This window comes from Schistocerca nitens, chromosome 7 (genome assembly GCF_023898315.1).
Source record: "Schistocerca nitens isolate TAMUIC-IGC-003100 chromosome 7, iqSchNite1.1, whole genome shotgun sequence".
Classification (NCBI taxonomy): Eukaryota; Metazoa; Arthropoda; class Insecta; order Orthoptera; family Acrididae; genus Schistocerca; species Schistocerca nitens.
In genome coordinates this window covers 517,598,959-517,671,047 of record NC_064620.1, presented here as the reverse complement: position 1 = coordinate 517,671,047, position 72,089 = coordinate 517,598,959, and the positions used below count along the sequence as shown (strand labels likewise).

The window sequence follows — 72,089 nt, the reverse complement described above, 5'->3', positions numbered from 1 at the left end:
CGTGCAGCAATCGCTTCTGGGTAGCTTTATTACGGTTTGTGCCAAGCGATTTCAATCAAGTGAAGATGTGTATCTGTATATTACTTTGTTTTATGAAATATTTTTGTATTGTTTGCAAATATCTGATGGGAATTTTTAAACATTTGATTGATTGCGATCCAGCGACCGTACATTATTTAATTACAGGACGTATATTCAGCCAATTCGGTTGCACAAAATTTTGTTAGTTGACCGCAGTTTGGATTGCAATAGGGCAATCTTCATGAGAATAAAAATATTACATGGAATACACCATTGTTTAAAACGTCTGAGCAAAAGTGCTCTCGTCAAACAGAAATGTCACAGGAATAAAAACTGAAATCTAAAATGTGAAAGTAAAAGTAAAAGTCATACTTTTACATTTTAGTTTTTATTCCTATGGCATTTCTGTCTGACGAGAGCACTTTTGTTCAGAGATTTTAATTAATAGTGTGATTACATGTATTCCATGTAACTTTTTATTCTGATGAAAACTGCCCTAGTGCAATCGAAACCGTGGTCAACTAACAAAAATTTGTGCAACCGAATTGGCTGTATATGCGTCCTGTAATCAACTGATGATGAATAAATTCCGAAACGCGTCATGTGAACAGTAACGTCATTCCTTGCCTGATGTCTGACTTAGATCTTTTGCGACCCAGTCAGCTTATATGCATAGAACTACTGATTATTGTAATAATGGTCGCCTACCTTGTGCATGACATTATGTGACGGTTTCTGTTGATAGCGAGTGTAATGTCTGCTGCTTCTCAAGTTTCTTCTGCGGATTGTCTGACATGGAAAACTCTAATTCCATGCATATCCAGCATAGACAAATGTTTGACTTTTTGCCGCAAATATGGACTTCTGCCGGACGACGAAAGGGGGGACTGTGTTGACTGTGGTGCTGCGAAGTCTGTAAAACTTCGTAAGAGGAGTGTGGGCACTGAGATTCCGTTGCAATTTTTATTGCGGACTTTGCCGAATGCGAACCAGCATCAGGAGAAGTACGTGGTTCGAGTCCTCCAAATTATAGATTCAGACAAGCGTAATTCTTGTGCCATTGCCAGTCTACATTTTATATCCTCTCTACTTCGACCATCATCAGTTATTTTGCTCCCCAAATAGCAAAACTCCTTTACTACTTTAAGTGTCTCATTTCCTAATCTAATTCCCTCCGCATCAACCGACTTATTTCGACTACATCCCATTATCCTCGTTTTCCTTTTGTTGATATTCATCTTATATCCTCCTTTCAACACGCTGTCCATTCCGTTCAACTGCTCTTCCAAGTCTTTTGCTGTCTCTGACAGAAATACAATGTCATCGGCAAACCTCAGAGTTTTTACCCAGCCTAAGTGGCCGAGCGGTTCTAGGCGCTACAGTCTAGAAGCGCACGATCGCTACGGTCACAGGTTCGAATCCTGCCTCGGGCATGGATGTGTGTGATGTCCTTAGGTTAGTTAGGTTTAAGTAGTTCTAAGTTCTAGGGGACTGATGACCACAGATGTTTAGTCCCATAGTGCTCAGAGCCATTTGAACCTGCCTCGGGCATGGATGTTTGTGATGTCCTTAGGTTAGTTAGGTTCAAGTATTTCTAAGTTCTAGGAGACTGACGACGTCAGAAGTTAAGTTCCATAGTGCTCAGTGCCATTTGAACCAGTTTTTATTTCTTCTCCATGGAATTTAATACCTACTCCGAAGTTTTCTTTTCTTTCCTTTATTGCTTGCTGTATAAACAAATTGAATAACATCGGGGAGAGGCTACAACCCTGTCTCACTCCCTTCCCAACCACTGCTTCCCTTTCATGTCCCTAGACTCTTATAAGTGCCATCTGGTTTCTGGACAAATTGTAAATAGCCTTTCACTCCCTGTATTTTACCCCTGCCACCTTCAGAAATTCCAGTCAACATTGTCAAAAGCTTTCTCTAAGTCTACAAATGCTAGAAATGTAGGTTTGCCTTTCCTTAATCTATTTTCTAAGATAAGTCGTAGGATCAAAAAAATGTCTCTGAGCACTATGGGACTTAACATCTTAGGTCATCAGTCCCCTAGAACTTCGAACTACTTAAACCTAACTAACCTAAGGACATCACACACATCCATGCCCGAGGCAGGATTCGAACCTGCGACCGTAGCAGTCCCGCGGTTCCAGACTGTAGCGCCTAGAACCGCACGACCACCACGGAGTCGTAGGGTCAGTATTGCCTCACGTGTTCCAACATTTCTACGAAATCGAAACTGATCTTCCCCGAGGTCGGCTTCTACCAGTTTTTCCATTCGTCTGTAAAGAATTCGTGTTAGTATTTTGCAGCCGTGACTTATTTAACTGATAGTTCGGTAATTTTCACATCTGTCAACACGTGCTTTTTTTTGGATTGGAATTATCATATTCTTCTTGAAGTCTGAGGGTATTTCGCCAGTCTCATACATCTTGCTCACCAGATGGTAGAGTTTTGTCAGTGTTGGCCCTACCAAGGCTATCAGTAGATCTAATGGAATGTTGTCCACTCCCGGGGCCTTGTTTCGACTTAGGTCTTTCAGTGCCCTGTGAAACTCTTCACGCAGTATCATGTCTCCCATTTTATCTACATTCTCCTTCCAATTCCATAATATTGTCATCAAGTACATCACCCTTGTATAGACCCTATATACTCCTTCCACCTTTCTGCTTTCCGTTGCAAGTGTAAATAGTGATCCAGTAATAGCTGTTGCCACTTACATTTTGTCAGAATTTTGTTCATGGGCCTAAGATTAGTTAATCTTACATTTCCCGAGGCTCGTGTAACTGTAAAAATTGAGATCACAGTGTGGCTCATTAATGTACAACTATTTCCTTAACTAAAATAGTTTCTTTAGTGATTGTCTGAGGCCTTATTGTGTTCAGTGCCCATCTGAATTGTAAACGATGTCACAGTGACGTATTCCAGTTGAATATTGCGCCGTCCTGTAAGCAACACTAGATGTGCGCTGAAACGTCGGATTAACTGTCTCGGAGCTGGAACAGCTCGTGAATACGTTGTTTGTCGCTATAGTATTAATTTTAGCTGCTGGGTAATGGCTTTGCTAATTACCTATTTTGTTGCTGATTGACAACTCGTTTACTACCTATTAGTGTTTGGTCTTCCATATAATGATTCTGGAATTATTGTTTTGTTAAAATAAATCATTGTGTGAGTAGTGTGTTACCCCTTAACATTTCTGAATATGAATTATGCTGCACAATTAATTTATATACGGCCACACGTAAATATTATTGATATGGGTGGCCTGTGATTCACTTTTAATCTTTGATTAATTCCCTTCTGTAATTTTCTTTTAACTATATGTTTTGAATAGCCAGTAAGTGCTCCATTAAATTCAGTGGCTGGTAAGTGGCTAAATCTTGAATTAACTTTCGCCATTTATAGTTTGTTATTATTAATCTGATGTAAGTACTTGTGTGTACTTTTACCTTTTCTTCAAATTCAGTAAGGACTTTATCTGTTCCTGAATTTAAAACATTTCATTTGTGGGGTCGTTTAATTATAAAAATTTTTAACCGTTCTAAAGAGTTTGTTTGGAAAAATAACAAGCTTGATCAAGAAAATTAAGAAAAAGAGAATGTTATGTTAGTTGTGGTCAGTAATATAATGTGCATTTCAAATATCTTGGTTTCAACAAATGTCTCAAAGTGTTGTTCTGCATCTCAGTCACTCAACACTCGCTCCGCCCATCTGCATGGTACAGTGCACCAAAACTGCACTCTATCGCTAAATGTGCTACACATTGATTGCTGTCCTGTGTTACAGAGTGGATATATTCTGTGATGTAGCGTGGACGTGCAACAATCTGTCACCTTCTCGTGGTTTCCGTAGACGCTCACGGCAGGAGCATACAGACAGCCTACTTGCTTCATCGTTTGGGAGTCACTCATTCCATGCAGTGGGCCATTGTAATCAGCTCTTTGTCAAAGTTGCTTACGTCAACAGTTTCCCCATCTAAGGATCGTATCGTCGCTAGAATGATTCCTCATTCGCCTCTGCTCCCTTACTACATTATACACTACTGGACATTGAAATTGCTACACCACGAAGATGACGTGCTACAGACGCGAAATTTAACCGACAGGAAGAAGATGCTGTGATATGCAATTGACCAGCTTTTCAGAGCATTCATATAAGGTTGGCGCCGGTGGCGACACCTAAAACGTGCTGACATAGGGAAGTTTCCAATCGATTTCTCACACACAAACAGCAGTTGACCGGCGTTGCCTGGTGAAGCGTTGTTGTCATGCCTCATGTACGGAGGAGAAATGCGTACCAGAACGTTTCCGACTTTGATAAAGGTAGGATTGTAGCCTATCGCGATTGCGGTTTATCGTATCGTGACATTGCTGCTCGCGTTCGTCGAGAACCAATGACTGTTAGCTGAATATGTAATCGTTGGGTTCAGGAAGGTAATACGGAACGCCATGCTGGATCCCAACGGCCCCGTATCACTAGCAGTCGAGATGACAGGCATATTATCCGCATGGCTGTAACGGATCGTGCAGCTAAGTCTCGATCCCTGACTCAACAGATGGGGACGTTCGCAAGACAACAACCATCTGCACGAACAGTTCGACGACGTTTGCAGCAGCATGGACTATCAGCTCGGAGACCATGGCTGCAGTTACCCTTGACGCTGCATCACACACAGGATCGCCTGTGATGGTGTACTCAATGACGAACCTGGGTGCACCAATGGCAAAACGTCATTTTTCCGGATGAATCAAGGTTCTGTGTACAGCATCATGATGGTCGCATCCGTGCTTGGCGACATCGCGGTGGACGCAAATTGGAAGCGTGTATTCGTCATCGCCATACTGGCGTATCACCCGGCGTGATGGTATGGGGTGCCATTGGTTACACGTCTCGGTCACCTCTTGTTCGCACTGACGGCACTTTGAACAGTGGACGTAACATTTCAGATGTGTTACGACTCGTGGCTCTACCCTTCATTCGATCCCTGCGAAACCCTACACTTCAGCAGGATAATGCACGACCGCATGTTGCAGGTCCTCTACGGGCCTTTCTGGATACAGAAAATGTTCGACTGCTGCCCTGGCCAGCACATTCTCTAGTTCTCTCACCAATTGAAAACGTCTTGTCAATGGTGGCCGAGCACCTGGCTCGTCGCAATACGGCAGTCACTACTCTTGATGAACTGTGGTGTCGTGTTGTATATGCATGGGCAGCTGTACCTGTACACGCCATCCAAGCTCTGTTCGACTCAATGCCCAGGCGTATCCAGGCCGTTATTACGGCCAGTTGTGGTTGTTCTGGGTACTGATTTCTCAGGCTCTATGCACCCAAATTACGTGAAAATGTAATCACTTGGCAGTTGTAGAATAATATATTTGTCCAATGAATACCCGTTTATCATTTGCATTTCTTCTTGGTGTAGCAACTTTAATGGCCAGTAGTGTGTGATCAAACGCATCTGACCACACCTATGTAATGTGGAATTGGCCACTAGATGTCACGAGAAGCGGAGCCGCCGGTATAAAGGGAGGCAGGGCGTATTGTGTTGTCAGTAGAGAAACAGGAACAGCAGAGTGGGTCGATCAGGAGAGTTCAGCGACTTCGAACGTGAACTAGTCACTGGATGTCGTCTGGGTAACTAGTCCATTAGGGTCATCTCAACCCTTCTAAAGTCACCTAAATGGTCTGTTCATTGGCGTTATTGTGAAGTTGAAACAGCTAAACCATACCACGCAGTCCCCTTGTACTGACATACAGGGGTGTCGATTATTGCAGCGGGTGGTTGTAAACAATGGCATGAATTCAGGGGAAGCGATCATCCACGAGAGCCAAAGTGCTGCCAGCAGTAGAGATAACACAACGACTGTGCTTGGGGAGTTAAAAAAGGACACAATGATGGAGCAACTCGTGAGACACATATTTCTGACGAAATGATAATTAATCAAGACCTTAAGCTGTCGACAGGCGTTGATATACACCACCGGGGACAGCTGTAAATGTGTTCCCCGACCGGGACTCGAAAGCGGGATCTCTTGCTTACATGGCAGACGCCCTATCCATCTGGGCCACCGAGGGCACAGTGTATAGTGCGACTGCAGGGGTCTATCCCTTGCACGCTCCCCGCGAAACCCACATTCCAAACTTAATGTCCACACACTATATTCGTAGTGCCCCTGCCCATTACACTCATTATTCGCGGCAGACAATCTTACTGAGTCCCGTAAGAGTTCGGGCAATGCGTTAGCTTCCAGTACAGAAGAAGAAGAAGGTCAATGGCTGGTTAGCCTTAACTGTATATGGAGATACCAGAGGTGACCATGCAGCTCTCTTAGGATGCAATGATAATTAAATCAAGACCCTAAGCTGTCGACAGGTGTTGATATACATCAACGGGAGCAGCTGAAAATATGTAGTTAAGGCTAACCGGCCATTGACCTTCTTCTCTGCTGGATGCACAAGCATTGCCCGAACTCTAATGGGACTTGGTAAGATGGTCTGCCGCGAGTAATGAGTGTAATGGGAAGGGGCACTACGAATGCAGTGTAGGACATTAAGTTGGGAATGTGGGTGTCACGGGGAGCGTGCAAGGGATAAATCCCTGCAAACGCACTGTTCTCCGTGCCCTCGGTGGCTTAGATGGATAGAGCATCCCAGGTTAGAGTCCCGGGCGGGGCACACATTTTCAGCTGTCCACGTTGGTGTATATCAACGCCAGTCGACAGCTTAGGGTCTTGATTTAATTATCATTTCATTCTAAGAGAGCTGCATGGTAGCCGATGGTATCTGTTCTTGCTGACATGATACTGTTTTATTAAATATTTCTGATGCCAGTGCTAAGCGACACTTGGAGGTAGTGTAAAGAGCAATGCCACTTGAGAATGAATGACTGGAAACGAGAGATATGGACCAATAAATCACATTACACCCTATGGCAAACCGATAAAGTGGCTCAGTTTTGGCAAATGACAGGAGAACTTCATCTACTATCACATGTAGTGCCAAAAATGAAGCACGAAGGAACTGATGTAATTGTATGGTGGTATCTTTCGTGGTTAGGCTGTAGTTTTTCTATTGCGCTTAAGAAAACGCAAAAAGCGGAAGAAAATGAACACATTTTACAGTACGGTATATTACGTACAGTAGAATAACAGTTCGAAGACGAGGGCTGTTTGAATCAGCAGCATAATGCACTCATAAATTAGCGTCTGTGAGGCAGTGGTTTGTGGACTGTAAGTTTCCTGTTCGGGTCTCGACCTGAACCAATGGAACAACTTTGTGAAGAGATAGAACATCGACTTTGTTCCAGACACCAGCGTCCAACATTACTAAATTCTCTGGTTTCATCTACATCCAATGGGTGGTGCAAGGCCGACAGTACCCTGTACCACTATTAGTCATTTTATTTTCTGTTCCACTCACAAACAGAGAGAGGGAAAAAACGGCTATCTACACTCATGCTCATAAATTAACGATAATGCTGATACATGGTGAAACAATGCTCTGGTGGGGGGTTTGCGGGTTTAAATCACCTCGGGATATGACCATGCGGTGCATTTGACCTACGGTCGTCGCACGGTGGCGCTGGCAGCAATCCACGGACGCAGAGGTTTGTTGGTGCATGTCAGAGTACGGTGCAGCGAGTAAGTGTGCAGACGTTTTCAGACGTGCTAGTGGTGACTGTGTGTTGAAAATATCTCAAAGAACACATAGTGATGAAATTCTGAGGGGTAGAATACTAGGGCGACTGGAGGCTGCTCAAACACAACAGATCGTATCACGGGCCCTCCGTGTGTCACAAAGTGTGATCTCAAGATTATGGCAACGATTACAGCAGACAGGAAACGTGTCTAGGAGTTACAGTACGGGATGTCCACAGTGTACAAAACCACAAGAAGACCGATATCTCACCATCAGTCCCCGCAGACGGCCACGGAGTACTGCAGGTAGCCTTGCTCAGGACCCTACCGCAGCCACTGGAACAGTTGTCTCCAGACACACAGTCTACAGGCGACTGAACAGACATGGTTTTGTCGCCCAGAGACCTGCAAGGTGCATTCCACTGACCTCTGGTCGCAAGAGAGCCCATAAAGCCTGGGGTCAAGAACACAGTATATGGTCATTGGAACAGTGGTCCCAGGTTATGTTGACGGACGAGTCCAGGTATGGTCTGAACAGTGATTCTCGTCGGGTCTTCATCTGGCGTGAACCAGGAACCAGATCCCAACCCCTCAATGTCCTTGAAAGGGACCTGCATGGAGGTCGTGGTTTGATGGTGTGGGGTGTGATTATGATTGGTGCACGTACACCCCTGCATGTCTTTTACAGGTGTATCGGGGCGTCATTTTGCACCAGTATGTCTGCCTTTTCAGGGGTGCAGTGGGTCCCACCTTCCTCCTGATGGACGATAACGCGCTGCCCCACTGACCTGCCATCGTGGAGGAGTACCTTGAAACAGAAGATATAAGGCGAATGGAGTCGCCTGCCTGAACTCCAGACCTAAATCCCATCGAGCACGTCTTGGATGCTCTCGGTCGACGTATCGCTGCAGGTCTTCAAACCTCTACGACACTTCAGAAGCTCCGACAGGCCATGGTGCAAGAATGGGAGGCTATAGCCCAGCATCTGCTCAACCACCTCATCCAGTGTATTCCAACCCGTTATGCGGCGTGTGTACGTGTACATGGTGGTCGTATCCCATATTGATGTCAGGGTACATGCACAGGAAACACTGGTGTTTTGTAGCACATGCGTTTCGGGACGGTTTTTACTCAATTTATCACCAATACCGTGGACCTACATATCTGTGTTGTCTGTGTTGCCTATTTGCCTATGCTGTTAGCACCAGTTTTGTGTAGTGCCACGTTGTGTGGCACCATATTCTGCAATTATCCTTAATTTATGAGCAGGACTGTATATGCCTCTGTACGAGCCCTAATCTCACTAATATCATCTTTGTGGTCCGTACTCGAACTATATTTTGTGAGCAGCAGAAACGCCCTGCACTCAGCCTCAGATGCCTCTTCTCTAAACTTTCCCAATAGTGTTCCTCGAAGAGAACGTCTTCTCTCCAGTGATTCCCTTCTGTATTTCTGAACCATTTCTGTAACACTAGCGTGTTGTTCGAACTTACCTACCGACTCTGAATTACCTCGATGTCTTCCTTGAATCCGACCTGGTGCGGATCTAGCTGCCAATCATCACACTAACTAGAAATTTTGTCTATATTGTTCATACAGTCCCTCAACGATGACACCTTCCCTCAAACCACAGACAGTAACATCAGCCAACAGTGACAGACTGTTGCGTACCCTGTTCTTCAGATCATTTACCTATGCAGAAAATAACTGCGCTGCTATCACACTACTCTTGTGCACTCTTGACGATGCCCTTCTCTCTGATGAACATTTTCCGTCGAGGACAACACAGTGGGTAATGATACTTAAGAAGTCTTCGAGCCACTCACTTACATCGGAACCTATTCAGTATGGTTGTACCTTCATTAACAGTCGGCACTACGGCAACATGTCAAATGCTATACGGAAATCCAGGAATATGGGATCTGCCTGTTGCCCTTCATCGATAGTTCTCAGGATTTCATGTGAGAAAAGAGCAGACTGAGTTTTTCAAGACCGATGCTTTCTAAAGCCATGCTGAGTTGGGGACAGAAGCTTTATCCTCTCAAGGAAATTTATTACACTACTGGCCATTAAAATTGCTACACCATGAAGATGAGGTGCTACAGACGCGAAATTGAACCGACAGGAAGAAGATGCAGTGATATGCACATGATTAGCTTTTCAGAGCATTCACGCAAGGTTGGCGCCGGTGGCGACACCTACTACGTGCTGACATGAGGAAAGTTTCCAACCGATTTCTCATACACAAACAGCAGTTGACCGGCGTTGCCTCGTGAAACGTTGTTGTGATGCATCGTGTAAGGAGGAGAAATGCGTACCATCACGTTTCCGACTTTGATAAAGGTCGGATTGTAGCCTATTGCGATTGCGGTTTATCGTATCGCGATATTGCTGCTCGCGTTCGTCGAGATCCAATGACTGTAGCAGAATATGAAATCGGTGGGTTCAGGAGGGTAATACGGAACGCCGTGCTGGATCCCAACGACCTCGTATCACTTGCAGCCGAGATGACAGGCATCCACATGGCTGTAACGGATCGTGCAGCCACGTCTCTATGCCTGAGTCAACATCTGGGGAAGTTTCCAAGGCAACAATCATCTGCACGTACAGTCTGACGACGTTTGCACCAGCGTGGACTATAAGCTCGGAGACCATGACTGCGGTTACCCTTGACGCTGCATCACAGACAGGAGCGCCTGTGATGGTGTACTCGACGACGAACCTGGGTGCACGAATGGCAAAACGACACTTTTTCGGATGAATCCAGGTTCTGTTTACAGCATCATGATGGTCGCATCCGTGTTTGGCGACATCGCGGTGAACTCACATTGGAAGCGTGTATTCGTCATCGCCATACTGCCGTATCACCCGGCGTGATGGTATGGGGTGCCATTGGTTACAAGTCTCGGTCACCTCTTGTTCGCACTGACGGCACTTAGAACAGTGGATGTAACATTTCAGATGTGTTACGACTCGTGGCTCTACCCTTCATTCGATCCCTGCGAAACCCTACGTTTCAGCAGGATAATGCACGCCCGCGAGTTGCAGGTCCTGTACGGGCCTTTCTGGATACAGAAAATGTTCGACTGCTGCCCTGCCCAGCACATTCTCTAGATCTCTCACCAATTGAAAACGTCTGGTCAGTGGTGGCCGAGCAACTGGCTCGTCACAATACAGCAGTCACTACTCTTGATGAACTGTGGTGTCGTGTTGGATATGCATGGGCAGCTGTACCTGTACACGCCATCCAAGCTCTGTTTGACTCAATGCCCAGGCGTATCCAGGCAGTTATTACGGCCAGTTGTGGTTGTTCTGGGTACTGATTTCTCAGGATCTATGCACCCAAATTGCGTGAAAATGTAGCCACATGTCAGTTCTAGTATAATATATTTATCCAATGAATACCCGTTTATCTTCTACATTTCTTCTTGGTGTAGCAATTTTAATGGCCAGTAGTGTATATTGGAACCGACATGTGCAAGGATTCTGCAGCAAACTGTTGTCAAAAGTAAGTGGTCTGTAATTTCTCAGGTCCGTACTTTTACCCTTCTTACATGCATGAGCCACCTGCGCCTTTTGGCAGTGGTTTGAGACTTTTCACTTGGCGATAGATTCGCGATAGATGGAAGCTAAGTAAGGGGCAAGTGCTGTAGCCTATTCTTTACAAGGCATTTGACGCAGGCTGCCATTCCTCCTCAGACATTCAGACACCTCACCGAAAGTGTGCCCAGCGGAGTTCACGTCATCAGAAACGCGAAGTAGGAATGCACCCCATATTAGTTCAAATGGCTCTGAGCACTATGGGACTCAACTGCTGAGGTCATTAGTCCCCTAAAACTTAGAACTAGTTAAACCTAACTAACCTAAGGACATCACACACATCCATGCCCGAGGCAGGATTCGAACCTGCGACCGTAGTGGTCTCGCGGTTCCAGACTGCAGCGCCAGACCCGCGCGGCCACCCATATTAGTGTCTTCTAATTGGTGACTGGATACATTTAATCAGGTAGTGTGTACTTTCCTCACCGTTTGACGCGGCAGCAGCACCACCTGGTGACATTCACTTGCGCAACTGGCGCTTTAGTGTGCATTTAAACAGCTTATGGTTTTGCTATTTGGGGAGCAAAATAACTGATGATGGTCGAAGTAGAGATGATATAAAATGTAGACTGGCAATGGAAAGGAAAGCGTTTCTGAAGAAGAGAAATTTGTTAACATCGAGTATAGATTTAAGTTTCAGGAAGTCGTTTCTGAAAGTATTTGTATGGAGAGTAGCCATGTATGGAAGTGAAACGTGGACGTTAAATAGTTTAGACAAGAAGAGAATAGAAGCTTTCGAAATGTGGTGCTACAGAAGAATGCTGAAGATTAGATGGGTAGATCACACAACTAATGAGGAAGTATTGAATAGAATTGGAGAGAAGAGAAATTTGTGACACAACTTGACTAAGAGAAGGAATCGGAGGTTAGGAAATATTCTGAGGCATCAAGGGATCACCAATTTAGTATTGGAGGGCAGCGTGGAGGGTAAAAATCGTAGAGGGAGACCAAGAGATGAATACACTAAACAGATTCAGAAGGATATAGGTTGCAGTAGGTACTGGGAGATGAAGAAGCTTGCACATGATAGAGTAGCATGGAGAGCTGCGTCAAACCAGTTTCTGGGCTGAAGACCACAACAACAACATGGTTTCCGGATTCAACGTGCACACCAGAAAAATTCCGTGTTTAACTCTTGTATCCTACAGATTCTTCTGGTGGAGTTTCAATTTTTGGCACGGACATTTGCTTAGCATTTCTCTGCGGATCGATTACGATCTTCTATGGCTCTTGACTGACATGTGGCTATTTCGTCCTTCATTTTTTTCTAATATTATTTCTCTCAATTAATTTTCTTCTTTTCTTTATCGAATCACCATTTTTCCTACTGCTATATTCTCCTTTCCCATATTCACATTGCAGTTATTTTACATGGCGTTTCAGGATTTTTTTTTTGTTATTGACAGAGTGACTGAGTCACCGCATCTGATGGATGATAAGGAACTGTGCTTACTGACTTTTTTATTTCCAGTTTTTCTGTCAAGGTGGTTGCTAGTTTCCCAGGGGCGGCTGAAGGAGTAAGCTGGTCTGCTTGGACTACTGTGCGTTTAGTAACATCAGTCCCTGGCGTTCCGCTGTACTGTTACTCAGCATGACAACAGGTATCGAATTTATAGCAGGTGCTTGCTAAAAAGCTTTCCTTACTGGTAACGGATTCCATTTTCGTACCAGTTTTATCTTATCACTCATGGAATATTGTTTTTTTTATTTTTTCGCTGCTGGTCGGATATCTCGTATTGTTATGTCAAGAAAGGAAATGCAAGAAAGACACGCAAGTCAGGTCGATGATACATTTTCTGTTCTTTCGAATACCTATCGTAATATAATTAGTCACAACTTAGCCGAGCCGCGCGGGATTAGCCGAGCGGTCTGAGGCGCTGTAGTCATGGACTGTACGGCTGTTCCCGGCGGAGGTTCGAGTCCTCCATGGGCATGGTTGTGTGTGTTTGTCCTTAGGATAATTTAGGTTAAGTAGTGTGTAAGCTCAGGAACTGATGACCTTAGCAGTTAATTCCCATGAGATTTCACACACATTTGAACATTTTTTTAACTTACCCGAATCCATGTGCTGCTTATAATTAAATAACCAATGTTCCGAAAACAACTTGGCGATCTGGAAGTTAGCACCATTTTTCATTTGGTCACTTTGTTTTCTATTCGTTATTACAGAACAGAATTCTACGTTACTATTGTGGAGATTCCAGTAATTATATGTTACAGAGTTAAATGTCGTTAAAACAAGAGTTACTAGTATTATGTCACTTACGTCCTCGCTTTCTGGGACCATGACAAAGAACTCCCAGTGACTGCTGGCATTCACGCAGATAGTAAATCAACGCGCAAGGTGGTTCCAGCCATGTTCATCCTTTTATGAACGGCGTGTCGCTTGCAGAGATGTTTGTTTTGTCTCCGGCTGCCACCAGCTGCGTGCAATGCTGTATCCCGTAACATCTAAATAGCAGACCTACAATGCAAGAAGAGAGAGCCAAATACTGTTTAACATTTGATACAGACACTCACTTCTTTTTCTCTAATAGATGTTCTTTATTAGCTAACCCGACACTGTTTATAGGAGTAAAAGAAACTGGACAGGACGATAAAATTATGGATAGGACTGTACGACAGAGGTAAATATTGACAGAGTGTGGCAGGTAGGGGAAAATCTAAAGAAACTGAGACGGAAAGAAGTATAAAAAAGTGTGTAAAATTTCAGTCAGTATAACGTAACAGATTGTTTGGTTCCCATCTCTTTCTTCCTTTAGCAACTTCAGAAATTCAAAAGTCAAACCAACATTATACTTACCTCACTCAGCGAATCATCTGTTATCATTCGCAATAAATATTACATTTTGCAACTTTTCAATATCTGGTAGGCTTATCAAGAATCTCTATGCAGAGTTTTCAAACGCTATCGCTTTTTGAATATCAATAAGTATATTTAATAGTTATACAACTAACCTACCTTCAGAAATCCTGCAATCGGGTTACATGGATGAGTTATATCCTACGTATAAAAGGAAAACTCTTTTATTAAAGCACTGCAGATACACTTTTTACTTCAGTTTACACACATACAAAATTTAATCACGTATCGTGTAAACACCAGTTATTCATGTGAGTTTATAACTTGAGTAGTGTTGCATACTTAAATTTCACAGACGTCTTCTTTTGCTAGGACGCTCACGTACTGTACAGTGAAGTATATTCTAAAAAAAGCTAAACATAGATTCTCTTAATCACGCTACTGATTTATTTATTTTGACATTTTTAATTTAAAACACTTTCGTCACCGATCAGTATACAAGACATACACACTCGATATTCTGAGCTCGGAATGTTTCCAGCAGCAAAGTACAGTATTTCAGCGTATGACAGGTGATGTTTACTGAATGCTAAAGAATATTGTCCGGATCTTAAATGACAAGAAGGAAAAAGTGCATTAACTCCAACTGTTTCGAAAAGTCATCGAAGGCAGTCAGCATTTTTGTAATTTCATATTCCAACTAGCTATACGTGTGACTAGGGCCTTCCGTCGGGTAGACCGTTCGCCGGGTGCAAGTCTTTCGATGTGACGCCACTTTGGCGAGTTGCGCGTCGATGGGTATGAAATGATGATGATTAGGACAACATAACACCTAGTCCCTGAGCGGAGAAAATCTCCGACTCAACCGGGAATCGAACCCGGACCCTTAGGATTGCGCGTTGACCATTCGGCTACCGGGAGGGGACCATACTGCAACTAATTGTGTGGCATCAGGTAGTGTTACTTTTCATTCGTATTTACTCGATTACGCCACGAAATAAGACCGATACCGCTGATATCTGGCTGTAGGTCATTATAGACACTGCTCCATTAAATGTGTTTTACTTACTAAAGGACATCCTAATAAAGTAGAGTAGAATTTTGTGAAGTCTTCTGCCTTTGACCTACCCCAAGTTCAACAATCTGAAAGCATTCAGTGATAACCACGTGGAATACGCATATAAATGAGTTTTTAGTCTACTTTCTGGCAGTCGTACAGAATACAGAAACAATACCAGCATAATACCCCGTTATGTAAATTACTTAGGAAATCAAAGGATCCTGTTTTCTCTCTCCCTCTCTTTAGTTTAGGTTCAACAAGTGTATTAAATAAATAGAAAAGATATGGAGAGAAAGCGAAACTGGAGTTTAGCATCTGGTCGGCGACGACGTCGTTATGGATGGGGTACAGGGTCAGATTTGACGGGAATGAGAAGCAGGAGCAGTCAAGGTCTTGCTTTTAAGGGAAACCTTCTAATATTAACCTTAAAGAAGATCCCAAATCCTGAAACCAGGGTAATGGTACAGAGTTTGAACCCTAATCCTCCAGAATGCGTCGAAACCATCACCCACCTGACACGATACGAATGGACAAAAACTTGAGCTGCACAAAATTTAATTGCTCTGATCAATTTAAGGAACCCCATAACAATATTAACAGGATACAACGTGATCCCATAGCACACAGACTGTGAAAGAGTGTTCATTTGCTGCCGGGACATCAGACACACTTTATAACGTATTAAAAAAGCTCATCACAATATTCGTATCAAATACACTCCTGGAAATGGAAAAAAGAACACATTGACACCGGTGTGTCAGACCCACCATACTTGCTCCGGACACTGCGAGAGGACTGTACAAGCAATGATCACACGCACGGCACAGCGGACACACCAGGAACCGCGGTGTTGGCCGTCGAATGGAGCTAGCTGCGCAGCATTTGTGCACCGCCGCCGTCAGTGGCAGCCAGTTTGCCGTGGCATACGGAGCTCCATCGCAGTCTTTAACACTGGTAGCATGCCGCGACAGCGTGGACGTGAACCGTATGTGCAGTTGACGGACTTTGAGCGAGGGCGTATAGTGGGCATGCGGGAGGCCGGGTGGACGTATCGCCGAATTGCTCAACACGTGGGGCGTGAGGTCTCCACAGTACATCGATGTTGTCGCCAGTGGTCGGCGGAAGGTGCACGTGCCCGTCGACCTGGGACCGGACCGCAGCGACGCACGGATGCACGCCAAGACCGTAGGATCCTACGCAGTGCCGTAGGGGACCGCACCGCCACTTCCCAGCAAATTAGGGACACTGTTGCTCCTGGGGTATCGGCGAGGACCATTCGCAACCGACTCCATGAAGCTGGGCTACGGTCCCGCACACCGTTAGGCCGTCTTCCGCTCACGCCCCAACATCGTGCAGCCCGCCTCCAGTGGTGTCGCGACAGGCGTGAATGGAGGGACGAATGGAGACGTGTCGTCTTCAGCGATGAGAGTCGCTTCTGCCTATGTGCCAATGATGGTCGTATGCGTGTTTGGCGCCGTGCAGGTGAGCGCCACAATCAGGACTGCATACGACCGAGGCACACAGGGCCAACACCCGGCATCATGGTGTGGGGAGCGATCTCCTACACTGGCCGTACACCACTGGTGATCGTCGAGGGGACACTGAATAGTGCACGGTACATCCAAACCGTCATCGAACCCATCGTTCTACCATTCCTAGACCGGCAAGGGAACGTGCTGTTCCAACAGGACAATGCACGTCCGCATGTATCCCGTGCCACCCAACGTGCTCTAGAAGGTGTAAGTCAACTACCCTGGCCAGCAAGATCTCCGGATCTGTCCCCCATTGAGCATGTTTGGGACTGGATGAAGCGTCGTCTCACGCGGTCTGCACGTCCAGCACGAACGCTGGTCCAACTGAGGCGCCAGGTGGAAATGGCATGGCAAGCCGTTCCACAGGACTACATCCAGCATCTCTACGATCGTCTCCATGGGAGAATAGCAGCCTGCATTGCTGCGAAAGGTGGATATACACTGTACTAGTGCCGACATTGTGCATACTCTGTTGCCTGTGTCTATGTGCCTGTGGTTCTGTCAGTGTGATCATGTGATGTATCTGACCCCAGGAATGTGTCAATAAAGTTTCCCCTTCCTGGGACAATGAATTCACGGTGTTCTTATTTCAATTTCCAGGAGTGTACAATTGTAAATCCCAATCATTCCGAATGTCAACAAACGATTCAGTATTTCGAGCAGCTAAAGACGCTTTCCAACGGATGTAATAAAACTCACATGTGACAGTATAGACTCGATCGTCGTTTATTTTAGCTACAGAGGATATATCAAGAACCAATATTACGTTCTGAAGGAGCGGACGTGTACCCTTCTGAGGACTACGCATTGTAGCGAATATGTGGGAGAAGTTGCAACTGTGTATTGCATTATTATCTGTTACTCTAAACAGAATACCTGCCCTTTGCTGGTAGTTCAGAAATAACTCAACTGGTTTAAATTGCCACCATTCTTTCGGAACTTACAAGAGTTTCTTTCATGCTGCTGTGTGACTAGCATCTTCAGGCGATTCTCCATAGTCCAAAGTTTCTTACCAAAACGCTGATTTTCTCGTTCTTCACCGAGAATTCATTTCTTTTGTTGTCGAAAAAAATAGAGCTTTTAACAATTTGAATTTCTTAATGGCAGCCGAGGTGTGTTCTGGTAGTTCTCTCGGTAGCACACTGATCGTCGAACTTAGAGGTCAGGATATCAGAACAGATTTGTATGTTCGAATTTACACACGTTCATTTGATTACAGCTTCCTATATGTAACTCGATTATGGCGACAATAAGAGGTCCTCTTCTAAGCAGGCAACATGCTTCAAAATTCTCTGTTTATAGCTGCTTACTTATTTACTTCTGAGCGAATAATAATCTGAGGGAGTTTTAAATATTTATGAAGCTTCTGGAATGGACAGGGTCCGGTAGATATCTACACCATACGGTATGTCGATATTTGACGCTGCATGCAAATCTGCTTATAGACATTGGCGAGCTACCCATTTGGACAACACATTCAGGATGATTCAATGGAACCTGAATCGGTCAAAAGTTCAGTATTGTATGCAGTCTAGACGAACAATAAAATTTGTCGTACAAGAATTACTAGCAGATTTTCTTCCAAAAAAGACAATGCGTCAATTCTGCTAAGGGTCCACAGATGTTGTAGAATTGGCAAATGACATCTGAGTCACCCGGTAGTTGATAGTGTTCAGGGTTCGTTTGCACACTTCACTGTAACTAAGTTTTCGTCTCTGCTACTGGGACTCGGTCGTATGGAGAGGACTGTAGTTTCTTCTGCTTCTTCTTTGTCTCCCCACTAAGCTCGGAAATAATGTCTGCTATGGGCCTTTTCATTGTCTCTGGCAAGAAGAAAAATATGTAAACGTTACTGAGGATGCAACAAGTGGCGAAGAACCAGTAACAGCCATAGAGTCCTAACCAGTCTAGCAGGACAACATACGACTTGATTACGGCTGTCACGATGAACGTGTGCGCTGTGAAGCCGATAGAGGCGGCTATGGGTAGCGCTTCCGGCGAGAAGCTCTCGTTGATGACCACGTAGAGCAGAGCGCCGATGCCAATAGCGTTGAGCACCAGCAGAAGCGACATCGCAGCGACGGGCAGCCACCACACTGCGGTCACGTCGATGTGGCCGTCCTTGGCGAAGAAGTATCCGCCGAGGGCAGCGAGACAGAGGGCCATGCCAGCATTGGTAGCCAGCAGCAGCGGTCTGCGACCAGCGCGGTCCACCAGTGCCGATGACAGGAAAGTGGCCAACAGCTGGAGCGCCGCTACGACCACTGCTGACCATCCAGCCGAAACGCCGTTCTCCGCCTCCGAGAACATCTGGACCACGTAGCTGAGGACTACCGGGCTGCCGTTCAGCGACTGGTTGAGGTTGAGCACGATCGCTGTGACGGTGCTGAGGCGACAGGCGCGGTCTCTCAGGAACTCAGCGAGAGACATCCGAGTGCGTCCGTCATCTTGAGTTCGAGCATCCGCATCAGCCCGAAGGCGTTCCAACTCTTGGGCGACGTCGTGACCGGCACTGCGGAACCAGCGAAGTGACTTCTCGGCTTTGTCCTCTCTGCCTCTGGACAGAAGATACTGCGGCGATTCGGGTAGGAAGAAGAAGCAGATCAGGTACAGCAGAGGGATGACGAAGCAGCCAGTACAGACTATGCGGTACGAAGAGGTGGCGCCAACGAGATATGCTACGAGGATACCGGCGTTGAACATGAGAGCGAAGAAGGTGCCCAGCGCCCCCCGCACCTGATCCTCGGCTGCCCCGTTGATGTACGTGGTGGACACGACGACCGTGCAGCCCGTGCCGAGGCAAGTGACCACCCGACCCAACATCAGCAGTGGGAAGGAATGCGCCAGCAGCACGATCACACCTCCCAGGACCACCAAAGATCCTGCCACGTATCCAGCAGGCTTGAAGCCCCAGCGATGGCTGAGGAGACTGCACAGAGAAGGTCCAGTTGCCGAGATGAGGGTCACGAGGGTTATCATCCATGAGGTCTCGCCTTTACTGAGGGGTCTGTCCAGTGGCTGTTCCATGCCTGCTGTCCCATTGCTTTCCAGCACCGGAAGAGACACAGCGTTCCAACCGACGACGTACCCAGTGGCCAACGAAATGATATTCGCTGCAACAAGAGAGAAAATTCGTCATTCATTGTACATCATACGTTGTATGGATAAATGACAGGTATAACAATCGTTTCTTATAGGCCGACATGTATCACGACTGGAAACATTCTCTAGGCATTTTGGATTTGTATGTACAACTGTAAGTAGGCTGTATAGATTTTTTAATTGGTAACGCCACGTAGCGCTCTGTATGAAAATCACTGGCTGTGCTGTGTGCAGTCTGTGGCTGGTTGGCATTGTTGTAATACTCGCCATTGTAGTGTTGGGCAGTTGGCTGTTAACAGCGCGTAACGTTGCGCAGTTGGAGGTGAGCCGCCAGCAGTGGTGGATGTGGGGAGAGAGATGGCGGAGTTTTGAGAGCGGATGATCTGGACGTGTGTCCATCAGAGACAGTAAATTTGTAAGACTGGATGTCATGAACTGATATATGTATATTATGACTTTTGAACAAAATACATTGTTTGTTCTCTATCAAAATCTTTCATTTGCTAACTATGCCTATCAGTAGTTAGTGCCTTCAGTAGTTAGAATCTTTTATTTAGCTGGCAGTACTGGCGCTCGCTGTATTCCAGTAGTTTGAGTAACGAAGATTTTTGTGAGGTAAGTGATTCATGAAAGGTATAGGTTATTGTTAGTCAGGGCCATCCTGTTGTAGGGATTACTGAAAGTCAGATTCCGATGCGCTAAAAATATTGTGTGTCACTTTAGCGAATGTCTGAGTTCGTTCAGTTTTGCTCAGCTGTTTGAAAAGCAAATAACGTAAGAGGTTTATCAGCACAGTCAATCATAAATTTTTATAAGGGGACGTTACACAACTATCTCTGTACGGAATTTCGATGACTGAATTAACTACCTTCGTCATTTAATCACTAAGTTAGTTAGGATTTTGCGTATTCTGTGGATCACATTCCCGACACATCGATGTGATGTGGAAGTCGTCGGCAGGTTTTCAAATAACGAACGTGCTCTGCGAAAATATAGCTACATGCTACCCATTTAAATATCTGATGTTTCTTTCTTATCTTGGTCTACGACAACATTTGATGAATGTAACCCAATGCTTACATAAAGTAAGTACACAGAAAATCATCTGTGGATTAAAAGGAGTTGTACTGCAGAAATGTCTGCAGTTTGTTTGTGAGACTTCCGTGATCTGACAACACCTTCGATTCACAAGGCAGATGATAAAATGTTTTTGTGGCTGCGTATTTTACTCCTTCCTACGCAAGCTTAGGGTTCTGGATAGCGGAAGATATTTTTGTTCCTGGTGTTACATTTCTGAATGCTACTTTTAAATTGAAACTGATTCTTGTCGACGAACTTCAATAAGAGGTTAAGTATACGTATTGTGAGGCTGTGTGTAATTCTACTGGTTCCACAGTTGTAGCAAGATAACGTACAACTACAGGCTGTACAATTCTCATATTATTTTCTTACGCAAAACCATCACACCGTAAGAAAGAGTGGTAAAAGAAACTTGATGGATCGAATTACATGTGAGAATTAGCTGACAGTCCACGTTTCAAGCTCCCTATCTCATTGTAACAGTTCTGATTTATAAGTTGTTGACAACTTTTATCTCTAACACTTTTTTTATTCAGTTACCGTCTCACAGTACGTTTTCTACATGTGTATTAAGCCCGAATGTGCCCATTGCGGTGTACGTCTTATTATTCACGACAGCCCCGCGCTAAGTATCCGTACATTTTTATTTTAAATATCAGTCAGATACTAGAGAATTGATGATTCGTGATTCGTAGGAAGAGTAATTAATTTCTGTTTTTGTTCTCTATCAGAATACTGAAATGTCGGAACAAGGGTTTTCATAATACAAATTGTACTGCTAAATGTCAAATTTTATCGTAACGATAATAAAGTTTTACTAGATTGTCTTGCAGTTTTCAGAGACAGAGTGTAAGTAACGATTATATCGTCAAAGAAAGAGCTTTAGACATTTCCGTACATCTTTCAAAAATGGTTCAAATGGCTCTAAGAACTATGGGGCTTAACATCTGAGGTCATCAGTTCCCTAGAATTAGAACTACTTAAACCTAACTAACCTAAGGACATCACACACATCCATGCCCGAGGCAGGATTCGAACCTGCGACCGTAGCAGGCGGGTGGTTGCGGACTGAAGCGCCTAGAACCGCCCGGCCACAACGGCCGGCCGTACGTCTTTCTCCAGGCTAACAGTAATTACAATTTTTGATAACAAAAGTTCCAAGAGCTAGCAGACTTTCATCTATGGACTCGCTTGCACAATCAGAGAGATATTGGCAGTCTGCTATCATTCAAAGTGTGTGAGATTGTATATAGTAACAGATCAATAAGACACGAAAATTACACACATATATCGCCTGAGTACACTTTCCAAGATATAAAAGGAAACATCACTAAGCTACCAACAAGCATCGGATTTGTCCACATAGAACTAGTCACGTAGAATTTCAACAGACGGCCATAATACGCATTTTAAGAAGCAGCTTTTATTCTATACATGCAGCTCGTCCCATATACGTCCTATATGTCTGCGTTCTGAAATGGTTGAAGTTCATCAAGTAAATGATTTCGAGTTTCCTTCCCATTTGAAGAGTTTATAATGAAATCGTTATAGATTTCAAATTCTAAGAGTTTCCGTATGGCGTGCAAGTATGAATACTTCGTGCAGTCCCCTTACCGAATAATGAGTTTCGACAAGCATCAATCGAACTACGAAGGGAAATTTGGTTTTGCATTAGAATTCATGGAGAACAAATAAGATTTTCCGATGTCGAACATCAGTTGAACGGAATACAAAGGGAATTGAGAATAATAAAAATAAAACAAGAGAACTACATTGTTTCGGTAGGTTTCCGAATGCGTCAGTTATTCATTAACCTTTCTCCTTTGAAGGTGTTACCTACACAGTCCAATCACATTAACGGGACCTCCTCCTGCGTTCGATGTCAATGTGCAACAACCGCTCACAGACGGCAGATGGCAGCAAAAGCAGTGGGGGGTATATAAAAACGTGTCGCGGAAAACAATGTGGTAGTTACAGTAATGCGGTAATAGAGCGATTTATCTGATGTTCGATTGATGGATGAATGGAGAGGGTTGTATGGGCGCACGAAGGCGAGGTCTTCAGCGCCCGCTCAGCTACAGATTGAGACGGGTGTCAAGAAAATACTGAGAACAGTAAGATAAAACAGAACGTAAAACACGTGTAACAAGGTTGGAAAAATATGTGCCTACCCACATCGACGAAGCATGCCGTCAGCAGTAAAACATGGACAACACAAGAAGGAAGTGGTAGAGGGAGCTAAAACAATATAGCAGATGGAAGTGGATGGCTGACCTCAAGGAAAAAAGGGGGGAGCCAGCCACTGTGCAATACAGTGAATCCTCCACCCTAAAAGTTTAGGCCAGAGTCCCGACACATCACAAAACTTTTCAACCCTAGACACACACGTCTCATCGTTAGCTAAAACACAAGGCAGATCCCCATCAACTTGTGCTTCTGCCCTTGCATCACGGTATAAAATGCAGTCTGTTAAAATGTGCCGGACAGAGATGTGCACACCACAAGCATCACAAAACGGGGGATCCTCCCGCCGTAATAGAAACCTATGTGTGAGAGGACAGTGCCCAATCCGAAGACGCGTGAGGGTCACTTCCTCCCGCTGGAGCAACCGGCAGGAGGAACACCATTGCCGAGTTGTTGACTTCACCAACCGCAACTTATTGGACGTCACCGCCAGCCATTCTTCCTCCCACAACTCCATGCACTTCTTGTAGAGTGCAGAAATGACACACTGCAAGGGAATAGGACACTGAACCACATCCTGCTCTCTGCAGGCTTCCTTGGCAGCTCGATCGGCCGTTTCATTGCCCCATATTCCTACATGACCAGGCACCCAGCAGAAGGACACCTCCTCACCCCGCCGCTGGAGCAAGTACAGTTGGTCATATATCAGCTGGACCATCTCCTCAGTTGGGTATAGATTCTGGAATGGTTGTAAGGCACTAAGAGAATCGGAGCAGAGGAGAAATCGATCGCCCCGAACACGATTCATCTGCTCCAGTGCCTTCAGGATCGCGTGGAGCTCCGCTGCGAAAACGGTATATTCATGGGGGCGGCGAATCCGGGTAACATGATCAGGGAACACTACAGAACAGCCAAGGAAATTCTCTTGTTTGGAGCCATCAGTGTAAACGACGGTAAAACCGTGATGCACATCTAAAATGTCAAAAAACAGAGATTGGAACATAAAATCTGGTGTACTATCTTTCTTAAAATTAGTCAAATCTAAAATAAGTCTAGGTCTCCGCGGAGGATCCAAGGTGGAAATCTACTGCGACCGCGACGGAAAACATGAAGACCAGCCATATCCATCGCAGAGAGGCAATCCTGTGTGCGAATCCCATAGGGCCGCGTCGCTCTTTGCCGGTTATGAAATAGCCGTGCCAGAGGAAGCTGACCAACGGTATGGTATGCAGGTGTGTATGGTGTGGACAAAATGTGGTGCACCAAGGGACATAGGGAGTGAACGACGGCTGCGGCTATATGGAAAGGCTAACAGACGTTGCTACTGCTGAGCAACTGACAGCGCGGATTAACCAACGGGCTACCATCAGTGTCTCCTGAACGACTGTTCAGCGAAAGATGCTGGATATGGTCCGCAGCAGCAGGTGTCTAGTTCATACACCCATCCTTACTGCTTTTGATTGGCGACGAGTGTAGGATTCAGCACGTCAGCACCGCAAATGGACTCCAATGAGAGGCGACAGGTGGCCTTCTCAAATGAATAACATTTTATGCTCCATCGGACAGGTGGATGTTGGATCGTCGGAATGATCTAGAAAGGGGGTGGTAGGGTCTGGGGAATGTTTTCGTGCCATATATCACATACAACCAGTCACTTGACGAAAGGTTGTAACACCATAGCTCTAATGCTGTACGGATTTATTTTGCCTTTTGCTTTGATTTAATGTTATAACATTCAGTATCTGTAACTGTGTTTGAATCGATAACACAAAATTGTATACTCCTTTCTTTGTTAAAACTTTCTACGCAATGTAGTATATCTATCATTTAAATTCTTTGTCCCATTTGGAGGAAGACAAAACTTACTGTATACAGGGTGAGTCACCTAACGTTACCGCTGGATATATTTCGTAAACCACATCAAATACTGACGAACCGATTCCACAGACCGAACGTGAGCAGAGGGGCTACTGTAATTGTTTAATACAAACCATACAAAAATGCACGGAAGTATGTTTTTTTAACACAAACCTACGTTTTTTTAAATGGAACCACGTTAGTTTTGTTAGCACATCTGAACATATAAACAAATACGTAATCAGTGCCGTTTGTTGCATTGTAAAATGTTAATTACATCCCGAGATATTGTAACCTAAAGTGGACGCTTGAGTACCACTCCTCCGCTGTTCGATCGTGTATCGGAGAGCACTGAATTACGTAGGGATCCAAAGGGAACGGTGATGGACCTTAGGTACAGAAGAGATTGGAACAGCACATTACGTCCACATGCTAACACCTTTTTATTGGTCTTTTTCACTGACGCACACGTACATTACCATGACGTGGAGGACGCATAAATTGGCCAGCCCGTTCCCCTGATCTTACACCTCTGGACTTCTTTCTGTGGGGTACGTTAAAGGAGAATGTGTACCGTGATGTGCCTACAACCCGAGAGGATATGAAACAACGTATTGTGGCAGCCTGCGGCGACATTACACCAGATGTACTGCGGCGTGTACGACATTCATTACGCCAGAGACTGCAACTGTGTGCAGTAAATGATGGCCACCACATTGAACATCTATTGGCCTGACATGTCGGGACACACTCTATTCCACTCCGTAATTGAAAACGGAAACCACGCGTGTACGTGTACCTCACCCCTCATGGTAATGTACATGTGCGTCAGTGAAAAAGACCAATAAAAAGGTGTTAGCATGTGGACGTAATGTGCTGTTCCAGTCTCTTCTGTACCTAAGGTCCATCACCGTTCCCTTTGGATCCCTACGTAATTCGGTGCTCTCCGATACACACGATCGAACAGCGGAGGAGTGGTACTCAAGCGTCAACTTTAGCTTACAATATCTCCGGATGTAATTAACATTTTACAATGCAACAAACGGCACTGATTACGTATTTGTTTATATGTTCAGATGTGCTAACAAAACTAACGTGGTTCCATTTAAAAAAACGTAGGTTTGTGTTAAAAGCATACTTCCGTGTATTTTTGTATGGTTTGTATTAACCAATTACACTAGCCCCTCTCCTCACGTTCGGTCAGTGGAATCGATTCGTCAGTATTTGATGTGGTTTACGAAATACATCCAGCGGTAATGTTAGGTGACTCACCCTGTATATTTGGAATTTGTTCAAATAATTTTGTGTAGAAATAATAATATGTGCGAATGTTCCATTTTATTTAAAATGTTTGTTTGCTGTTATGTAAACTGCTGACCTTCACTTAGGATTCTTAGTTATGTGGTATGTAAGAGGTAGTATGGTTCCCTTCGGGAACGGAACTTAGTAGCGCGAGCAAGTTGTGGTTGGCTAGGTAGAAAAGGTGGAACAAAGAGTCAGTCGGGGACGAGCTACCAATCTGTGCACTGCACATGTAAAAGTTGTATATTGTGCTGTTTCGGAGAGAGGCTTTTTCTACCACTTTCCAGTGCCTCGGATGGATGGATAAATAGCTGGAACGATTCTGGAATTGGTATCCATCATCGCCACCAAGAATGGACAGAGTCCAGCAATTCTGCCTGCAAATCCACCTACCAACATGCAGTTGCCACCACATTGCGCAATCACTGTAACGGAATACTATAATAATGTACAGTGAAGGATCAGCTTATTGAATGTGTCAGTGTGCTCAAATATAAGGTAATTCATGTACCTACCTTGATTTTTTCCCTATCACAACACCTCTCAGGTACCTCTCCATTTGAACTATGATTACCGAGTTTCCTAGTTTGTCGAAAAAATGAAAGCCTCCCAGTCATGGAAACAGTTCAATTTAAAGTTTTTTTTTGGAGTGTCAAAGTCATCTATTTAATCATTTACTTGAAAGTAGAAAACTGTGGTAATAAAGACAATTTGCTGTTTCTTTTAAAAATTAAAATTTCTTAAAACTGAGGCTTATAAAGTTTTGTTTGGTTAATGATCATAGTGCTGCCTGTAGTAAATTTTAAAAGGTGAGTCATTTTCTTGCAAATTTGTCAACATTGTGTTTCACTGTAGTAAAAGTGGAAAACTGCAATAGTTGAAAGTTAAATATTCATTGTTTGCTGTTTGTCTCTCTTGGGTATTAAAAGTACATATTAATGTTGTAACAGGATCCATAGTTTGCCTATTGTGCTCATACTGCACAACGAGTAATAGAAAGACAAGTATCTATGAAAACAATAACTTCTTTATTCAAAAGGCAGTGAAAAGTAATCTGTTAGTGAATTCCATTTAACTTTCATTCTAAATAAATAGTATTTAGTTGAGAAATATTTAACCTGTGAGCAGTTCATAATTTTGCAGTGAAATGCATTCATAATTTTATGTCAGCTAGGAAAATGTTTGAACAACAATACTGAACCTATGTCCAATTAACGATTCTGCAGTGAATATTAATAGTAATGTTATAAAGACCATTCAGTTTGAACAAGCCCTGAAAGTGATAGTGTGTTTCGTTATCTGTTATATTTATGTAAATAGTCTGTCCTGCTCTGTCAGCTTCCAGTCTTAACCGTGAACATATGCAGGTGTCAGACTTCATTGCACTTGCGTGTGGTAAAATAGGTGTCCGTTAAAGTTACTAATAACTGTTTTCTTAAACAAGAATGTTAATCATTCTCTTGCCTAATTAGGCTGGCGACCGTTTCTTTTATTCTTTAAACAGTGTAGCTAGATAAAATATTATTTGTTACCGTTTGAATTTTTAAGTAAATCTGACTTTCAGTTCCAATAAGCCACCTCCGTTAGGTACAACACGGTCAAGAAAACAAAATTCCTCTCAGAGGGTAACACTGCTGTGTTGCTTTATACCACAATTACTCTAACAAAATACTTCTATTTTACAAACTGCCTCCAGTTTCGAGGTTATGGTATAGCAGTAGCAGACGGTAGTGTTATAAGGTCTGTTCCTAAAGACTGGAAAGTAGCACAGGTCACACCAATATTCAAGAAAGGAAATAGGAGAAACCCATTGAATTACAGACCCATATCACTGACCCCAATTTGCAGTAGGATTTTGGAGCATATACTGTACTCGAACATTATGAATCACGTTGAAGAAAATGATTTATTGATACATAACCAAAATATCGTTCTTGTGCAACACAGCTAGCTCTTTGTTCCTATGGAGTAATGAGTGCTTTCGACAAGGCATCTCAGATCGATTCCATATTTCTAGGTTTCCAGAAGGCTTTTGATACCGTTCCACACAAGCGACTATTAATCAAATTGCGTGCATATGGAGTATCGTCTCAGTTGTGTGACTGGATTCGTGATTTCCTCTCAGAGAGGTCACAGTAGAGGTCGAGTAGAACAGAAGTGATACCTGGCGTTCCGTAAGGTAGTGTCATTGGCCCTCTGCTGTTCCTGATTTATATAAATGATCTAAGTGATAATCTGAGCAGCCCCCTTAGACTGTTTGCAGATGACGCTGTAGTTTGCCGTCTAGTAAAATCATCAGACGATCAATTCCAATTACAAAATGACTTAGAGAGAATTTCTGTAAGGTGCGAAAAGTGGCAGTTAGCACTAAACAAAGAAAAGTGAGAGGTCATGCACACGGGTACTAAAAGAAATCCGATAAATTTTGGGTGTACGATAAATCGCACAAATCTAAGGGCTGCCAATTCGACTAAATACCTAGGTATTACAATTACGAGCAACTTAAATTGGAAAGACCACATAGATAATGTTGTGAGGAAGTAGAAACAAAGACTGCGCTTTGTTGGCAGAACACTTAGAAGATGCGACAAACCCACTAAAGTGACAGCCCACATTACACTTGTTCGTCCTCTGCTGGAATATTGCTGCGCGGTATGGGATTGACGGAGGACATCGAAAAAGTGCAAAGAAGGGTAGCTCGTTTCGTGTTATCGAGCAATAGGGGTGAGAGTGTCACTGATATGATACGCGGGTTGAGGTGGCAGTCACTGAAACAAAAGCGGTTTTCTTTGCGACGATATCTATTCACGTAATTTCAATCACCAACTTTCACTTCCGAATGCGAAAATATTTTGTTGACACCCACCTACGTAGGGAGAAATGATCATCATAATAAAATAAGAGAAATCAGAGCAAGAACGGAAAGATTTAGGTGTTCCTTTTTCCCACGCGCCATTCGAGAGTGGAATGGTAAAGGAGTAGTATGAAAATACACTCCTGGAAATGGAAAAAAGAACACATTGACACCGGTGTGTCAGACCCACCATACTTGCTCCGGACACTGCGAGAGGGCTGTACAAGCAATGATCACACGCACGGCACAGCGGACACACCAGGAACCGCGGTGTTGGCCGTCGAATGGCGCTAGCTGCGCAGCATTTGTGCACCGCCGCCGTCAGTGTCAGCCAGTTTGCCGTGGCATACGGAGCTCCATCGCAGTCTTTAACACTGGTAGCATGCCGCGACAGCGTGGACGTGAACCGTATGTGCAGTTGACGGACTTTGAGCGAGGGCGTATAGTGGGCATGCGGAAGGCCGGGTGGACGTACCGCCGAATTGCTCACCACGTGGGGCGTGAGGTCTCCACAGTACATCGATGTTGTCGCCAGTGGTCGGCGGAAGGTGCACGTGCCCGTCGACCTGGGACCGGACCGCAGCGACGCACGGATGCACGCCAAGACCGTAGGATCCTACGCAGTGCCGTAGGGGACCGCACCGCCACTTCCCAGTAATTAGGGACACTGTTGCTCCTGGGGTACCGGCGAGGACCATTCGCAACCGTCTCCATGAACCTGGGCTACGGTCCCGCACACCGTTAGGCCGTCTTCCGCTCACGCCCCAACATCGTGCAGCACGCCTCCAGTGGTGTCGCGACAGGCGTGAATGGAGGGACGAATGGAGACGTGTCGTCTTCAGCGATGAGAGTCGCTTCTGCCTTGGTGCCAATGATGGTCGTATGCGTGTTTGGCGCCGTGCAGGTGAGCGCCACAACCAGGACTGCATACGACCGAGGCACACAGGGCCAACACCCGGCATTATGGTGTGGGGAGCGATCTCCTACACTGGCCGTACACCACTGGTGATCGTCGAGGGGACACTGAATAGTGCACGGTATATCCAAACCGTCATCGAACCCATCGTTCTACCATTCCTAGACCGGCAAGGGAACTTGCTGTTCCAACAGGACAATGCACGTCCGCATGTATCCCGTGCCACCCAACGTGCTCTAGAAGGTGTAAGTCAACTACCCTGGCCAGCAAGATCTCCGGATCTGTCCCCCATTGAGCATGTTTGGGACTGGATGAAGCGTCGTCTCACGCGGTCTGCACGTCCAGCACGTACGCTGGTCCAACTGAGGCGCCAGGTGGAAATGGCATGGCAAGCCGTTCCACAGGACTACATCCAGCATCTCTACGATCGTCTCCATGGGAGAATAGCAGCCTGCATTGCTGCGAAAGGTGGATATACACTGTACTAGTGCCGACATTGTGCATGCTCTGTTGCCTGTGTCTATGTGCCTGTGGTTCTGTCAGTGTGATCATGTGATGTATCTGACCCCAGGAATGTGTCAATAAAGTTTCCCCTTCCTGGGACAATGAATTCACGGTGTTCTTATTTCAATTTCCAGGAGTGTAGTTCCATGAATCCTCTGCCAGGCACTTAAAGTGTGAGTTGCAGAGTAACCATGTAGATGTAGATGTTCTGGATGATCTTGTCATTCTGGAAGGCACAATGGATCAATACAAGTATACATCTGTTTACGGAGACCATGTTCACCTCTGCATGAAATATGCTTTCCCTCGTAACGATGGCATCTACCAGCAGGACAATGCCACGTGACACACGACTCGCAGTGTACGTGCGTAGTTCAAAGAGCCCCAGAATGGGTTGACCGGACTCCCCTTGACAGACTTCCAAGATTTAAGTCCGTCTCCTCAGCTGAGTTGTCAGCACATTTGACTGTCATGCAGAGTCCAGGACGTACTCCGACCGGATCGGAGATTTTCTCCACTCGGGGACTAGGTAATGTGTTGTTCTCACCACCATTTCATAGCCATCGAAACTCCAGTAGCCCAATGTTGCGTCATATGAAAAGAGTTGTAGCTCGGTGGCTGAACTTCCCCAGGTGGCCATTAATGGAATTCGATTATTCCACTTTTTCCCGAGATTTAAACCCAACCGAAAATCTCTGGGACCACCTCTAGCGGAATGTTCGCGTCGTGGAGCCTCAACCGAGAAACCTTAAGCAAATGGCCACTCCACTGGAGTCGGAATGGCTCCACATCCCTCTCCAGAATCTCAAGAATCTCTTCTTGCACTTCTCACAGCGGTCCGCGTAGTAAAAGGTGTTGAAACTTATTCCCGGCGGGGTCAGGGATTTTCTCTGCCTCGTGATGACTGGGTGTTGTGTGATGTCCTTAGGTTAGTTAGGTTTAAGTAGTTCTAAGTTCTAGGGGACTGATGGCCATAGATGTTAAGTCCCATAGTGCTCAGAGCCATTTGTTGAAACTTCCCCTTTGTATGTAAAGAATGACAGTGCTGGAAAAACTCTTACTTTATTTGATTTTCAAACAGTTGAGCAAAACTGAAGTACTCAGACAGCTCTCTCTTTACTTATTCCGATCATCACTAAACTGACACAAAATATTTTTAGCGCAACGCAATCTGACTTTTAACAATCCCTACAAAAGAATGGCCCTGAGTAACAATAACCTATACTTTTCACGAATCACTTACATCACAGAAATCTTGGTTACTCGAACCACTGCAATACAGGCAGCGCCAATACTACCAGCTAAATAAAAGATTCTAACTACTGAAGGCACTAACTACTGATACGTATAGTTCGTAAATGAAAGATTTCGATAGAAAACTAACAATGTATTTACCTTAATAGTGTTCAAAAGTCATATATATATATATATATATATATATATATATATATATATATATATATCAGTTCATGACATCCAGTCTTACAAATTTCCTTTTTCTGACTGACACACGTCCAAATCTTCCGCTCATAGTAACCCGTCAAAACTCTGGCAACTCTCTCCCCACATCCACCAATGCATGCGGCTCACCTCCAACTGCACAACAGTACACTAACAAATAATCCAACAATGAGTCCAACCAGCCACAGACTGCACACAACGCAGTCAGCGATTTTACTACAGAGCGCTACGTGGCGTCACCAACATAAAAACCTAAACAGCCTACTTACAGTGTTACTCAGGTTTTCGACAGTAGATCATATCAATGAGACTGGAGTGTACGTCGTTACCTTTTTATCCTGGCAAGATTTTGGTCATTTCGCCATCTTTTACATCTAGCCAATCATTTTCACATTTTACTTAATGTTAATTACTGCACACATCCTATGAGTAGTCTCCTATCTATTGAGTAATACTCAGAAGTAAATATGACATGAACAGTACAAACAGTTGTAGCTACAGTAGAAAAAAAGGACCGGGAAGAAGTATAATGGCGGCAGTGGACGTTGGACGAGAGAGAAAGAGTAACGCAATATAGTAAAAGAACGCAAGCAACGAAGACAGGCGGACAGAAAATGTAGTGACAGCATGAGAAGCAAATACAGAAAGACGCAGAACTGGGAGAATATGGGATTATTTGCTTTACTTTTTGACAGGGAGAATCCGACCACGTCTGTCAATTTAATTGGCAGAAAAAAAGGGTTTTTACTGATAAAATTCAGTATTTTGGCCTTTTCTTTAAGTGCAGTAGGTCCCTGAATTGTTCGCAGAGTGCAGGGTAGTCCCTTCCACACGCGGATATTAACAACAGAGAAAAACTCTGCAATTTTCTTTGTCAATGGGCCAGCTAAGAAACGATGTACGTGAGACTTTGTTAATATGATGAGGTGACTAGCAGACGATCTCTGATGGTACTCTGGTGCGTGTGCATAGAAAGAATCGGTTCTTCTGTCCGCTTTCCTTTGTGTTGTCCGTATGAAAACAACATTTTAAACACAATTAATTTTCTGTTTTTCTGCCATACAGCTCTTTTCATCGTCAGAGGGATGTTAAAAGCCTTTGAACTTTGCTAGAGAACTGTTATCTTCCTGGACATCTTTTATACTCTTCTTCTCATTTTGTCAAATATTTCCTCGACATAGACGTCATGCAGTGTGGGTCCTAAGTCTGCTCGTTGTCTTCTGGGGTAATGGTATCACTGAAGTATTGCAAATTCTCGTCACGTATTTATACACTGACGGAAAAAAATCGCAACACCTAGAAGGAGTTACGCGACATTGTAACGTCCCCTTAGAAAAAACTTTATAAATGAGAGTGCTGGAAAACCTGTACGTTATTTGATTTTCAAATAGCTGAGCAAAACTCAACGTACTCAAACATTTCTCTCTTTACTTATTCTGATCAACAGTAAACTGACACACAATATTTTTCTAGCGCAACGCAATCTGACTTCCAATAATCCCTACAAAAGAATGGCCCTGAGTAACAATAACCTATACCTTTCATGAATCACATACCTCACAAAAATCTTCGTTACTCAAACTACTGCAGTACAGCAAGCGCCAGTACTGCCAACTAAATAAAAGATTCTAACCACTGAAGCACTAAGTACTGATAGGACTAGTTTGTAAATGAAAGATTTTGATAGAGAACAAACAATGTATTTACCTTAATAGTGTTCAAAAGTCATAATATATATAGCAGTTCGTGACATCCAGTCTTACAAATTTCCTTTTTCTGACGGACACACGTCCAGATCGCCCGCTCTCAAAACTCTGCCATCTCTCTCCTACATCCACCACTGCTGGCGGCTCACCTCCAACTGCGCAACGCTACGCGCTGTTCATATCCAACTACCCACCACTACAATAGCAAATATTCCAACAATGCAAACCGGCCACAGACTGCACACAGCACAGTCAGTGGTTTTCATACAGAGCGCTATGTGGCGTTCCCAACATAAAAACCTAAACAGCCTACTTACAACATGAACGAAAGTCAGTAGGCGTGTTTCTATATCTGAAAGACGTCTATTCAAATTTCGCGCCAGTCGCATAAGATTGCCGCTGGTAGCCACCACTATGGGAATGCAAATTAGTTCTTTCTTAAATACACACTGTAACGGTAGTGAGCGTTAGTTACCTTTGAGATGGGACGGTGAGTTGGTGTTCGTCAAGAATGCCTTTAATGCGACAAGGACGCAATCATCAACAGCTCATCGAGTTCAAACGAGGTCGTGTGACAGGGTTACGAGAAGTTGGATATTCCTCCTGCGATACTGCTGACATACTTGGAAGGAATGTACCCATTGTACATGACTGCTGCCAGCGGTGGTCACAGGAATGTACGGTCGGAAGAAGACCAGGCCCTGGACGACCGCGTGGCACTGCCAAGAAGGAAGACCATCCTGTTCGGTGTATCCCTCTGGAGGATTCAAGGACAGCTCCGAGCCAGACGCCTGTAGCTTGCATTCCCCTGACCACAAACCACCGCCATCTGCGACTTCTGGCCCCGCGGGATTAGCCGAGCGGTCTCAGGCGCTGCAGTCATGGACTGTGCGGCTGGTCCCGGCGGAGGTTCGAGTCCTCCCTCGGGCATGGGTGTGTGTGTTTGTCCTTAGGATAATTTAGGTTACGTAGTGTGTAAGCTTAGGGACTGATGACCTTAGCAGTTAAGTCCCGTAAGATTTCACACATTTTTGCGACTTCTGCGGTGTCAAGGGAGAGCTTATTGGGGGGCATGGTGGAGGTCTGTTGTATTTTCTATCGAAAGCCAGTTCTGCCTCGGTGCCAGTGGTGGCCATGTGTATGTCAGAAGGAGGCTAGTTGAGGGATATGCTATCAACCTGTGTGCTAGGCACATTGGACCTACACCGGAAGTTATGGTCAGGGAAGCGTTACGTATGACAGCTGGAGCATACTTGTGGTTACCCCACGCAACCCACAGCTAATTTGTTCGCCAGTCTGATGGTTCGACCCGTTGCACTGCCATTCTTGAACAGCAGTCTAGGGTGTGTTTTCCATCATAACACTCGCAACTGTTGCAATTAATATTCTCTACATAGTATCGGCATGTTGCCTGGTGCTACTCAATCACCATATCTGCCCCCAGAGTACATATGGGACATCACCAGGCGACAGCTCCAGCCTCATCCAAAACCAGCATTAACCTTTTGAGTATTGACCGACCAAGCGCAACAGCCATGGAATTGACGTCCGGCATCTCTACATCTCAATGCATCAACTTTTACATGTTTGCATTCAACATTCTGGCTGTTACACCCCTTATTAATGTATCAAAATTTCACATTTGCAATGGCTTATCTTACGTTTACATTAACCGGTTATAGTGCAATGTTAAGCACATTAATATATCACCTAGACAAATGCTTTTCCCGAATGTCATTGTTGTTGTTGTTGTGGTCTTCAGTCCTGAGACTGGTTTGATGCAGCTCTCCATGGTACTCTATCTTGTGCAAGCTTCTTCATCTCCCAGTACCTACTGCAACCTACATCCTTCTGAATCTGCTTAGTGTATTCATCTCTTGGTCTCCCTCTACGATTTTTACCCTCCACGCTGCCCTCCAATGCTAAATTTGTGATCCCTTGATGCTTCAAAACATGTCCTACCAACCGATCCCTTCTTCTAGTCAAGTTGTGCCACAATCTTCTCTTCTCCCCAATCCTATTCAATACCTCCTCATTAGTTACGTGATCTACCCACCTTATCTTCAGCATTCTTCTGTAGCACCACATTTCGAAAGCTTCTATTCTCTTCTTGTCCAAACTAGTTATCGTCCATGTTTCACTTCCATACATGGCTACACTCCATACAAATACTTTCAGAAACGACTTCCTGACACTTAAATCTATACTCGATGTTAACAAATTTCTCTTCTTCAGAAACGATTTCCTTGCCATTGCCAGTCTACATTTTACATCCTCTCTACTTCGACCATCATCAGTTATTTTACTCCCTAAATAGCAAAACTCCTTTACTACTTTAAGTGTCTCATTTCCTAATCTAATTCCCTCACCATTACCCGATTTAATTTGACTACATTCCATTATCCTCGTTTTGCTTATGTTCATCTTATATCCTCCTTTCAAGACACTGTCCATTCCGTTCAGCTGCTCTTCCACGTCCTTTGCTGTCTCTGACAGAATTACAATGTCATCGGCGAACCTCAAAGTTTTTACTTCTTCTCCATGAATTTTAATACCTACTCCGAATTTTTCTTTTGTTTCCTTTACTGCTTGCTCAATATACAGATTGAATAACATCGGGGAATGTCATTACAGTACATTAATTATTTTTTGGTGTTACGGTTTTTTCCGTCAATGTATTTTGAGAAGAGCCTTTTTCTTTTGAGTCCATCTTGTGCAAGAACATCATTTACGGCATCTTTCGTTGCTTAGGATACTTAACTGTTGTGAGATCCAAGAACACAGTTATAAGTTCTTGTGGGGAACCCACGTGTAATTCCCTCAAATTTAGCTAATACATAAAATTGGAATTGGAATTTAATAAAGTAATTAAAATAGAGAAGGCTACAGTAAAATCAGGACATACTCCATCTTGTTGAAAAAGAGAAAATAAGTGGTAAATATGAGACAGGAAGGTTAGAGTTAAAAACATGTAGCTGCACATTCAGAATATACACTGATAAGCGAAAACGTTATGACCACATGCTTAATAGCTCGTTTTTCCGACTTCGGAACGAAATACAGCACTGATTCTACGTATCACGGATATGGCAGCTTGTTGGTAGGTTTGTGAAGGTATGTGGAGTTAGATGTCTACGCCCAGGTTGTGTAATTCACGTAAATAACGGCTACTGATGGTGCCCGATAGCGACCCAGATAGATTCCATAGGATTTACATCAGGCGAATTTAGTGGCTGAGATATCAACGGGAGTTCACTATAACGCTCCTCAAACCATTGTAGCACGGTTACGGCTCCGAGTCACGGTCAATTATATTGCTGAAAGGTGACGGGGAATCCATTAAGCATGAAGGGATGCTGGTGGTTGGCAGCTGCCAGCGTGTCTTCGATTACTACCGCAGGTGCCATGCAAGCGCAGGAGAATATTATCTCCCATGGCGTAATACCGTTCCCACCAGCCTGCGCCCGTGGCACGCAGAACGTTTCGCGCCGCCGTTCACCTCGACGACGCCGTTTGTGGAGACGACAATCGACCTAATGTAGCAATACTTTGATTCGCCTGAAGAGCAACACGTTTCCATTGATCGACGGTCGAATCCCGATGAAACTGTGCACGCATGTGAACACGCAGGGGTGGTGAGCTGCGGAGCTCCGTGTTCAACAATGTACGATGAACGCTGTGTTGCGAAACATTTGTGCGTGAACCAGCGTTGTGCTCTTTCGGCAGAGATGCCAAAGGTCTATCCTACTTTACAGAGCAGATAAGACTCCGAACCCCACGTTCTGTGACGAGTCGTGGACGTCCAGCCATTTAGTGCCTAGTGGTTTCCGTAGACGCTCAGGACAGTAGAACGTGAACATTCGACCATTCGATATTCATTCACAGGCTATGAGTAATAATAATAAGCCATTTGTCAAAGTCGCTTGTCTCAGTGGTTTTCACCATTTCTCTAGGGTGATACCCCGTCCGTGTTTGCTTCGCTTACCAAATTTTGTTACCACGTCGCGGTAGGTAATGGCCACAATGTTTTGGCTTATCATTGTATGAGAGAAAAAGAATTGGGCATAGGAAAAATTGGTGCGATCACACAAAATTAAACGTAAATCGGCAGAAGTCAATAAAAATTTTAACCTCCATATTCAGACTGAGAGCCTCTGTTAACAACATATACAGAAAGTCAAAAAGCTAAAGGAGTACATGGAAACTGTGTAACATAGAGGATAACTGTTTTGGGGTGAGGTTGACAAGAACTCGATTGTTGGTACAATTGGGATTAATTGTTCAAAAATGGCTCTAAGCACTATGGGACTTAACGTCTGAGGTCATCATTCCCCTAGACTTAGAACTACTTAAACATAACTAACCTAAGGACTTCACACACACCCATGCCCGAGGCAGGATTCGAACCTGCGACCGTAGTAGCAGCGCGGTTCCGGACTGAAACGCCTACAACCGCTCGACCACAGCGGTCGGCATTAATTGTTCATTAGGATTCTCAATGGGTATTGAAAGTACGATCTTAAAGAAATTAGACACGGTGCATTTCATATTTCCCATGTTAGTGAATTCAGTGGAAAGGTAATTTTTTGTCAACAGTCTATGATACAGATGTTTCAGCAATCGATTTGCAGAAGAGTAATTTAATAACTGCATCGAAGAATAAGGTGAGCGGTTTGTTACGAATCTGTCCGACTACTTGTGTGAAACCTTATATCTATGATCTTCACATTAGAATACAAGTGGGTAAGAAGTTAAGTAAAATGTAAATAAAAAGGATCTAAGGTACCATAGGAACCGCGGTGAAGTGTAGCTTTTTAATTGAACAAATAATTAAGCACAAATACTGTACCTTTGCAACACTTCTTAAGCTACAGAAAATCTCGGAAAATGTAAAAACCGAATAACTTGTTCAAAAATTTTAGATGATGAAGGAGAATATTCAAAAACAGAAAAAGGAATGCGTAATAAGAACCAAAATTGTTCATCAGTGGTTCTATAATTTTCATTACGAAAGGGTCTGCAGCTGCGATGAAATTTGCAAATGATTTTGTGATGCCACCAACTGACATTTTCTCTGTTTGATGTACATTTGTACTATTTCGACCTTAGGTCATTTTCACGTATCTAAAACGGAAGCATTCTACATTCAATGCATTAATCTTACGTAGGAATGTAACATAGGAAAGAGCTATATCCCAAGATGTACTAGAAAGATTATAACTTACTTTATAGAAGATTCGTTCATTGTAAGTTATGCCATGTGCGTCTTTGCTCCTATGACTGCATATAATCGCCGTAAACTAAATTGAAAACGGGTTTTCGTTATTTTAGGAGCACGTTACCAATGGTGTAAATCTCTGATACGGAAGGTCACTGTTTTCAACGCACATGCAGTAGGAATATTATAATAATTTTACAGAAATTCTGTAATCGAGCTGTACAGGTCTTTGTACCTAAGCAGATTTAATTATCATTCATCACTGGTGTAAATACGACTGCAAATAATTTCCATAAAATAACATGGAAATATTTATTCTATTATCGTGGGAGGAGATCCTTTTAGAATAGCTATTACAAAGACTTTGTACATAAAAACTATCGTAGTAATGTAATGAAACAGCATTGATTGCCAAGCAAATCAAATAAAACCTTTCGTGATTTGAATAAAAATAAAGCAAGTACAGCCCTCGGTCGCAAAAATGAAGTCTTTTGACCTAGGTTTCGGCATTACTATGAGTTCCTTCATCAGAAGTAAAACACTCAAATTGGCCTGTAACATAAGTACAAAATTATAGGAAAATTTTTTTAAATGTAGGTACTGACTAGCGGTACAAAAAAGAAACAGTACTTACATGTCACGTATAAAATAAATATCAATCGATAAAGCTTTAGTCACAAAATTTTTGAAATAGAATTTTGTGACTAAAGGCTTATCGCTTGATATTTATTTTATACTGTACGCGTCACGTAAATATTGTTCCTTTCTTGTACTGCTAGTCAGTACTTAAATTTGAAACAATTTTTTTCCTATACTTTGTACTTACGTCATAGGCCAGTTTGAGTGCTTTACTTCTGATGAAGGCACTCATAGATGTGCCGAATCCTATGTCAAAAGACTTCTTTTTTGCGACCGAGAGCTGTTATTGCTTTAATTTAATTTTGTAAATAGTCGCTGATCACGCAGCCATGTTCAAAACTTCATTCGTGATCTACTTTATGGCCGCGTTATCTTTAGTATCACAGTATTTATTAATGAGTGTAACGGTAAACATGTGTTCTTTGGATACTTCGTCATAGAACTGGTAAAAATTGTTCTTGGAATTCTCCGTTTCGCAGCTGTCGAAAATTATTAACAGTAGAACAGCATATAGCGAATTGATAAAAATGAAAGCTACGCATATTCCGCTTACTTATCACTTTCGTATGCGTACGACTCTAAGCATACATACACAGTGCCTCAAATGTATCTGAAATATAAACTTCTACGTTAGGCTAAAATATCAGCCATGATCCGCCTCAACACGAAATACATAACTGCTTCAATTTACTGTGCTCTAGTACCTGATAAAAGTGGTGTTCTTCGTGTTCTCGACTTGGATGTGTGCAGTGAGTTACGAATTTTTTGAAAGAATCTCGGGATCATCGTGTATATTTTCACACCAGTCTAAAATTCACTTCCCCTTCAGCTGAATCAGCGAGAATGCTATGTATTTTACTTTATAGATGAACGCAGACAGAAAATTCCAGAGGCGCTCTTGGAGGCCGACGTGCAGACTCACCTCGGCCTGTTCATCTCGGACTGTATTGTTGCAATAGACGTCGTCCTACAGAGCAGCAAAGTGCGCCTTTATCCAATCCTATATTTACCTCATTCCCCTAACATGGGGCATGGATAATATTTGACCCCAATGAGATTGGCATTTAATCGAAAAGTTTACAAATGGTTCAAATGGCTCTGAGCACTATGGGACTTAGCATCTGAGGTCATCAGTCCCCTATAACTTAGAAGTACTTAAACGTAACTAACCTAAGGACATCACACACATCCATGCCAGAGGCAGGATTCGAACCTACGACCGTAGCTGTCGCGCGGATCTAGACTCAAGCGCCTAGAACCGCTCGGCGAAAAGTTTACATTCCAAATATACATATGTTACGAAAGGACAAGATTTCGTACTGAAGTTAGCAGCGATCCGAATCCACACATTCAAATTTGTCTCGCAAACGCTTCGTTTGTGGCCCCATGTTCACTGGAACTGTTTTGCGTCTATTATCTATTAATTCCATCCCTGTGAGCCTTCACTATTCTTTATGATATATTTCTTATTTCCCAATATCAAGCAGTTCCTCTTCTTCATTCTGTTCTTTGCTAGTCACTTCATTTTATCGTATGTACCTGCTCCCACAACTTCTCTGATACGTCTGGAGTACTGCAGTCTAGGTCTTCCGTTTCCTCTCTTGCCTTGAATCAGTCCTTCCATTACATTAACCAGAAAACTATAATATCGGTAAAAATTCATCTATTTTCGGTATTATTGATAGTAAATATATTTTATGACCTATCATTCAGCGAATTTCTTCATTGTGAACTTTTATAGCCACGAAATATTTTTCCATAGTCGTCTAGGACTACATTACGAAATATTTTTCCATAGTCGTCTAGGACTACATTTCGAATGCCTCCAGACGTCTCTTGTCACAGGCACCCATTGTCTACGTTCCTAGCCATAGAAGGCAATAGCCCAGACAAAACTCTTAATAAACCTGTTTTTTGTCTCGATATTTTTTGCCCCTTATGTTGGCTGGATTTACTCCATCTGGGCAGATTTTACTTCCTAACAGTTAAAGAGGTATAACATTAAATTTAATGCCGACTGCAATATGTTATCGTTTACGTAACATTATTTTGATCTTCTTTGTTGATTTTGATCCTGTTTCAAGTGCTAACGTTTTGCACAGACTCTGTTCGTTTTCCTCAGTAACAGCTATGTCGGCAGCAAATCTTTCAATTTTAATTTCCACCCCATTAATTTTTATTCCTTTCACATTCCGCTACATTCCCAAATATAACCTGAACGACACTGGTAGCTAGTTACATCCCTGACGCATTCCATTTGAATGTACTATAGGCCAACATTGATTAATTATCATATATTCCACATATATGCATGACGTCACGACTAGACTACAACTGCATGCGCTATACGATGATCTGAAATTCTTCTCGAAGCTTGTCTGCCCATGGGTGAATGATCACGTTATTCTGAACATACTTAGTGTACAATATTTATAGTATGTACATAGAGTTTCATTGATGCAGGACTATTGCGTCGGGATGTTCAATTTTCATTTCCTACAAAAGTTTTTACCAATTTTCTCAGCGCAAAATTCCTGCAGTAAATTTTCCCGTAAGTTTAATATACACAGATTTTAGTCATTCATAATACAGGATGATTCAAAAAGAATACCACAACTTTAGGAATTTAAAACTCTGCAACGACAAAAGGCAGAGCTAAGCACTATCTGTCGGCGAATTAAGGGAGCTATAAAGTTTCATTTAGTTGTACATTTGTTCGCTTGAGGCGCTGTTGACTAGGCGTCAGCGTCAGTTGATGCTAAGATGGCGACCGCTCAACAGAAAGCTTTTTGTGTTATTGAGTACGGCAGAAGTGAATCGACGACAGTTGTTCAGCGTGCATTTCCAACGAAGTATGGTGTTAAACCTCCTGATAGGTGGTGTATTAAACGTTGGTATAAACAGTTTACAGAGAATGGGTGTTTGTGCAAAGGGAAAAGTTCTGGACGGCCGAGAACGAGTGATGAAAATGTTGCACGCATCCAGCAAGCATTTGCTCGCAGCCCAGGAAAATCGACTCGCAGAGCTAGCAGAGAGCTGCAAATTCCACAATCAACTGTATGGAGAGTCCTACGAAAAAGGTTAGTTATGAAACCTGAACGTCAACTACCCGAGGCGATGGATCGGCCGCCAGGCAGCCCGTGACAGAGCACTTCATCACTGGCCTCCAAGAAGCCCTGATCTTACCCCCTGCGATTTTTTCTTATGGGGGTATGTTAAGGATATGGTGTTTCGGCCACCTCTCCCAGCCACCATTGATGATTTGAAACGAGAAATAACAGCAGCTATCCAAACTGTTACGCCTGATATGCTACAGAGAGTGTGGAACGAGTTGGAGTATCGGGTTGATATTGCTCGTGTGTCTGGAGGGGGCCATGTTGAACATCTCTGAACTTGTTTTTGAGTGAAAAAAAACCTTTTTAAATACTCTTTGTAATGATGTATAACAGAAGGTTATATTATGTTTCTTTAATTAAATACACATTTTTAAAGTTGTGGTATTCTTTTTGAATCACCCTGTATTTTCTCCTTCACTACTGACAACAGTCTGCCAACGCTTGGGTAACTTTTCGATTCAGCAACTGTAGAAAGCACGTGACTTTTGAAATAAAGAACTCGTCGAACCACGTTCGGAACGCATTTTCATCCGGAAAGGAAGTTCCTTGAGGGTTGTTCGAAAGAAAGCGGAAAAGGTGAAAATCTGAGGGTGTAAGATCAGATGAATGAGGTGCATGCGGAATTACTTCTCAACTAAACTCCTGTATTGTGTTTTTTTGTCAGTCTAGCGGAATATAGGCGGTCGTTATCGGGGAGTAGTTTCAGTTCAAGCAGTCTTCGTGGTCATAGTTGTTGGCTTGCGAAGACGTCTCAGTTGCTAACACTAAACGTCTGCAATGATGGCTACACCTCGGGGAAGCAGTTCGTAATACTGTTCCACCAGATACATAACATTATCTTTTGTGGATCGACGAAGATCTTTCTACGCAGAGTTGCTGCTTTGTTTGCACTCAACCATTCTCCCCTTTTTCTTGTGTTAGCGTAAAGACACAATTTCCCATTACCAGTAACCATTCAGAATAGGAATGGTGGTGTTGTTCACGAGCCAATTGATTACGACCAAGTAGAGATGAAAAGAAACCATCCCCTGATTTTTATGACTTTGGCTTAGAGTACGGGGTACTCATACACCCGATTTTTGAAGCTTCTCCATTGCATGCAAATGTCTTACGATGGTGTAATTATCACTTTTAACAGTTATCGAGCACACTGACGTGGAACAACTGTGGACTAATTCGTTTAAACGATCTTTATAAAACCCCGACCTTCCTGAACATGGAGGGTCTGTAATGTCAAAACGTTCCTCCTTACAACAAGAAAATCATTAAATGTGGTCCTCTCTCCGATGAAATTAACCCCATTCACAGTGAAAATTTTTCTGGCTACCTTCACAGCTATCACCCTATCCTGAACTCCAACAGAAGATTACGTCGGAAATGTTCAGATTTCCCCACTTGGCACTCCATTTCCTAGGATGCATAGGTCCACTCACTATTTTCGAATGAGAAAATGACAATATGTACACTACTGGAAATTAAAACTGTAACACCGAGAAGAAATGCAGATGATAAACGGGTATTCATTGGACAAATATATTATACTAGAACTGGCATGTGATTACATTTTCACGCAATTTGGGTGCATAGACCCTGAGAAATGAGTACCCAGAACAACCACCTCTGGCCGAATAACGGCCTTGATACGCCTGGGCATTGAGTCAAACAGAGCTTGGATGGCGTGTACAGGTACAGCTGCCCATGCAGCTTCAACACGATGCCACAGTTCATCAAGAGTAGTCACTGGCGTATTGTGACGAGCCAGTTGCTCGGCCACCATTGACCAGAGGTTTTCAGTTGGTGAGAGATCTCGAGAATGTGCTGGCCAGGGCAGCAGTCCAACATTTTCTGTATCCAGAAGGGCCCGTACAGGACCTGCAACATGCGGTCGTGCATTATCCTGCTGAAGTGTAGGGTTTCGCAGGGATCGAATGAAGGGTAGAGCCATGGGTCGTGACACATCTGAAATGTAACGTCCACTGTTCAAAGTGCTGTCCATGTGAACAAGAGGTGACCGAGACGTGTAACCAAAGGCACCCCATACCATCACGCCGGGTGATACGCCAGTATGGCGATGACGAATACACGCTTCCAATTTGCGTCCACCGCGATGTCGCCAAATACGGACGCGACCATCATGATGCTGAGAACAGACCCTGCATTCATCCGAAATAATGACGTTTTGCCATTCGTGCACCCTGGTTCGTCGTTGAGTACACCAACGCCGGCGCTGCTGTCTTTGATGCAGCGTCAAGAGCAACCGCAACCATGGTCTCTGAGCTGATAGTCCATGCTGCTGCAAACGTCGTGGAACTGTACGTGCAGATGGTTGTTGTCTTGCAAACGTTCCCATCTGTTGACTTAGGGATCGAGACGTGGCTGCACGATCCGTTACAGCGATGGGGCTAAGATGCCTGTCATCTCGACTGCTAGTGGTACGAGGTCGTTGGGATCAAGCACAGCGTTCCGTATTACCCTCCTGAACCCACCGATTCCATATTCTGCAAACAGTCATTGGATCTCGACCAACGCGAGCAGCAATGTCGCGATACGATAAACCGCAATCGCGATAGGCTACAATCCGACCTTTATCAAAGTCGGAATCGTGATGGTACGCATTTCTCCTCCTTACACGAGGCATCACAACAGTGTTTCACCAGGCAACGCCGGTCAACTGCTGTTTGTGTATGAGAAATCGGTTGGAAACTTTCCTCATGTCAGCACGTTGTAGGTGTCGCCACCGGCCCCAACCTTGTGTGAATGCTGTGAAAAACAAATCATTTGCATATCACAGCATCTTCTTCCTGTCGGTTAAATTTCGCGTCTGTAGCACGTCATCTTCTTGGTGTAGCAATTTTAATGGCAAGTAGTGTAAATTCAAATAGCAACAGTGAAGTGCAAATAAAAAATGACAGTCGATATATAAACCATAGCAACCGCAATATCGACATGCAAAAAAAAAAGACTCTTCGAACGTATTCATAAACCTAATACTTATCATGTGTCGACTCGGCCATCTCAAAACTTTGACGAGCGTATAAGAGACAGGTACACGGAGTCCCTACCCTAGCACTTACCGACGAAAGCAGCGAGAAACTGGGTGGCGACCGAAGCAGTTGCTTTTGTGTCCGCCATGGCTCCAAGTTTAACCCGCGTGGCTTGACAACTACTGTACAGTTCTGAGCTGCTGGCGCCGCTCATATATACATAGTACTATCTGACAAGGACAGCACGGGCACAGTGCTTACTCACTGAGATAGAAGAAGCACCCCGCACCCCGCCTGACTAATGATGACAATGCGTCATTGGGTTAGTGACAGTCTCAGAAGGCCCTACCTACGGTCCATCGTCTCTTGCTAACTGTATCTACGCTCTTGTCTGGAATGAAACTTTGACTCCTCAGCGGGTCGTTTGTACACTTTCGTTTGCACATTTCACGTATGGTAGCTGTATATTTAAATATGACGTTAGTATCTGTTCCCGAAAGGACAGTTACCATGCAGCTTTGCTAGAAATGGAATGATAATTAAATGGATACTCTAGCTGCAAACAGGCGTAGATACACTTCGTTGGGGACATGCTGGAAATGTGTGCCCGACCCGGACTCGAACCCGGGATCTCCTGCTTACATGGATAGAGCGTCTGCCATGTAAGCACGAGATCCCGGGTTCGAGTCCCGGTCGCGGTACGCATTTTCAACATGTCCCCAATGAAGTATATCTACGCCTGTATGCAGCTAGGGCGTCCATTTCATTATCATTTCAGCTGTATATTTGCCTAGGATGCAGCTCAGAAAGCCTCTAATGCATGCCAGTGGGACCATCATGCCGTTACTGATGGCACTAGCATAACAGCTTCGTTGCTATTTTTTCTCAAAGCACTTCCCCTTTCACTGCATCTTTTTCTTTTCCTTCTTCCCTTCTTACGGCGCCTGTAGGACAACAGGGATCCCCTTCAGATTTACAATTTCCTCTCTTTATATCTGTTCCTTCGATAGTTATCTACACTTCTTCTATTCTATTCTCTATCATTGACGCAAAGTATAGTAATTAATGTTTGTGATATCACACATATCCATATCGCCTCAATGGTTGCGTTCGAGTAGGACCACTTTCAGTCAGCGTTATGCTATACGGTAGTTTCCAGAATGATTTTTTCACTCTGCAGCGGAGTGTGCGCTGATGTGAAGCTTCCTGGCAGATTAAAACTGTGTGCCGGACCGAGACTCGAACTCGGGAACTTTGCCTTTCGCGGGCAAGTGCTCTACCAACTAAGCACGACTCACGCCCCGTCCTCACAGCTTTACTTCTGCCAGTACCTCGTCACCTAGTTTCCAAACTTTACAGAAGCTGTCCTGCGAACCATGCAGAACTAGCACTCCTGAAAGAAAGGATATGCGGAGACATGGCTTAGCCACAGCCTGGGGAATGTTTCGAGAATGAGATTTGTACTCTGACAGGAAGTTTTATACGGTAGTTGTCTGCCGGCCGAAGTGGCCGTGCGGTTAAAGGCGCTGCAGTCTGGAACCGCAAGACCGCTACGGTCGCAGGTTCGAATCCTGCCTCGGGCATGGATGTTTGTGATGTCCTTAGGTTAGTTAGGTTTAACTAGTTCTAAGTTCTAGGGGACTAATGACCTCAGCAGTTGAGTCCCATGGTGCTCAGATCCATTTGAACCATTTGAACGGTAGTTGTCTCGTCCAAAGACCGGTAGTAAACATTGTTAAACTATAATCACTTCTGACGCAGCTCGCGGAAAGACCGTTTTCCTGCAATCTTGGCAATCGGATGAGTCTTTCAGTTTTATTAGTAATAATACAGTGTCTCCAGTCTAATAAAAAAACCTGCAATAACACGGGAGGTGACTCTGCGGTCTAATTTCTTTAAATATTACGTTAATTTCAAATCTCGCTAATTGATGAGTACGAAGGACAGACATAGGTTAAGAATATCACAATTCCCCATTGAATGACAGTTCCCAGTACAGATTCATTGCAGTTACCTTGTACGTACGTATTAATATTTTAGTTACAATTTTGTGCGAGCTTTTTGATAAACAAAAATTTGCTTTTTCTATTTCCTCTACCGCCAATTCTCTTTAAAATCGAATGTCAGAGACAAAAAGAGTGAAAGTGGAACCTAAAATTGAAAACCTGCCAAAAAGTAAAAGACGCGCACAAAACTGAAGTATTCGTTTTGCAAGCGACTAGAGCATCGCCAGAAAATTTTAATATTTTGGACCGACTTAAACTAGTTACCAGCGTTGGTTTTAGTGGAAAGCATTGCGTAGCTATTGCTGCGAGATTATATTAATTATCTTAATACAAATTGTGACTTCGTTAATTTAACTAAGCAGTTCACAGGCATATTGTACCATCTTGGGAAAAAGGAGTTACTGTCACCCGACAATAAGTAGCTGACAAAATATCTTTTATTTTCTTGTATCTTACATCGACAATGCAGAGGGAACCTTATGTCACCGCTTGTATCTCGTGTATTTCTACAGTTCCAAGACCTGAACTGATAAATGCAGTTTGAAAAGCTTTTGTTGCTGTTGTCGCATGAAAATATCTACATCTACATCTACTTAAGTATTCGGCAAGCCACCTTAAGGCGTGTGACGGAGAGTACTTTCTGTACCACTATCACTATTCCCTTTTCCTGTTCCAGCTGCAAATCGTTCGTGTGCAGAACGACTGCTGGTAAGCCTTTGCTTGAGCTCTAATCTCTCTGATTTTACCTTCGCGGTATTTTCGCCAGATATACGTAGGAGAAAGCAATCGTTGATTCTCTCGGAACTTTAACAGTAAACCGCATCGCGGTGCAGAACGCCTGTCTTTCAGCTTCTACCAGCGGAGATCTCTCTGTCCGCAGCTCTTGGTCTATTGGATAGCGTTGCTGCCTCTGAATCACAGGGTTCCGGGTTCGATTTCCGACCGTGTTGGGTCAGTGGCTGGTTTGGATTGAGTAAATATGGGGCGCTGGTGACCGCGCAGTTGAGCGTCCCACAAACCAAACATCATCATCACTGAAGTTCTCTGAACATCTCCACGACGTTTATACGTTTACTAAATGAACCTGTCACAAAACGTGCTGAGCTTCTTTGAGTCTTTACTTTCTCCGTCAATCCTATCTGGTATGATTCCAGACCGACGAGCAGTATTCAAATATCACTCGAAGTAAAGTTTTGTAAGCTACTTCCTTTGTGGGTGGACTCCATTTACCGAGGATTCTTCCAATGAATCTCGGCCTGACGCCTGCCTCAGCTGAACTTAGTTTTATGTTGTCGTTCCTCTTTAAACCGATCCGTACGCATACTTCTAGATATTTGATGGAAGTATCTGCTTCCGCGATTCTTCTGCAGTCGTGTAATCATACATTAAGGGATCTTTGGCTCTGAGCACAATGGGACTTAACATCTGAGCTCATCAGTCCCCTAGAACTTAGAACTACTTAAACCTAACTAACCTAAGGACATCACACACATCCATGCCCGAGGCAGGATTCGAACCTGCGACCGTAGCGGTCACGCGGTTCCAGACTGAAGCGCCTAGAACCGCACGGCCACACCGGCCGGCTAGGGATCCTTCTACGTATTCACAATACGTTACATTTATTTATGTCAAGTGTAGATTACCAATCCCTGCACCAAGCGTCGATCCTTTACAGGTCTTCCTGCATTTCGTTCCAGTTTACTAGCATTGCGGCTTTTCTGTATGCAAAGTCACCATACACGAAAGGCCTCGCATGATTTCCGACGTTAATCACTATGTGATTTATACAGACTGTCTCTCCTCATTGTCATCAGGTGTATTTTGTTTGGTGTTTCAACAGATGTTTGCACTTTGGTTTCTGCATTCCTTATGTGGAGACAGCCCAAAGAGATAGCGTTCGTCACGTCTTTCATGCGACGCCCAGCGTAGGCGGGAAGCGTTGCTGTGTTTCCAGTTACAACCAAGGTGATTTCTAAAACGCAATTTTACATGTCCTTTCGATAGAGTGATGCCAGATTAGTCTAGTGCGATATTTGTTTTATCGATATGTATTAAAGGGACCAGTAAAACTCAAAAAATTACTAGTGATGCGACAGCTCTGCCACGTCCCTCGCTGAATGCAGCGCTACTCAGTCGCTGCTAGATTACAGCCCCTGTTAATACATATCGACAAAAAATAGAAAAACATCGCACTTCACTAATCTAGGACTGCTCTATCGAATGGGCACGTAAAAGAACGTTTTGAAAATCATTTTGTTTGTAAAGGGAAGCAAACCGACGCTCTCCGTCCAAACTTGGTGTCGCAGCAAAGACGTAATGAGCACTATTTGTTTGAGTTGATTCCATCTACACAACACACAAATAAAATTGCACATATCTCCTGAAACACCAGAGCAAATGCTCCTGTCGACACCTTGTACATATTATGGTAAGTATTCTCCCTATAACACACCCTTGGGACGCCTGAAGTTACCTTCACGTCTTAGTAAATAATAGGACATAGTGGAATACATTACTGAGATGTTAACCTGATATCCGAAGAGGTTGAGGGCTAGTGGAAAAATTTTTTGCTGCAAATGTGAGGAAGAACGAACACAAAAGTATGGCAGAGAAAGTAAATTCAATTTCCGAGAATTAAAGGCAGGACGGAAACAGACAGCGCAAAGAGTAATTGCTGTTTTGTAGCAACAGTAGGTGAGGGCAGGGCACCAAGGCAGAAGGGTTGAAGCTATCTAACAAGAAAAACCTGATTTCTATAAGCGGAAGCAGGTTCGGAAATTACCAGTGGCTGTGAGGCAGAAATACGGATTTCTGGACAATAATACAAGACGCTTTTGCATTTGAGAAGGAGGAAACAGAAAATCCCGTTGATGAAGTACAGCTAATTAGAACTTCCGAACTGAAAACTAAACATAGACAGGAAGTCAAAAATAGCGTGCCAGATCTGTTCGGACAGCTTTTCAGCGGCAGTGATGTTTCCTGCTCCTCCCGTAAGATGCTCCTATAAATTTCAAACGTTACCAGCTCGAAATTTTCGCTGTTATTGAACCATTCAAATGGTAGAGGAACAACTAGGAGTGACATAAGAGGTCAGTGGCATTAGGAAGTACGTGCAACAGTGCCAAGGTATGACGTGGTGTCACCGATATAAACGCTGATGCAGCCAACTTACATACAGATAATGAAACCCAGATGCAAATAGAGATAGGCGAAGGTCAAGGATCAAATAAGCCACACCGTTACCGAGTTGCGAGCGTGGAACAATTGCGTTTTCATGTGATAACGATAGTAGTGGAAGTAGTAGCAGCAGTAATGAGAGAATTCATCTCTGCATAACGTTAACAGTGGTGTCGGGCATATCTTGCTATTAAAATTAAAGAGTACCAAAAACAAAATAATTCTTATACACACATCAAAAAAAGTTTTGCATCACCTCGGTTCCGAGAGTTCCGGAACACGTACAAAAAACTGGAATACAGATCAACATCATTTCTGCCCTTTTTATTGCTCATGAAAACCACAAATTGCATGTTGTACCACCATACAGTGAGACGTTCAGACGTGGTGGTCTAGATTGCTGTTCACACCGGTACCTCTAATACCCATTAGCACGTCCTCTTGCATTGATGCATGCCTGTATTCGTCGTGGCATACTATCCACAAGTTCATCAAGGCACTGTTCGTCCAGACTGTTCCACTCCTCAACAGCGATTCGGCGTAGATCCCTCACATTGGTTGGTGGGTCACGTCGTCGGTAAACAGCCCTTTTCAATCCATCCCAGGCATTTTCGTTAGGGTTTATGACTGGAGAACATGCTGGCCACTCTAATCGAGCGATGTCGTCAACCAGAAGGAAGTCATTGACAAGATGTGCACGAAGGGGGCGCGAATTGTCATTCATTAAGAGAAATGCCTCGCCAATATGCTGCCGGTATGGTTGAATTATCGGTCGGAGGATGGCATTCATGTATCGTACAGCCGTTAAGGCACCTTCCACGACCACCAGCGACGTACGTCTGCCCCACATAATGCCACCCCAAAACAGCAGGGAACCTCCACCTTGCTGCACTCATCGGACAGTGTGTGTAAGGCGCTCAGCCTGACCGGGTTGCCTACAAACGTCTCCGACGATTGTCTGGTCGAAGGCAAAGGCGACACTCATCGTTAAGAGAACGAGATGCCAATCCTGAGCGGTCAATTCGGCATGTTGTTGGGTCCATATGTACCGCACTGCATGGTCTCGTGGTTGCGAAGATGGACCTCGCCATGGACGTCGGGAGTGAAGTTGCGCATCATGCAGCCTATTGCGCACAGTTTTAGTCGTAACACTACGTCCTGTGGCTGCACGAAAAGCATTATTCAACATTGTGGCGTTGCTGTGAGGGTTCCTCCGAGCCATAACCGGCAGGTAGCGGTCATGCACTACAGTAGAAGCCCTTCGCGGCCTGAGCGAGGCATGTCATCGACAGTTCCATGTCCGAACAACATCGCTTTGGTTCACTCCGAGACTCATGGACAGTTCCCTTGTTGAGAGCCCTTCCTGGCACAAAGTAACAATGCGGACTCGATTGAACCGCGGTACTGACCGTGTAGGCACGATTGAACTACAGACAACACAAGCCGTGTAGCTCCTTCCTAGTGGAATTTCTGGAAACGATCTGTTGTCGCTCCCCTCCGTCTAATAGGTGCTGCTCATGCATGGTTGTTTACATGTTTGGGTGGGTGTAGTGACATCTCCGAACAATCAAAGGAACTGTGTCTGTGATACAGTATCCACAGCAACGTCTATCTTGAGGAGTTATGGGAGCCGGAGTGATGCAAAACTTTTCTTTTGATGTGTGTACAAGGATATACAGATCATGTGTCTAGTTTGTCAAGGACAGGGTAGGTGGTTGGTAGTGACCTGTTAGTAGGAACCAACACAGCATTTGCCTGAAGTAATTTGAGGAAAGCATGCAAAACCTAAAACCTTAATCATGACGGCTAGATGAAGACTGGAGTCTCCCACCCTCCAGAATTCAACGCTAGTCTGTTTAAAACAGTACTACCTCTTTGGATTTATCCCTAGCGTACGGTACTGTTCTGCAAAGAAGTTATTTAATAATGTAAGTGCTACACTGCTCTTTCATTTCTCATTCCTAGTCATTGCACGCTGCCCACACATTGTTTCATAATGTAACACTACACACACAGTCACCTGAAATCAGGATTATAGTCATGATACTACGTTTCTATTTTTGTATCTCATAACTTACATTTGCCAGCCTGAAAATCTGAGTCAGTATCCCTCTATAATGAAAAAATCTTTACAATGAGCTCGACTACTATTGTTGGTTAATAATGTTGCAGCATTTTTCTGTCGTTTGAAAACGGTATTCACATTTTACGCATTTGTTACCCAGGAAAGAAATCCATAGCTAAGAATTAAGTGCACATATAGACAACAAGTAGCTAAAAGACCCACTCCTTCTGAAGAAGACACTTTTACATATATCGAAATTTAGGTCAACGGCCGAGCGAAGTGGCGCAGTGGTTAGCAACTGGCCTCGGATTCGGGAGGAGGACGGGTCAAACCCGCGTTTGGCCATCCTGATTTAGATTTTCCATGAATTCCCTAAATCACTTAAGGCAAATGCTGGGATGGTTCCTTTGAAACTTCGAGGTCGATTTCCTTCCCCATCCTTCCCAATCCAATTGGTTCGATGACCACGCTGTTTGGTCCCTCTCCCAAATCCATCAAACAACCTAGGTCAAATGGTTCAAATGGCTCTGAGCACGATGGGACTTAACATCTGAGGTCATCAGTCCCCTAGAACTTAGAACTACTTAAACCTAACTAACCTAAGGACATCACACACATCCATGCCCGAGGCAGGATTCGAACCTGCGACCGTAGCGGTCACGCGGTTCCAGACTGGAGCGCCTAGAACCACTCGGCCACACCGGCCGCCAACCTAGGTCAACGGCTAAATAAACCTTTGGTTTGCAGCTGATTGGCCGATATTCATACCTAAAAATTTTGTGTTTGTTACACAGCCTATAGAGGTCCGTCTACATTAAATTTAACCGTGAGGTTTTCTCGTTTAAAATTGAAATTCATGTATGTTAAATGTCACTTTACTGCATACTGACCCCAGTAAACTTCCTTCGGGTTTTCATTTATTTCCTTTGCAAGGAGTTCCCCTGTTTTCTCGGTGACTATAATGTTACTGTCACCATCAAAGAGCAATTTTCCCCCATGACTAACAAACACTATTAGGAAAGTCATTGATGCATATCAGTAACAGTATTGGTCCTAATATGCTGTCCTAAGGAACTGCTATTTTAAAGTTCTTTTGCTGTGATAAGTGTTTGACTTATTTGAGGCGTGTGTTGTCTCCACTCTTTGTTCCCTGTCTATTGTGTTTGATAAGAACCAGTCATTTTCTATGCCTCTTATTCATAATGAATCTAATTTAGTAGAATATTGTAGTCAACAGTATTAACAGTCTTAGAGAGATCTAAAAATGTAACACATTCATCTTTGTCAAGAGCATCGAATACCTTTTTTGTTAATTCCACTGCGGCTGATTCTGTACTTCTACCATTTCGGAAACCGAACGATGGTTCACTTAGTAGGTTGTATTTATTCAAGCAATTCATTAATCTGTCATAACAGATTCTCTTATTTTTGAGAATGGTGACTGCAGGGAAACGGGCAAGTACTTTTTTAAGTCTTCTGTATTACTTTTGTTTAGTGGAGGTATAACTGTCCCTGTTTCTGATACATTGGTATTTTCCCTAATAACAATGACACCTTTATTGTGTTTGTTGGTGGATATTGTATACTCTGTCTATGTTGTTTCTGCACACATTGGTGCTTCAGCTGAGTCAAAAAAATTTAATTATTTTAGCTATTGCAGAGTTTAATGACTTAACGTTCTGTGATGGTAATAACGCCATTGTACTTAGTTCATAATTGTTTAGAAGCGTTACATGGTTTTGGAAATGTGTGTTGTAATTTCTCTACAATATTTGAAAAAATCTCATTCATATAGTTTTCTAGACGGCGTGAGTCAGTTATTACTTTGTTCCTACCCCCTGCCAGGACATTATTATGCCTTTGTTTGTCTCTCCCAGTTTTCTTTTCAGTGATATCCAAGGCTGCTTTGCTTTTATTGTTTGCATTGTACATTATTTTGTCATTAAATGGCATTAAACGTCATTAAATGACTCAAGCCCTGTTAGTTCAGTATCTGATATTTGAGTAGTCGTCTTCACATACTGTATTAATCATGGCTTAACTTAAACTGTGTTGATTTTTCTGATATATGCGTATAATCTGCCACCTTTTGAAGTAGTCCTACTGTAGAAATCTGTCATTTTGTACAGCTATAGTTCTAGATGTTTACTTTCTGTGTTTCTACACCAGTGCTCACTGACACAAATTACTGTGCAGTTCAGGAGTCAGCATCAAATTGCTTATTTTTTGTCCTTTTTTTTTGCTTATATATTTGATGAAGGACTGTTAACTCTCTGAAGTGCCCCAGATTACTTTTTCCAATTATCTCTTTTTCTTCATTACATATAGTACCATTTGGTGTGTTAGGATCTGTCTTGTGAGTTTATTATTGCAGAAATTTTGAAACTACTGGAGATACTATTTAGCCAATTTCCTGAAAAGACCTCCTACTCATTACGACAGGTGTTTGACCATGCATGGCCCGAGATCCACCCCCAATATGTTCATGAAACAATTGTTCCAATCTTCACTTTAGGTGTAGACCATGCCTAGTGAAAGCCTATCTATCGGTAATCACGACTGGTACCAAATCAACCAGCATAAAGTCAACTCTCGTCAGTACCATATCTCACCCCACGTTAATCCACCTCAAGATCCATTAAGGCATAGCTGATTACAACCCCGGAACAGCGTGAGAAAATGTACATTGATGCCACGAGTCGCCTGGTAAACCACCTTGTCCAGGTTATCACCTATGTTACGCGGCTAATCCCTGTCCAGACTGTTTCCCGCCTCACGAACTGTCTGTCATTACAAGGTTCTTTTTTGAAAACTCCTTACGTAAGAACCCTAAATCCTCTATCTGCCCCCACGCTCTCCTGTAACATAGGACCTAAACCCCACACAACGTTAGTACCTAGCAGCAGCACTTCTTTCTCCAAACACTTGGTACATTGCTAGTTTTCCTGAAGTGTGCTACACATTTTCTACTTCTAATCCGACCCGAGACCCTCCTATACCTACCACTACACTCATAGATACCTCTTTCAGTATTGATAATGTTGTTGTTGTTGTTGTTGCCTTCAGTCCTGAGACTGGTTTGATGCAGCTCTCCATGCTACTCTATCCTGTGCAAGCTTCTTCATCTCCCAGTACGTACTGCAACCCACATCCTTCAGAATCTGCTTAGTGTATTCATCTCTTGGTCTCCCTCTACGATTTTTACCCTCCACGCTGCCCTCCAATGCTAAATTTGTGGTCCCCTGATGCTTCAGAACATGTCCTACCAACCGGTCCGTTCTTCTTGTCAAGTTGTGCCACAAAATCCTCTTCTCCCCAATTCTATTCAATACCTCCTCATTAGTTATGTGTCTACCCATCTAATCTTTAGCATTTTTCTGTAGCACCACATTTCGAAAGCTTCTATTCTCTTCTTGTCCAAACTATTTATCGTCCATGTTTCACTTTCATACATGGCTACACTCAATACAAATACTTTCAGAAACCACTTCCTGACACTTAAATCTATACTCGATGTTAACAAATTTCTCTTCTTCAGAAATGCTTTCCTTGCCATTGCCAGTCTACATTTTATATTCTCTCTACTTCGACCATCATCAGTTATTTTACTCCCCAAATAGTAAAACTCCTTTACTACTTTAAGTGTCTCATTTCCTAAACTAATTCCCTCAGCATCACCCGACTCAGTTCGACTACATTCCATTATCCTCGTTTTGCTTTTGTTGATGTTCATCTTATATCCTCCTTTCAAGACACTGTCCATTCCGTTCAACTGCTCTTCCAAATCCTTTGCTGTCTCTGACAGAATTACAATGTCATCGGCGAACCTCAACGTTTTTATTTCTTCTCAATGGACTTTAATACCTACTCCGAATGTTTCTTTTGTTTCCTTTACTGTTTGCTCAATATACAGATTGAATAACATCGGAGAGAGGCTACAACCCTGTCTCACTCCCTTCCCAACCGCTGCTTCCCTTTCATGCCCCTCGACTCTTATAACTGCCATCTGGTTTCTGTACAAATTGTAAATAGCCTTTCGCTCCCTGTATTTTACCCCGGTCACCTTTAGAATTTGAAAGAGAGTATTCCAGTCAACTTTGTCAAAAGCTTTCTCTAAGTCTACAAATGCTAGAAATGTAGGTTTGCCTTTCCTTAATCTATTTTCTAAGATAAGTCGTAGGGTCAGTATTGCGTCACGTGTTCCAACATTTCTGCGGAATCCAAACTGATCTTCGCCGAGGTCGGCTTATACCAGTTTTTCCATTCGTCTGTAAAGAATTCGCGTTAGTATTTTGCAGCTGTGACTTATTAGACTGATAGTTCGGTAATTTTCACATCTGTCAACACCTGCTTTCTTTGGGATTGGAATTATTATATTCTTCTTGAAGTCTGAGGGTATTTCGCCTGTCTCATACATCTTGCTCACCAGATGGTAGAGTTTTGTCAGGACTGGCTCTCCCAAGGCCGAGTTCCAATGGAATGTTGTCTACTCCCGGGGTCTGGTTTCGACTCAGGTCTTTCAGTGCTCTGTCAAACTCTTCACGTAGTATCGTATCTCCCATTTTATCTTCATCTACATCCTCTTCGATTTCCATAATATTGTCCTCAAGTACATCGCCCTTGTATAGACCCTCTATATACTCCTTCCACCTTTCTGCTTTCCCTTCTTTGCTTAGAACTGGGTTTCCATCCGAGCTCTTGATACTCATACAAGTGGCTCTCTTTTCTCCAAAGGTCTCTTTAATTTTCCTGTAGGCAGTATCTATCTTACCCCTAGTGAGATAAGCCTCTACATCCTTACATTTGTCCTCTAGCCATCCCTGCTTAGCCATTTTGCACTTCCTGTCGATCTCATTTTTGAGACGTTTGTATTCCTTTTAGCCTGCTTCATTTACTGCATTTTTATATTTTCTCCTTTCATCAATTAAATTCAGTATTTCTTCCGTCACCCAAGGATTTCTACTAGCCCTCGTCTTTTTTGCTACTTGATCTTCTGCTGCCTTCATTACTTCATCCCTCAAAGCTACCCATTCTTCTTCTACTGTATTTCTTTCCCCCATTCCTGTCAATTGTTCCCTTATGCTCTCCCTGAAACTCTGTACAACCTCTGGTTTAGTCAGTTTATACAGGTCCCATCTCCTTAAATTCCCATCTTTTTTGCAGTTTCTTCAGTTTTAATCTACAGTTCATAACCAATAGATTGTGGTCAGATTCCACATCTGCCCCTGGAAATATCTTACAATTTAAAACCTGGTTCCTAAATCTCTGTCTTACCATTATATAATCTATCTGATACCTTCTAGTATCTCCAGGATTCTTCCATGTGTACAACCTTCTTGTCTGATTCTTGAATTAAGTGTTAGCTATGATTAAGTTATGCTCTGTGCAAAATTCTACCAGAGGGCTTCCTCCTTCGTTTCTCTCCCCCAATTCATATTCATCCACTATGTTTCCTTCTCTCCCTTTTCCTACTCCCGAATTCCAGTCACCCATGACTATTAAATTTTCGTCCCCCTTCACTACCTGAATAATTTCTTTTATCTCATCATACATTTCATCAATTTCTTTGTCATCTGCAGAGCTAGTTGGCATATAAACTTGCACTACTGTAGTAGGCATGGGATTCGTGTCTGTCTTAGCCACAATAATGTGTTCACTATGCTGTTGGTAGTAGCTTACCCGCACTCCTACTTTTTTTATTCATTATTAAACTTACTCCTGTATTACGCCTATTTGATTTTGTTTTTATAACCCTGTATTCACCTGACCAAAAGTCTTGTTCCTCCTGCCACCGAACTTCACTAAACATGATACTAAAACTTTAAAATCTTGAACATGGTAGCAGTCAGTAACTGTACAAATATGGATACAATGGGAATGATACAGCCAACCATTTGCACGTCAGGAGTTTACTCAATCCTTTACCTACGTTTCGGTAGATATACAGTTATCTTCCTCAGAACAAGTAGTAACATCTAAAAACAGGGTGTATTACAACCAGCACACGGAAATGATATGTCCCTCTTAATGCAAAGGCAGAACCGTAAGTTTCAGTCAACAATAAAAATGATCCGAGTAAAATCTAAGGCTACGTGTATTATACACACAACAAACAGACAACTAAAAGGATAGAAGCGACGAGCCAGCAGGAAACTTACACCCAGGGGAGGGGGGGAGGCGGGGGATGCATGGGGGGGGGGGGGGTTATGGTGAGAATTCAGCTCCACTGAACTTCCAAATCAGAAGATGGAAAATGATAGTGTAACCAAAGAGTTGTATCTGTATGGGCGAAGAACTTAACGACAAGGGGGAAAACGTAAACAAGAAACGACTTTAGTTTTGAAGCAGATTTACTGGGTGATCAAAAAGACAGTATAAATTTGAAAACTGAATAAATCACGGAATAATGTAGATAGAGAAGTACAAATTGAAACACATGCTTGGAAAGACATGGGGTTTTATTAAAACCAAAAAAATACAAAAGTTCAAAAAATGTCCGACAGATGGCGCTTCATCTGTCAGAATAGCAATAATTAGCATAACAAAGTAAGACAAAGCAAAGATGATGTTCTTTACAGCAAATGCTCAATATGTCCACCATGATTCCTCAACAACAGCTGTAGTCGAGGAATGATGTTGTGAACAGCACTGTAAAGCATGTCCGGAGTTACGGTGAGGCATTGGCGTCTGATGTTGTGTTTCAGCATCCCTAGAGATGTCGGTCGATCACGATACACTTGCGACTTCAGGTAACCCCAAAGCCAATAATCGCACGGACTGAGGTCTGCGGACCTGGGAGGCCAAGTATGACGAAAGTGGCGGCTGAGCACACGATCATCACCAAACGACGCGCGCAAGATATCTTTCACGCGTCTAGCAAAATGGGGTGGTTCTAATAAAACCCTATGTCTTTCCAAGCGTGTGTGTCAATTTTTACCTCTCTATCTGCATTATTTCGCGGTTTATTAAGTTTTCAAATTGATACTGACTTTTTGATCACCCGGTATATTCACTGAAACGCCAAAGAAACTGATGTAGGCATGTGTTTTCAAATACAGTATTATGTAAACAAGCAGAATATGGCGCTGCCGCCGGCAATGCCTATATAAGACAACAACTGCCTGGCGCAGTTGTTAGATCAGTTATTGCCGCTAAAATGGCAAATTATCAAGATTTAGGTGAGTTTGAAAGTGGTGTTATAGTAGGCGCACGAGTGATGAGACACAGCATCACAAAGATAGCTATGAAGTGGGGATATTTCCCATACGACCATTTAGCGAGTGTACCGTGAATAGCCCGAATCAAGTAAAACATCAAATCTCCGACATCGCTGCGGCCGGAAAAAGATCCTGTAAGAGCGGTACCAACGACGACTGAAGAGAATTGTTCAACGTATCAGAAGTGCAACCCTTCCGCAAATTGCTGCAAACTTCAATATTGTGCCATCAACAAGTGTCAGAGTGCGAACCATTCAAGGAAATATCATCGAAATGGGCTTTCGGAGCCGAAGGCCCACTCATTTACCCTCGATGACTTCACGACACAAAGTTTACGCCTCGCCTGGACCTGTCAACATTGACACTGAACTGTTGATGACTGGAAGCATGTTGCCTGGTTGGAAGAGTCTCGTTTCAAATTGTATAGAGCGGATGAACGTGTACGGGAATGGACCCAACCTGATGAATCCATGGACCCTGCATGTCCCCATGGGACTGTTCAAGATGGTGGAGGCTCTGTAATGGTGTGGGGCGTGTGCAGTTGGAGTGATATGGGATCACTGATACATCTAGTTACGACTCTTGACAGGTGACACATCCTGTCTGATCAGCTGCATGGATTCATGACCACTGTGCATTACGACGGACTTGGGCAATTGCAGCAGGACAATACGACACCCCAGTCGCCAAGAATTGCTACAGAGTGGCTCCAGGAACATTCTTCTGAGTTTCAACACTTCTGCTGGCCATCAAACTCCCCAGACATGAACGTTATATAGCACATCTGGGATGCCGTGCAACGTCCTGTTCAGAAGAAATCTCCGCCACCTCGTACTCTTACGGATTCATGGACATCCCTGCATAATTCATGGCATCAGTTCCCTGCAGCACTACTTCAGATGTTAGTCGAGTCCATGCCACGTCGTGTTGCGGCACTTCTGTGTGCTCGCGTGGCCCCTACATGGTATTAGGCAATTGTACCAGTTTCTTTGACTCTTCAGGGTGTTTTCCATCTTTAGAACGCCTTCGTAGGCGAATGCGTGCCAGCATGGTAGATCAGCGTGCGAAGTCAGAGGACTGGCCACTCTGACTAATAAAAAATCTGAGTGAAGCTCTCATCGAGGCAATTACAAAAGAACGAATTACAAAAATATCATACGACATCCACACAGAGCTGCTGACAAAAAAAGACGAGGACACAGATCGGAATAAATAAATTCTTAGTGTAGCTGTCTTCAGTGTGGAATCATCTGCGTTGTATATCCCGTGCCTCATCTGATTTGTTTCTAACGTATGGAGGTCTAGAAAGGGGTCCACTCACTAAGGAAAATAGAAGAGCTGCTTGAGTAAAGTAGATTCATCTACTGACAATAACAGCTGGAGGGACTGCCGAAATACTGGTCACAGCTGCCCCGGTCCTAGCTTGCTCGTCTTATTGCCTTATGGGCAGCATTCGCCAGTTAGAATAAGCCTAAGGCCCTATCGGTGAATGGTGTTTAGGGTCAAGTTTTCCCCCCTTTTTGACATGTATGTAACTATTTTTTCCTGTAGTTGTTACTCTTCGGTCTTTTATAAGGACATAATCTTGAAATAATATTGAATTTCGGCTACGGTCACAGGTTCGAATCCTGCCTCGGACATGGATGTGTGTGATGTCCTTAGGTTAGTTAGGTGTAAGTAGTTCTACGTTCTAGGGGACTGATGGCCTCAGAAGTTAAGTCCCATAGTGCTCAGAGCCATTTGAACCAATATTGAGTTTCACTGCCTTACATCAGTGTCCGCTTCACGAAAGGCAGCGCTCACCGGCTACTACACAGCACAAAACTATGTATGGGGTATTTCCATTTAGTCACGTTTGGCGCCGTTCTCTCTTGCAGCTTCATGTATACCGCCCTTTCCGACGTCAAGCGTATGGCGTGGGCGTGTGGACAACAGCCCATTCCGGATGCAACTTCATTCAAGTAACGACTAATACAGAATAAAGACGCTGAGATTGTAAGTAGGCTGTTTTTGTGTGTTTGTATGTTGGCAGCGATATGTAGCGCTCTGCATTAATAACTGTGACAGCGCTGTGTGCACTCTCTAAGAGACTCTGTGGCTGGTCGGACTTGCAGTTGGGTGTGAAGAGCCAGCAGTGACGGAAGTTGGGAGTGAGAAGTCAGCAATGATGGAGGTTAGAGGTTAATAATTAGCAGTGTTGGAGGTTTGCAGTATTAGCGCTAGCGGACGGTCTGAATGTGTATCCGTCATGGAGATTTATTACTGATGATTATACAATTTTTTTGAACTGGTTGTCGCTTGATTAAGATAAAATTGCTAAATACATTGTTTGCTCTGCAACAAAATCTTTCCTTTGCTAACCTCATGTCTATTAGTAGTCAGAGCCTTCAGTAGTTAGAATCTCTTATTTAGCTGGCAGTATTGGTGCTTGTATCGCTGTAGTTCGTGTCATGAAGATTTTCTGTAAGGTAAGTGACTTACGAAATGTACGGGTTATTGTTAGGATTTATCCCATTCAGGGTCATTCTTTTGAGTTAATTTTAAGGCAGTCAGATCGCATTACCGTCGAATATCGCGATTAATCAATGAATAGGAAAAGTTTGAATTCTGTTTGTCAGGGTAAATTCTGTAGGTCAGTGTTGAAATGATAAATAATAGCAAAGGGTCACTTGCATTCAATTTCACTCCGTAGTTTCAGAATTAAATTAAGAAGTTTCACCTTCTCAGTTATTTCAGTCCAAGTAAGTAAAAACATTATTATGTTTCAAGGTTTCCGATAACAGCGACAACATAACAGTCCGCAGCTCGTGGTCGTGCGGTAGCGTTCTCGCTTCCCGCGCCCGGTTTCCCGGGTTCGATTCCCGGCGGGGTCAGGGATTTTCTCTGCCTCGTGATGACTGGGTGTTGTGTGATGTCCTTAGGTTGGTTAGGTTTAAGTAGTTCTATGTTCTAGGGGACTGATAACCATAGATTTTAAGTCCCATAGTGCTCAGAGCCATTTTTAGAGATCGGCACTAAGGCCTCCAGCATCGGGCTTGTGAGATATATCCGACAACGTCGCCACATCATCCTGTGATAGCTTACAAATAGATCATTCACCCTGTCAGGAACATTAAAAAGACCTAAGCCCCTTCTGTCCTTTAGGAGCGTGAGGGACTCGTAGCGGATCTTAAGAAGCATGTCCATACCAACAAAGGATCACGAAACCGCCACCTGCGGCGGGCCAGAGACGGCCGGATGGGAAACATCTGCACAACATAGGGAATGTGCAACGGCAAACAGATGCTGTCACATCGCGTCCATTGCAGAACATCTAGAGACCTAATACGGTGTCACTTAGCCTTGCTCTGATCTGGTTTAATAGACACCTGCAGCTGACAGCTATGGGGCGTCGAAGGTCAGTTGTGAAATCAATGCTCGAGCTGCATATCGTGCTAATTACTCGTAGGCCAGCGACACGCCCATCAGGCAGCCCCTTAACTATAAACCGCACAGTAGATTTTTGGACCTTGAGAACACTACCCGAAGTCTCGCCACATGTTGTCGCCCTTGCTAATGCTGCACAGACATCATCACCGGCTAGAAGGAGGAATACCAGATCCTCGGCATAGGCAGTGCAGCAAAAAGTGTGTCCTCCAAATGTCATTCCCGGCAGGCGTTGTCGGAGGCCACAGAGCAGCAGTTCCAAAGCGAAGCCGTGTAATATCTGTGAGAGAGAACAGCCGTGTCTCAGTGACCGCTTGACTAGGATCGGCGGCGTGAGACGGCCATTGTACAGCACCCTGGACCTCGTGCCATCACCATCGTTACGTCGATGTCCGCGTAACGCAATTGTCGTAGTACCGCCGTCAAAGACGCATGGGCAACCTTGTCAAAGGCCTGGCTGAAGTAGAGAGGAGGCCAAGACCCCAGGTAGTTGGCAAGCCTTTTCCAAGTGCAACCATGTCACAATACCGTCAGAGTGCAGTGCGAATGTTATGATCGCCCACTAACGACTCCTTGTCCTTCACGGAAGGCTCTCGGTTGCTGGACCATGAGAGATCGCGATACATATCCATACAGGCTGGCGCAAGCAGTTGCTGGAAAGCCCAGAGGGAGTTGTCTTAACGAGGAGTTCTTCTCTGTATCACTTCAGTACCTCCACCTCCATTACATGTTCAGACAAATCCGTTGCCGTAGCCAGAAGAACGTGCCAAAAAAGAGCTGAGAGACCTCCACGATCACCCCTGTGGGATGGCGATTTCCAGAGTACAGCCTAGTATTGCGTCAAAGGTCTTACCTATATCGTACTATCTAGCTGTCGTCCATCGACCGTAGTGAAACACGGACCAAGACCCGTCGCCAGCGTCGTCTCTCTGCAGTGATATAATACATGGACGATCCCTCCTGAGCCATTTTGTCTTGAGTGCGCGGCCAGACCATGACCACCTCAAGATGGAGGCGTGTGAGGGTTGTGATCTGAGCCATAGCGTGATTCACCATTGTTTGCCGTTAGGGTCGGTCAGTACCAGCATCACGTGGTTCGAGCAAAGACGACTTCGTCATATTCGTACCAGAATGGAACTCGGTAATGTGCGGTAATCAAAGGCCTGAGATGGAAAATTACACGTATGTGTGTACACGTTTGGTGAATTCATTATTTCATCTTCATAGTATTTTTATCTCTGCGTTTTCCACATCTACATCTACATCCGTACTCCGCAAGCCACCTTGTAAGAGGTCCATGACTAAGGAATTTATTTCTAGCGCACTCGAGCAGATGTAATTTCGATGGATTGCTCACGCGCTGCCTGCGATATGTAAGCTATAAGAGAATCTCAGACCAGAGAGCAGTGTTGGCTGCAGTAAGAACAGTGTCAGTAGGAGTAAGTAGTGGCTAGCAGTCTGGTGTATGGAGTTGGCGGGACCAATCGTGGGGAGCGATGGCGGTGCCTGAGCGATGTAGAATAAGGTAAAAGCAGCCGCGCGCATATGTAGTTTGTTACAACAAAATTTGTACTATTCTTACATCAAGTCCTATGTAAATTTTAAAAAAAACCTTTTAATAATAATTTTTTTATCAAATTAACTCTTTGAGAATCATTCATCTGAATTTAAAGAAATTACTAATTTCTGCAATCGACGGTCATCTTGATTATCGTAAAGAAAAATCAGTTGTTTCTTTTTATACGTGACAAATCTAGCGGCCAGCATTGCGCTGGGCTGTGGCAGAAAAATTTCTTATAGGAGCAGATATATACGCGTTATCCGGCGACTTCATTGAGGTAAGAGCCACAATTTTATTGAGAGATTAGTCACATTTTATTGTTGGTAGGTTACGGAATAATAAACTGTTGGGAGGTTACAGTAAATGTGAATATATATTTCTGTTGGGAGGTTACAACCTGACGGTGTGTGGCGGAGGGTACCTTGAGTACCTCTATCGGTTCTCCGTTCAATTCCAGTCTCGTATTGTTCGTGGAAAGAAAGATAGTCAGTATGCCTCTGTGTGGGCTCTAATCTCGCTGATTTTATCCTCATGGTCTCTTCGCGAGATATACGTAGGAGGGAGCAACATACTGCTTGACTCCTATGTGAAGCTATGTTCTGGAAACTTCAACAAAAGCCCGTACCGAGCTACTCAGCGGCTCTCTTGCAGAGTCTTCCACTGGAGTTTACTATCATCTCTGTAACGCTTTCGCGATTACTAAATGATCCTGTAACGAAGCGCGCTGCTCTCCGTTGGATCTTCTCTATCTGTTCTATCAACCCTATCTGGTACGGACCCCACACCATATTGAAGCAGTGGGCGAACAAGTGTGCTGTAACCTACTTCCTTTGTTTTCGGACTGCATTTCCTTAGGATTCTTCCAATCAATCTCAGTCTGGCATCTGATTTACCGGCCATTGATTTTATATGGTCATTCCATTTTAAATCACTCCTAATGCCTACTCCCAGATAATTTATGGAATTAACTGCTTCCAGTTGCTGACTTGTTATATTGTAGCTAAATGTTAAACGATCTTTCTTCCTATGTATTCGCAGCACATTACACTTGTCTACATTGAGATTCAATTGCCATTCCCTGTACCATGCGTCAAATCGTAGCAGATCCTCCTGCATTTCAGTACAATTTTCCGTTGTTAAAACCTCTCGATGTACTACAGCATCATCCGCAAAAAGCCTCAGTGAACTTCCGATGTCATCCACAAGGTCATTTATATATATTTATATATATTCGTGCTATCTTATTTAGAAACATCGTACAAACAGGGAATGGTCACGCAGTTTGTTCGTTGAATATGTGGCAAGAAGTAAACGTTTCTTTGCTGCAATCAGATTCAGTTCAAATGGCCTTAAGCACTATGGGACTTAACATCTGAGGTCATCAGTCCCCTTGACTTAGAACTACTTAAATCTAACTAACCTAAGGACATCACATACATCCATGCCCGAGGCAGGATTCGAACCTGCGACAGTAGCAGCACCGCGGTTCCGGACTGAAGCGCCTAGAACCACTCGGTCACAGCGGCCGGCTCAAATTCAGTATATGAAGTCATTTAATGGGTGTTTAATGGAATAAATAACATTCTTTACACTTAAATGAAAAATAAGATTAAAACTACTAGAGTGATTATAAAACTACTAGAGTGATGAATGTGAACAAATTGAATCAGTTATCGACCCACTACGGAGGAAGATAACGTAAAACAGTACATGATATCCATGTGTCTAGTATGCAAAAACTTTTTGGTAATAGAAACTTATGAATACAAACCTGTAGATTACATTTATATTATAAGTATGGAGGCTATTTACATTGATTATTTATGTTCCATCGTATGATATGACTGTCTTCATAAAATAATTTCCTTGTCCCTCTTACTCTTACGAATTAAGAAAATGTCGTTGACACGTTCTGGATCTATAGAGCAGCGCTTCTCGGATACAGTTTAGCCTGCCCGGCTAAAATCTCTTTATTTTGCAGCGCTACTAGCGGGAATGTAAAGGATTTCTTTCGCCTCTTTAAAGAGCCTGGGGAAGGCACAGACATCGGCATTCCACCACGACGAAACGTTCTTGATTTTATCACCTGGGGCGTCCTTGCTCAAATATTTCTTAAGTTCATCTTTACGTTTAGAAGCTGATGAACGCCAGCTTCGGAACGCCTTTATGGGAGAGGGAATGGGCTCTGTTTTCTCTTCTTCCACGACTACGCTATCTAGTTTCTGACGAACGGTTTGATAAGTATTTACTTTCTTCTCTTCACTCAGTACTAAGAGTTCCGTGAAATACGGTTGGAAAACAGTAGCCATGTAATGAAAAACCTATACTTCGTTAACGACTTTCTTTTTTATGTAGGTTTCTGCACGTCCTTTCAGCAATTCAATTACTATATTGCCAACTTCTATTTGGCATGCATCTAGTAAATTAAATGCCCAAGCCATCACAGAAGGCAGAGTCGGTTCTGTTTCACCCTCCAGGTCATTTTCGGCCTCTGTAAAAGGTTCAAGTAATTTTATAACGCCCTTCATTACATCAGGACGATACAAGCATGTCATTTCCCGCTTGGTTTTTTTGTTTTTTTTTTTTTTCCAGCAGCAGATTCTAATTTTTTTTTGTGAATGAAACAAGTTCAATATCATGTAGATGCTATTCCATCTCGTTTCAACGTCTCCATGTTATGTTTTTTCTAATCTTACTACTAAGTACATCTCTCTCAGACAATTTTTCATATAACTCTGCAAAAATATTTTCACTTGTTTTTGAAATGTCGGGAGACTTTGTAGAGTGAAACAGATTGTTTCTCAGTACACACATGTCCTCAGAGTGAACAATAGTACTAAATGTGACAGTCGGATAATGTATTTTGCGGTAACTCTCAGTCCAAAGATCGCACGTCAGAGAACACTCCTTCTGGTCAACAGCCTTCTTTGCCTGACGCAAGATCCCACTTCTCACTGGATCGGCAGTATATGTAAAGAGACAATTCCCGCAGAAGGCAATATCTCTTGCACTCTCATACTTGGCACGAATATCGCTTAGTCCTTGTGAAAATCTAATAAACCGTTCACTAACAGTGTTGAACGGCAGTAGATCCAGCGCACACATTTGCACAAACTTGTTCCTCATTCTCTCTTTATCGCTATTGGAAACTGTTGTAGATGTCGAATGTGTGATACTTTTGTACTTGTATCTTTCCACGCTCGTGGTGCTTCCCTTGTATACGAGTAGCGCTTTGCATCCCTGTCTTCGGCACTGAATGTAACCTACAGAATCACAAGTATCCCTTCCAGACATTATATGGAATTTAAAAGAAGGTAAGAAACGTCTGTCCTGTCGCATACAGCTCCTACTTTTTTCTGGTATATCTTTAACATAATGACCCAATTTTTTAGATAACTATAAGACAACAAAAAGCAAGGCGGAAAATATTAACGTTGTTATTACTACAATGTCCCAAATTAAAATGTGGTGGACAGTCCGTTCAGTACATTATAAATATCATTCGAACGTCGAGGAAGTCAAAGGAACACATTTCCTAATTACGTTCACAAAAAATATTGTCCATTTTATTTTACTTCATTTTGTTTTATTTTTTAATTTCTTACAGCAAACTTCACCAGTGACTGAGCTTTTCAGCTTCATGTGGAACTGAGTTAACTTAAATTAGACTATGAGAGAAAGAAATGCCCCAGTTTTTATAGTTTGTAATGCGCACGTCCAATGTCTTCGTTAACTGACGTCAGTCGTATTTCTAAAGCTTTGAATTCAATGTAAATAAATTTGGCACGAGACTCGTAAAAACAAAGGGCAAATTCTAAATTGGGGCTCATCAAAAAACTGCGCGTTCAGCGAAGTGCGTCATTAATCAACTCAACTCGTGGGACGATGTGATAAATTCAATCATGGATTCAAAATATGTGGCAGACACTGATTTATTTTCACTATTAAATACAGATCGTGTCTTCCGAACGAAGTTTTAAACAGGCAAAGTGTACACTGTAAGTAAATATAAAATCACATGAAATTTAGTCGGTGTAAGTCGATCACTGACAGTTGCAGCGGGCTGGGGGGGGGGGGGGGGGGCTGCCTCGCGGGCCTATCGTAATCAACAACGTGTCGCGATTTTGTAACGTCTCTAAGGCAACGCCTCATTGTTGTCACAGCTCTGCAGACTGCTAGTGTTTTCACCTGCAACCGTTAGCGCCGCACAGTTGAAAGCTGGCAACAGAGCTACAGGGTGTCAGGGAACTTCTTACGCCGTCTCGACTATAGGTTTTTCGTTCAGCAAATGGAAGTAATTAGCATAATGAAGTAAATAAGTTTCAACTCAGCATAGAGCTTCTAGTTTACTTACTCTTAACGCTCATCTGTTCCGAACGCCCCGAGTCCGCATTCCCGGTAACATTTGCAAATAAGCTGTTCGCTCTAATAATGTACTACAAACTTTAACCTGTCAGTATTCAGAAAGTAAAAGAGATATGAAAATAAATCTTGAGCACGCTTCTTTGGTATGGCTGTAAGAGTAAACTCCAGGAAAATCAGATAAGATTATCGCGGGCACTACGCTCATAAGACATGAAAAGACACAAATTCCTAACGAAATTCAACTAGTACCTTTCGAGAATCATCTAACAATCAGTTTAGCAGTTCACGCGTCCAAGTTTCTGACACGAATAATGTACAGAACAATGGAAAAGAAAATTGAGGATGTGCTACATGACGATCAGGTTGGCTTTAGAAAAGGCACCAGAGAGCCAATTCTGACGTTGCGGTTGATAATGGAAGCAAGACTAAAGAAAAATCGAGACAGGTTCATAGGATTTGTCGACCTGGAAAAAACATTCGATAATGTAAAATGGTGCATGATTTTCGAAATTCTGAGAAAAATAAGGGTGAGCTATAGGGAGAGGCAAGTAATATACAATATGTATAAGAGCCAGGGAGAGACAGGTAATATACAATATGTGTAAGAGCCAAGAGGCAATAATAATAGTGGACAACCAAGAACGAAGTGCTCGTATTAAAAGGGGAGTAAGACAGGGATGTAGTCTTCCCTCCTAATGATCAATTTGTGCTTTGAAGAAGCAATGATGGGCATATGAGAAAGGCTCAAGAGTGGAATCAAAATTCAAGGTGAAAGGATATCAATGATTCGCTGATGACATTGCTATACTGAGTGAAAGTGAAGAAGAATTACATGATCTGCTGAATGGAATGAACAAGCTAATGAGTACAGAATATAGATTGAAAGTAAATCGAAGAAAGGCGAAAGTAATGAGAAGTAGCAGAAATAAGAACAGTGAGAATCTTAACATCAAGTTTGATAGTCACAAAGTAGATGAAGTGAAGGAATTCTGCTAGCTAGGCAGTAGAGATGGGCAAACTGAAACACGTAACTGTTTCGAAACAAATGAAACAGTACAATGTAATTTTTCGATACGCTGTTTCGAAACAGTGAAACAGTTTGTGTTTAGTAATCTAATAATCCTACACATTTTATCATCTTGAACGTATACTGTATAAGTATGTCCATACAAACACAAATGGGGAGCGACAGCGCTAATCATATTGCAGAAAGTATGAAACTATCACTTAGGCGTATAGGCATTTCGTATTTCCTGCAGCAAATGCACTGCTTTCGTGTCCTGTGACTTTCATACTTTTCAATTGGCTGAGGACAGCCATAGCTGAAGACAGAAGAACCACCACGAACGGAGCTGGAGGTGGGAGCAAACTGCAGAAACTACGGACATGCTACTGGGATACCCACATTCCGTTAGTACGGGTAATATACCCATCCTGCTAATTTCCATGCACACAAAGGGAATCATTGTGGATAATAGGCACATTGACTATAGACTCACAGATAATTCGAATAAATAACAAAATATAACAGAAAAAAATTTTGTCTTTCAAGGTGTTTCGAACCGTTACTATAAATTCACCATGCTCCCTAGCCCTTCCCGTTCACCATTACACTATAAGTGATATGTCAAACAGATTGCTTGCGTTTATACCTACATCAAATTTATGTATGTGTGTAATAACTGTCACTCTACGCCTTTTTTATTCAAAATGTTGTAGGTTTACTTACGTTTCTTAATATGATTACTGTACATGAACAGAGAAGCGTGTTATAAAAAAAGTGTAATTTAACTGAATGATTTTCACATACTTATTATTTTGAATGTGAATAGTATGCGTTGTTTTATTGTTTGGTTAGTGTTTATAAAGCAGGTGTTACGACAGTCAGCTAGAAACGAAGCTTTATTTTCGGATATCTTAAGCTTCATGCTATTGCCTGTCAAAAAGATTTCGACACTCTTGAAAGTGTTTCATGAAGTGGTATGTTGTGTTTCAGTACCTGTGCCGGCCCGAATCTCGTCCGACACAGAGCGGAATGAAACATCACTGTTTCGATACAATTAGTCCGTTCCAAGCACAGGTGGACTGAAACAGCCTTATTTTGAAACAACGATACAGTTTCTGTGTCTGGCTCGAGATCGAATCTGGTCCGAGACAGGGGCGGAATGAAACACCACTGTTTCGAAACAGTGAACCAAAGCCGTTCCGAAACACTGAAACAGTTCCACGTATCGATACACTGTATCGAAACATAGAAACAGTGGCCAAGTCTACTAGGCAGTAAAATCACCAATGACGGACGGAGCAAGGAGGACTTCAAAAGCAGACTAGCAATGGCAAAGAGGGCATTCATGGCCAAGAGAAGTCTACTAGTAAGAAACATAGGGCTTAATTTGAGGGAGAAATTTCTGAGACTGTACGTCTAGAGTACAGCATTGTATGATAACGAAACATGGACTGTGGGAAAACAGGAACAGAACAGAATCGAAGCACTTGAGATGTCGTGCTACACACGAATGTTGAAAATTAGGTGGACGTACTAGGTAAGGCATGAGGAGGTTCTGCGCAGAATCGGAGCGGAAAGGAATATGTGGAAAACATAGATAAGGAGAAAGGACATGACGATAGAACATCTGATAAAGACATGAGGGAATGGCTCCCATAGTACTAGAGGGAGCTGTAGTGGGCAAAAA

The 72,089-nt window shown here is 43.3% G+C and overlaps 1 protein-coding gene across 1 annotated transcript; it reads right to left on the bottom strand.

The window, feature by feature from the left end:
- Positions 1 to 17,267: 17,267 nt before the first annotated feature.
- LOC126195064 (facilitated trehalose transporter Tret1-like) lies at positions 17,268 to 45,746 on the bottom strand. The gene is made up of 2 exons (XM_049933510.1): positions 45,670 to 45,746; positions 17,268 to 19,769 (listed from the first exon to the last, which is right to left on the bottom strand). Exons 1-2 carry the CDS (start codon positions 45,725 to 45,727, stop codon positions 18,358 to 18,360), a joined length of 1,470 nt encoding a protein of 489 aa, XP_049789467.1. The 5' UTR covers positions 45,728 to 45,746; the 3' UTR covers positions 17,268 to 18,357.
- Between the last annotated feature and the right edge of the window lie 26,343 nt (positions 45,747 to 72,089).

What these genes read in the sequence shown, in the direction of transcription:
- LOC126195064 (XM_049933510.1), bottom strand. Translation starts at nt 45,727, where the DNA reads ATGGCGGACACAAAAGCAACTGCTTCGGTCGCCACCCAGTTTCTCGCT. An exon ending in GTTTCTCGCTGCTTTCGTCG is followed by an intron (nt 19,770 to 45,669) that starts GTAAGTGCTAGG and finishes CTCTTGTTGCAG; the next exon opens with CGAATATCATTTCGTTGGCC.